Source organism: Pagrus pagrus (assembly GCF_965226575.1).
Source record: "Pagrus pagrus genome assembly, chromosome: 4".
NCBI lineage: Eukaryota > Metazoa > Chordata > Actinopteri > Spariformes > Sparidae > Pagrus > Pagrus pagrus.
In genome coordinates, this window is record NC_140188.1 from 9,011,177 (window position 1) to 9,072,124 (window position 60,948).

At 41.4% G+C, this 60,948-nt stretch overlaps 4 protein-coding genes across 4 annotated transcripts; 1 reads left to right on the plus strand and 3 right to left on the minus strand.

The window, feature by feature from the left end:
* Positions 1 to 14,890: 14,890 nt before the first annotated feature.
* On the minus strand, positions 14,891 to 24,418 carry apbb1 (amyloid beta (A4) precursor protein-binding, family B, member 1 (Fe65)). Its single transcript, XM_084350726.1, has 14 exons — positions 24,266 to 24,418; positions 22,938 to 23,593; positions 21,523 to 21,728; positions 21,376 to 21,438; positions 21,069 to 21,148; positions 20,891 to 20,957; positions 20,252 to 20,398; positions 19,842 to 19,969; positions 19,049 to 19,163; positions 18,844 to 18,928; positions 18,674 to 18,754; positions 18,426 to 18,541; positions 17,721 to 17,897; positions 14,891 to 17,567 (listed from the first exon to the last, which is right to left on the minus strand). Exons 2-14 carry the CDS (start codon positions 23,569 to 23,571, stop codon positions 17,412 to 17,414), a joined length of 2,055 nt encoding a protein of 684 aa, XP_084206852.1. The 5' UTR covers positions 23,572 to 23,593; positions 24,266 to 24,418; the 3' UTR covers positions 14,891 to 17,411.
* A 2,198-nt stretch (positions 24,419 to 26,616) lies between these two features.
* Positions 26,617 to 40,951, minus strand: LOC311256819 (scaffold protein ILK). Its single transcript, XM_084352174.1, has 13 exons — positions 40,845 to 40,951; positions 38,887 to 39,133; positions 32,803 to 32,968; positions 31,462 to 31,557; positions 31,281 to 31,377; positions 31,101 to 31,184; positions 30,789 to 30,874; positions 30,576 to 30,685; positions 30,245 to 30,372; positions 29,934 to 30,055; positions 29,718 to 29,817; positions 28,209 to 28,339; positions 26,617 to 28,067 (listed from the first exon to the last, which is right to left on the minus strand). Exons 2-13 carry the CDS (start codon positions 38,973 to 38,975, stop codon positions 27,918 to 27,920), a joined length of 1,359 nt encoding a protein of 452 aa, XP_084208300.1. The 5' UTR covers positions 38,976 to 39,133; positions 40,845 to 40,951; the 3' UTR covers positions 26,617 to 27,917.
* Positions 40,952 to 42,346: 1,395 nt separating this feature from the next.
* rrp8 (ribosomal RNA processing 8) lies at positions 42,347 to 47,518 on the plus strand. The gene is made up of 8 exons (XM_084352050.1): positions 42,347 to 42,526; positions 42,635 to 42,752; positions 43,408 to 43,669; positions 43,815 to 44,691; positions 45,418 to 45,547; positions 45,635 to 45,741; positions 45,839 to 45,935; positions 47,029 to 47,518. The coding sequence occupies exons 2-8, from the start codon at positions 42,648 to 42,650 to the stop codon at positions 47,140 to 47,142; spliced, it is 1,692 nt and encodes a 563-aa protein (XP_084208176.1). The 5' UTR covers positions 42,347 to 42,526; positions 42,635 to 42,647; the 3' UTR covers positions 47,143 to 47,518.
* A 127-nt stretch (positions 47,519 to 47,645) lies between these two features.
* Positions 47,646 to 60,168, minus strand: LOC311256756 (uncharacterized protein). The gene is made up of 14 exons (XM_084352049.1): positions 60,097 to 60,168; positions 57,378 to 57,698; positions 56,989 to 57,297; positions 54,463 to 54,744; positions 54,219 to 54,375; positions 53,368 to 53,537; positions 52,981 to 53,262; positions 52,553 to 52,852; positions 52,177 to 52,458; positions 51,910 to 52,072; positions 50,672 to 50,832; positions 50,427 to 50,502; positions 48,509 to 48,536; positions 47,646 to 48,348 (listed from the first exon to the last, which is right to left on the minus strand). The coding sequence occupies exons 1-14, from the start codon at positions 60,164 to 60,166 to the stop codon at positions 48,199 to 48,201; spliced, it is 2,751 nt and encodes a 916-aa protein (XP_084208175.1). The 5' UTR covers positions 60,167 to 60,168; the 3' UTR covers positions 47,646 to 48,198.
* Positions 60,169 to 60,948: the final 780 nt, after the last annotated feature.

Consider the following 60,948-nt stretch of genomic DNA (forward strand, 5'->3'; position numbering starts at 1 on the left):
CAAAAATAAACAGTCATGTGCAAACACGGACGGAGCCATTCTTCTTTCCTATCTAACCAAATTTCCATCTCTCGCTCACACGCTGAATTCCTCTCTAAAACATCACCTCCACTTCAGAGAGATGGAGAGAAGAGAGAGAGGGCTGGAAGTAGATGGATGATGATTATTCAGGCACACTCTCTCTTCTCTTTCTCCTCTCTCCATTGATCCCGTCCCATCAGAGAGGCTATAAATATTAATAGGGGGGCTTTGTTTTAGCAACCTGTGTGAAGATCAGAGCGCAGAACAATAGAAGTATCTGGACATGTATTTTTTTTGCAGGCAGACAGGCAGGCAACCTGCCGAGTGTCCTTGGGGGAGGGGAGCCCGAGGGGGGAGCCCAGCCCTCGGCCCAGCGCCTCGGGCTCAGTGCGTTCGAGTCAAGGGCAGCTCAAGGGGAACTGCTAATGTGGGAGACCTGAGTCTGGTTCAGAATTAGCCTTTCACAGGCTGACTGGTGCATGAAATCGTACACAAACATACATGAAAGTGTTGAAGATACAAAACACTTATGTACACTTGTGTTAGATTTGTGTGTATCTACTCCACGACAACAAATGAAACAGAAATTCAATTATTTATAATACAGCTGTCCCTACTAACAAACATTGGATTTGTGAGTACTAACTGAAACTCTTGTGCACGTGCTTTTTATTTTGAGCTCAGTTGAGTGGAGCGGCCATTATAGTTTACAGGCTCCACCGCACACGAGCTTCATCAAACAGGCCTGCAACGGGTTTAAATCTCATTTGTGTTTCATGTGAGTGTGTGTGTGGGGCCCACAAGTAAATATTGAGTTTTGAGTTGTTGGAAATTAAAGAAAACTGTTTTGAAGGTAACTTTATGATATTAAGGTGGATCAGATTTAATTTATTTTCAAGTATAGAAAGCAAAAGGGTTTTCTTTGAAAGTGAAAATAAGTGTTTTTGCTGGTAACAGAGGAGGAAAAGAGTACCTATGTTTTATTTTTCAAGTGTATACAGCAAAAGGTTTTTTGTTTTGAAAGTTAAAAGAGAAGTAACAAATTTAAGAAACTGAATTTATTTGGAAAAGGAAACCATTCACTAGTACAGAAAACATAATTTTGCCTTTTATTTTATAAGAAAATGCTTTCCAATTTAAATAGTTGTATTTTTCATAGGAGCCCAGTCTCATCGTATTAACCACTCTAGTTTTATCTCTTAACTACATGGGACCTGGGTTACATCAACATATCCAGATTGTATCGTGGAAGTCTGGACTGACAAGTATCTGACACACTAGATGAAGACCCACATGCGTGACTCATAGGAGGTTCAGTTTCTACAGAAAGACAGGCTGTGCTGACGGTGGTTCAGTTCACAGAAAATCAGTTATCGTAGCAAACGTACACAAAAGGAGCAAGGCAGAGGCAAAATCAGGTCTGAAAAGGCAGGGTGAAAAACAGCAAGAAACAAAGGACGAGACAATGCTGGAGCGCTTGCAATGAAAGGCAAAGGCGAACTGGCAGAGGAGACAGGGAGCACGTGGACTAAATACACAAGGGAGGTGGGGATAATGGCACACAGGTGATACACATCAGGAAGGAGGAGACAAATCACACCGGCTGGAAACAATCAAGGGCAGGAAGGGGATCTGAAACGAGGGTTTGACGCCAAAATAAAACAGGAAACAGAATTTACAGATTATTCTTAGTCTGAACACTTTGGCTGCTCATATCTGTTTGAAGGGCGAGATGATGGAGCTTCATTTCTCATGCTTCAAGAGTGTTCGCAGTCATAGCAACCCGTGCGGATAGGTTGGTGACATCCAGACGCAAAACTCTGATCTGATCACTCGCAAATTCAAGGTTCAGACAGTCTGTCTTAAGGAACGATCATTTTTATTTGCCTGCAGTCTGAACATAGCCTATAGCACATATTAATGACATCTTCATCTCAAGGTTGGTGGACAGTGTAAACACCAAGGACATCAATGAGTCTAGTACTTTATCCCAATACAAATATATTAGACTGTTGTCCAAAAAAAAAAAAAAAACAGGTCAACCAAAAGACCTAGTTTGGTTGAAGTGACCCTTTAACTGAATCAAAGCAAAACCATACAGAGATGAAACAGGTCAAATATAAACCTAAGTGGATTTGACCCTCCCTCCCTCTCAGTGTCATTTAGTGTCTTAGAATAATATGTGTTTGTGTGTTATGTGACCTCCATTTTCTCATCCTGACCTGACAGATAGTGCGAGCGCGTGGGGGCACGGCGCCCCTCCACTCGGTTAAACGTTCTAATGTTGTACCTGACATCATTGTGTTCACAAACCACCGTCCTCCCTCTGATGGTGGAGACAGTGATGGAGGAGCTGACCTGCTGAGGTTGCAAAAAAAAAAGAAAGAAAGAAAATGAAACCGAGACAATGGTTTGACCCAGGACAGGGCGAGAGAGAGAGAGAAAGAGGGAGGGAGGGAGCTGGAGGTAGAATGGATCCTTCTGGTTAATGGGAGTTTATGATTTACAGCAGATGTTGGCAAACTCCTTTTCGATCTAGAAACAATACGTGTGACATGGGGCCCATTTCTGGAAGGGAACTAATCGATGATACAGAATGGTGTGGGATTTTATGAGAAGTTGGCCTGGTTTGGCTGTGGGGGTATGACTGATGCAAGCTATCCAAGCTGATCCACAGAGCACAGAGGTGAGGCAGGAGGCTGCGTTAGCCACAGTCTGTGCCTGTCATGCATTACCACTAAAGTCACAAAAGGTAGCCGAGGGGACAAGGTGAGGCACTATTATTTGGAACTTTTTCCGTCAAACCTTGAACCGTCTTTGTTCTTTCGGAGAAAAAATGAAATACAAAGACTTGACAGAGACGAAACTAAGCACCTGATGTTCTGAAAAATAAATACGCTGCTATCTTTGAAAAGCAGAAGGTCGTTGTGCAGAACGTACAGCTTCTCCGAAGGTATTACCAGAATTTTAAAAACACTTCAACAAAATCTGGATGAAAAACTGCTCTGTCTGCTGCGCAATAAATAGATTTTTAACTCATCTCTCAAGCCGCGACTGAAATGATTCTGTCCTTGCTCTTTTGGCAAAACAGTCGAAATACTCATTTATATCTTATTATTTTGTGTGAAAATACAAAATATTGGAAGGAAACATCAATATATGACAAGTTCGTTTCCAAAAATACATAAAATCCTTTTTTACAATGATCATACAGACGCCAGTTTGATTTATATTCCCTGAAGTGCACACAGAGGACACGATTTAGGATAACAAATAGATGCCAATATAACTGACTGTTGACTGAACAAATTCACCGAGAAGATAGGCTATGTCATATCCAGCCACAATCTTTGCATTTGGAAAAAAGTCAATGTTCTCCTGAGACAGACAGAATATTTGTTCATCCAGATGGTTTGAAGAGTGTTTGAGGATTCAGATAAAAAGAAAAGTCAGAACAATGTTTTAAAGTTTTGTCAAACGACCTTCTGGGTTTTTCAGAGAATGTCATGTACAAAGTTTTTGGAGAATCAACATTTCAGATTATCATTCAGTCATAACAGCCGAGGAGTGAAGGAATCTTTCAGTTCTTCACATTTTCATGTTTTGGAGTCGACTTCAAGTGGCTCTCCACTAACTGCTCTTCCTCATGGAAATCCACTGTTACTTCTTCTTCTTCCTGTTGTTTAACTGCAGATTGCGTCCATGAAAAGCCCTTGGTTTGGGGGTTTTTGTTCAGCTATTTCCTGTTTTATTTTGTAGGTACACTTCTTGTCTTTGTGTGTTTTCTCTTTTGTTTTTGTTCTCACTTTTTGTTTTTTTTACCATTCAATCTTTGTGTTTGCATTTGTTGTTATAGTAAAATGTTATGGTAGCCCTCGACACGATTATAACGTTTTGCGTTTTGAGACCTCTCATGTAAATGTGCAATCAGAAGGAGGAGTGTTGACTTCAAGTACAAACGGGAAATAAGAGCGAGCTACAAAAGAGTCCTGTGGTGTATTTGATGAATTCTGCCTCAAAAGACAGTTTGTTTTTATCATTTCACCAGCAAGACTTGTATGATGAAAGTTGATTTATTCACACTGTTGAGATCCACCGGCTTGATTTTATACCCAGAGCAAAAAGGAAGCAAAGACGTGTATGACAATAGCAGTGGGAGGAGATAATCAGGGCTCATTAGAGTCCACATAGAACGAAATCGAAGGCTTAAATCAACAGCTGAAATTAGGCACAGTGGGGTGTGCTGCTGACGACGAATCCGTCCAGTAGTTTGAGAAACAATGTGACGTGAATCCTGCAGGGGCAGCGGTAAAAACAAATGGTATCTAGGTACCAAAAATACGATTTAAAGAGCTAAATGGAGGAGGAGATGCAGAGCTGGGCAGCTCTTATTCAAAAGGCGAAAATCACCCGAGAGCAGAAGATGAAGAATGAAATCAGGAGCAGCGTGTCCTCCTCTATTGTTCAGACTGTCGGGTCACAGCAGGTACCACAGCCCATCTGAGACTGACTATACAGCGATGTATATACACTTGACCGGTTTGACTATATGAGGCTTTCTCTCTGCTCCCACTTAAATCCCTATCGAGGGAACCAGCAAGGTGTGTGCTTGCATTTCATTTGCTGCGAGCCACTTGCTGCGAGAGTGTGCGGTATGACCTGTAAACAGGTTTCTCTGCATCCCAGGCAGCCGTGCGCCAGTGTCGCCTGTCTGCAACAGTGGCGAGCCAAGCGTCGCCCGTGTCACGCACCAATAGCTCAATTTAAATGGAAATTGGATGAACTGCTTGGAAGTGATCCAGCCATCCAGAACAATTAACCCATATTACTGGCAGGCCTTGAAGGAGTCATTTGACTTTGAATGAGAATGTGGAGGGAAGCTGGTGGTGTTTAATACAACTGGAAACAAAAATGGCCTCAAGTTTAGGAAAGAGCCTGTTTGCTGCTTTTAGTGCCAGAGATTTAATGTCAGCGATGTCTCTAAATCCCTTTTAATGTAGGATGGTGCTAACAATAATCCACTGTTAGAGATAAAGTACTTCAACCAGAGAGGATTTGATGGCTGATAATGTTTATTCTCACGATTTATTTAGAACTATAATACGACTACTGGAGTGGTTTCTATTCCTGCTAAACTGAAGAAACAAGCCTCACTGCAGAAGTCACAAATACACTGCTGTCTATAGCTGAAATATAGAAGCAAACAGTGCCAGCTGACTCTCTCTCTCTCTCTCTTATCAACAAATCTCATTAAAAGTCCAAAAACAAAAAATATTTGTGAAAACATTTCAAAAATAGATATACTTTTATTTTTGACAGAAGCTCAGTAATTTCCTAAAACAAGCATCATCACTCAAACAGGAGTAAACCTACTGAGCTTGTCGGGGACTATTTTCCGCTGGGGATGACGTCAAATAAAAAACAGTGCCTGTATTCATCCTCCATGTTTGCAAATTGGATACGGGCCAAAACTCAAAATTCACGTCAAATATTTTTTTTCTAAAGGACGGCTTCTGTCTTTTTGTTGTTGTTGTTGTTGTCCACCTGGTGTCTGTTCAATTGTCCATTTTTCTGATTATTCTGGTTTTAATGCGATCTGTGCCGCTGTATAAAAAGGGAGTGTGACGTCATGATTGACAGCTGAGCCCTCCACTGCCTGATCACTACCACACACACTCCCATCCTTAGCTGTCTGCATTCACATCCATACTCGAGTATGAATGAAGCTTAACCGAGGACTCGCACAGCCTTATCTTCTAAAGTTGTGCAGGCAGTGCTCAGGGTGACCTTCCTCCTCAGTGATTTTAAAGTAGATACACAACCATGAGCATTTAAAGATTCGACCATGACCCATCAGGGCCAATCTATTCAGAATCAATAAACATAATTAAAAACAGAACATTCAAGAAGCATGTAGAGATCTAGAGATTAAGAGAGCGGCTGGAGCTCACCATGTCCTCACCTTGCCTGGTCTGCTGTCACATGTTTTACATGGCATGATCTCTATGTCGAAGGGCAGGATCACCCCCCAAAATGATTTTATTCACCTCCGTTTCGTTGATATTTCAGAGGCAAACGTGTCACAACCTGGTCAGATAAAAGCTAAACTATCTGGGAGATGAGAATCCACTGCAGGTAAGATAATATGCTTTTCTGATTTGGGTGAACGGACCCTTCAGCTCCACTATGAAGAGATAATAGAGTTGCTGTTAAGGTCAGACATTGTTCAAGGATTAGACTGTTTTCATTTCAATATGATTTGTTACATCTGGTTCACATCACTATCCGTCTGTACTTGGAAAGAAAAGAACCATTTTGTGTCTTTTCCATCTCTTTGCATTGCTTATTTGAAAATGTGGCCAGATTGCTTCCAGATTACATAGAATTTGACTCCAAATGGCAGCGCGACCATCTGCAATCTCACTCTGTAGACTGGAAAGTACTGTAATAGCAGCAAAATGTCTTTTTTCCAGGCTGGCTTTCAGATCTATTTGGCATTGATTTAATAGTCAGTCACACAAATACTGTGATTACAGTAAGTATAGCCTTTGAAATTCAGTGATTTGAGCTTAAACGCACAGAAGACCGAGAAGCACATCAAATGAAACACCTACTAATTTTTCAACAAAGCACATCACTGTTACAGTCTAAAAATCAGAGTTGGAGATTTCCCTCGTCTCCCTGTTGTGTTGACAAGAGCGAGTTGGATGAAAGGCAAAGGACTGGGGACAACAATGGCCGCTGAAATGGCGGCACTTTGTATGCAGGGGACTGAAGCGTGTTGGACTTTTGAGTCAGGCAGGTAATGGGTGAAATTGTGTCTGCTGCACAGCTTATAAATCGCAGTGCTGGCAGTATTTATCTATGTCTCAGACAATCCTGCTGGGAGATGGGAGCGGTGAAATGAGAATCAACAGCCTGCTTCTCCTCCCCTCAGCTCCCGTCAGGTCATTTCACCCCCACCGCAACCCTCCTCTCCAAGGCAACATGTGAGGAGAAACTGATAAATATAAAGCAAGTTGAGAGCCGCCCGCCTCTGCCCTCAGCTTTTTCCACACAATTCCTGGGGTCATTTTAATGTATTTTGTTCGGAAACCCAACTAAGCCGCCTCTCTTTTGCAGAAATTCCCTGCAAAGATGAAGTGTGCATTGCTCCTTTAAAGCACTCCCTGTCCACCACCACTACATTAAAGGCCATCAGCTTTAATCCTCCATCTCATTTCCTCTCAAACTTTGCATATTCCATCTCCCAAATCAGAGGTTTTTACACTCTGGTGATGGCAGGTGTGCTCTGTAATAAAGACAGGAGCTATTTCTAGCCTCCCATCCGAGACAATTGCCCTTTGGCTTTGTCTCTACCAGTCACACCTTGTTACCGCATCTCCGAAGGATAGAATAGAGGGGACAGACGTGGGCATGAGGAGCAGGTTGGATGGAGAAAGAGGACAGGAACACAGGGAGGTAACAATAGCACACAATTTCAGGCTTCATTGTAATTCCGCTCTCATCTCGGTCCCAAGTGACAAGCGGCGAGCCGCCCAGGATTCTAATCATTCCTGTTGTCAGATCGGTACCCCAAGTGAGATTGAGTTGATTGCTTGAACAAATTTGCAAAGTAACGATGCAATTTGCCGCAGTCTGCCTTGGGAGGGTTGCGGCCGTCAGATTGGTGGGGCCTGTGGAGGGACTCGCAGGAGACCAGGCTGTAAGTTGTTGACTTCTTAGAGGGACTTGTCTGAAAATAAATTAATCTCAGTTTTAATCACTACACCTGTAAGACAATTAACTGTTTTATACCTGCATGGGCTACACTGCAGCAACACAGAGTTACAGAGAGTTAAAGGAATCTTTTGACATTTTGGGAAATACTCTTATTTGCTTTATTGCCAAGAGTTAAACAAGAAGGTTGAAACCCCTCTGCTATCTGTCCATTAAATATAAAGTGAAGCCAGCAGGTGGTTAGCTGAGCTTAACTCAAAGACTGAACAAACAGGGGAAACAGCGTTGCCATGCCATTGTTTCTACTGCCAATTACTCTAAAACCCCAAAAGTCTAAAACATGTCCCATTGGCTTGAAAGCCTGTTATCCTGAAAACAGATGCTCCAAAAATACTCCCACTCCCCGTAGTTGTTATTTCCTAACCCTGACCCCGCCACACAAACCCTTTTTTACCTCGAAATTTCATTCTCCATTAGTCTATAGATTACATCGTTTCCATCAGTGTGTCATGGGATGGAGGCGTGCATCAACTGAGGTAAAACTCTCATGATTTTATTCCAACATTGGAAATTTCCCTGCAGCATTTACATCGTTTGAAATGTTTGGAAGGCCAGAAAGACCCCACAGACTCAGCACCGTGGACTGGACTGAAATAACAACTGCAGAGGAAGTGTATATTTTAAGGGTAATGGCCCTTTTGTTGAGGGGATAGCCATTTGTCAGGCAAATAGGATTTCGGTTCATCAGGACATTTTCGGACTATAAGGGTTTCTGAATACTGTGATGTCAGAAACATGGACTGTCTCCAAAATGGCTCGCCTGACTCTGTCCCAGTATCCACCAACTGGCACCACTAAAGCTGCATTTATACTTCTGTGTTATGCCTCGTTTTTAACACAGTTCTGTTTTGTGTCCGTAAATACAGACGCTGCAAGGAAATGCATTTGTTTCCTGCTGGACTGAAACGCCAGCACGAACATGAGAGAGAAGCTAATTTTCTCTCTTTTTATATGCACGTTGAGCATCATAAACTCGTGTTTGCCCAGATCTTATTTATAATCCAAAATCCAATTCAAAGATCCCAGTAGGCTTTTTGGCGAGGGAGCCACAGCGATGCTAACTTCCAGCTTATCCTTCAAAAGTACTTCATCCCCTACAGCACTCTATATGTAACACAGCTAGCATGCTACCAACGTTTGCTAGCTAACTTTGCCGTCAAACTTTTCACTTAGAAACAGATTTATAAGTAGAGTTGCATATCACATGCATAAATCAGTTAGCCAATCGGTTTATGCTAACTTCCTGTGTGCGTTCGGTCCAAACGTTCTCTCTGCACACAGAACTATGTGGGAACGAGGTGTTAAGGCGTTTAATCTGCTGTACTATTTCTCGGCCAGGTGCAGTGACTTCCCCTTAAAATCGCTGTATTTATGCAGATGATTTTAGGCTGCATACGTGTTCATTACTGAGATTTAAAGGCGTTGGTAAACAGACTTTATATTCAGTCAGAGCCAAGCTAGCTGCGTTGCTGCTTCCAGTATTTTTGTGAAGTTAAGACAATAATCTGTTGCTGGTTCTACTTTCGTGTACAAATGTGAGACTGGTATCAATCTTCTTGTCTAACTTGCAGCAAGAAAGCATAAAACAGACTCCCCAAAATGTCACAAAAGGCACAAAAGATCCGTGTGAAATTGTTTATTTGACTGTCTGGAAACGAGGATTTCATTCAAAATGTTGTCTCTCTAACATCCTCTGTAACACTGTTGGAGGGGTTTCATCCTCACGCTTAATGAGACATGTCATTTTCCCTCTAACTCCAATCATCGAACATTACAGCCTGACAAACCCCAATCATCCCCCAGTATGAATATGAATCGGTAGACTGTCATCTCAACTTTAATGATTAAAGATTCCAGTGACATGGCAGTGCACCAAATGTAAAGACCATTCATTTCCCATCTGACAGTTGCTATTCTTCATAGCAATTACTCTATTATGGAATTTGACAAATTTTAATAGAAATGACTGATTGGGGGTGGGAGGGAGGCGGCCAAGGTGCGCCAGAGAAGTATATTTGTCTTGGAACAACAGCACTTGTCAGGGGGTCATATTGAGATCTTGGCGGCATTTCCATTCATGCATTTCCTGCAAACAGGTCTGTGACAAACTCTATAAAGATTAATTCAAAGGTAACCGGTGGGAAGATCAATGCAATATTTGTCAAACACAGACACTTTCCACCACAATGCAGCTCCTCTCTTTTCTCTCTCAAGAATCCAATTTTAAAAAAGATCTAATATCCTGAAACTGCAGGGGGGAAAAAATGTTTACAACCAAAGTCAGCATGGGTTGTTTAAGACGAGCATTCAGCATCGCCACAAAAAACAATTCTCGAGATTATTTTAAATCAGGGCACCTGGATGGTAGCAGGAAGCCAGGTGAGTTAGTTTCACAACATTGGAAAAGCCTCACATTCTCTGAGAGAAGCCAAATCTGTGCACACGAATCTTCATACTGTATACTTGTTTTCTTACTGTCTATCATGTAGATATGAAAGTGTATAGACAACATAGACATGCATGTTTATACACTGTGCTATCTATAAATGACCCCTTTAGCAAGATCCACTGGGTATGAGGGACATAAATGTACATTTTAAATGTAATGTACAATTTTAACCCTCCAAAACTCTTGTACCCTAGACAATGATATGGTGGCATGCTGTTACATTATGGAATAAATGTAATTGCAATCCGTTGCAGTCCCACTTTTGTCAGACTTCCAGAAGGATGTAGGTCAGCAAAGCAGATTTGAGTGCAACACCATCGAGGGTAGGAGCGTCTGAACTAGCTCCAGTCATTGGGCAGTCAATCTGAGCGTTGTGTTTGATTGGTTCTCTTGTCAATTAGAGATTTGCGAGAGAGAGATTAGAGATAGAAACTTTGTCATAAAGGTAATCAAAAAGTGCTAAAATGTAATAAGTTACTTATTTAGTTTTTCACAGGGTAACTAGTAATCTGCAACTGAGGTAACCCTCCCAGCACTAGCTGTGGTAACATGGACTTCATGTCTGATAGAAATCGTTCTGATAAGGGACATGGGACTTCTTTTGGAGAGAAAATTAATTAATAATTCATTTCCTCTGCCTGTTAACACAATTTACTGGTTGGGTGGATTCCAACTTTGTTCATCTTTTCAATCATTTATTTGAACAATCACTTTTTTAACAATCACCTTTCAATGATTGAGGCGATCAACAAAACTTTTAAGGTCTCCGACAAAAAACTTGTATCAGCCACAGACCAGTTTCTGTCTCTTCCTGCAACAATATCACCTGTAAAACCCACTTGAGGCAAACATGCAGAAAGAATAAATGTATTACAACCAGAGAGAAATGATTGGATTAAGCTTTTACATGGTTAGTTTACACCACCCCTCTCGTTCTGTAATAACCCTAACCCTTGAGGTGGTTACTTCCTGATTATTCTGATTGTTAGTGGAGTGTTAGGGTCCATATGAACTCTAGTACACCTCAGGTCTGTACTTTTATTCATGTAAGATTTTGAACGCAGGACTTTGTCCTTGAGGACTTACTGTCATGTGCACTGCTTAATAAGTGAAGTTAAAACTGACCAAGCTAAAAAATACAAGCTAAGGATGTGTCTGAGGATTTAGGTTATCTAGGTCGACATTGTCATGCATCATCACATGCTGCAGAGTCGGTAAAGACAGTGGCTCCTGTCAGATTGGCGTGAGGTGTACTGAACTGCTACTTAGCCGCCGCTGAGCTGCTAGAATCGCTGGAGGACCTCTGGAGAAACGATTACTCAGACAGCGGTGGGCTGCTGGCTGCTCCCACTGGCAGAGCAATCACTGTGTTATTTGGGAGAGAATGAATTACTGAACATTTTCAGATTAGACCGCTTAATCCCCAAATGAATGCCTCGGGGTGGTAAAAGGAGACCAACATTTGTGTCGTCTATTGTCTGTATTCCCTGTCACCTGTCAGACCATGTTTTTTTAATGCATCTCATATTATTATGGGTTTTCTAAGACTGAAAGCCGGACTTGTTTTCTTATAACGCTCCCTACAGTGGCAGCGTAAAAAGCATCGTCTTCTCCTATGGTTTTCCTTTGTAGTCGATCCGACTCTGCGACTTCACACATCTCCTGTGGCCGCGTTTGATTTGCTCAGGTTGTGACCAAAGCTCAGCGCTGGGTGGTGTCGTCCCGATCACCACAAAGTACAGAACCCTGCAGAAGCGAGGCAAAACATATGGAAAAAGCAGCAGAAATCATAATGGGTGAGCACTGTTGAAATAAAGGCTGCAGAGGATATGAGAATCCCTGTTCAAAGAGGTGTATTCTCGCAATATGAATCAGTCAGAAAAAGGCCCTACAGGGATTTCCATCATCTCGCTCAGACCTTGATACCAGGTTGAAGACTGAGCTTGCACCAGCTCCTTTATCTAGTCTGAGATTGGTGATTAGATTGAAGAGCCGGGCGGAGGAGACGCGAGTCCTCTCCTGCACACCGAGAGGAAAAGCAATGTTCCACAAGACTACACATTCATTACTCAAAATAAATCTCCATTACACAAATGCCATATGCATAATTAGGCTATAGGAATAATTAGAATTGTGATTAGTTTCTCCATGGGCCAACCCATGTAGATTGTGATTGACACCCGGCAAAAACGGAGTGCATAAATGTGGCCTCGGAGATACAGGAGGACACACTGCAGCACAATAACAAGCCTCAGGATACAGAGGCGACAAAGGGATTTAGGGCAGGGGTGGCTGTAAACATGCCACCGCCACACATTCATAATCCAAGCTATACATACGAGACTACACAGGGCCGCTGTATGTTTTTGTATCGGGAATAAACAGACAAAGAAAATATATACCTGCTATTAGTCTGTGCAGCAGTCTTGCATTAAATCGTCCATGTAGTTTATAATCTTCAGTTTTTATTGAAGCTGTTTGTCTCCTCCTATTGATATACATGAGGCGGGCAAAACATCGGGAAGCGCCTCTCAGTATAAAACAATACAATTTAACAACGCCACAGTTCAATAAACACCTCTCTAAAACAGTGGAAGTAAAACATAAAGGAAAATACATCAGTGGACGATAAAAATAGATGAGATTTAAACAAGACTCAAGCTGTGTCCCAGTTCCATACTACACAGTATATTCTACTGACTTTATAGTGTAGGTTTTGCAGTTAGTATACAACAAATAAACTTTTTTAATGATCAGGAAATGATTATAGTTGTAATATACACCTATGCAAAAGGTAATGAATGAGTTTTTAATTTACTGTGGCAGTCCTTTGATAACATTCATTTGCTAATGACGAGGCAAACTCCATAACCCCCAAAAAACCTTCAGAAACCTTCCAGGAAACCAAAAATAAACATGTCCAGATATGAATACAGGTGTGCCCTGGACACAGAACATTTGAAGACCACTCTCCTAAAAGATGCAATTCATCTGCTGCTCTCTTCAGAAAATACAAACTTAGATAGTTTTTAATGTGAACACATACCAGATTCATGTATTCATGTAAAAATATGTACAACTAACTCAAGACACTCTGAGGACTTTCATCTTCTGTACTGTCGCACTTCCCTTAATCACTCAACATCTGCATTATCATTATTCCATAAACATCTGAAAAGGACTATCTTAGCCTGTAAACATAAACTTCTATGTGAATTGTACTTTTTTCCATCAGTTTTGTATCACTGCTCAGTCTTTAAACTTTTGTCTTGAATTTTGCAGTGTTTGTGATTATTTCTTTGAGAATGACTTGAATTTAATAAAAGGTATCTCCAACCTCTTCTGCACACTGACAAATCTAAAAACTTCCAAATGTTATGTTGTAATCGATATTATTATTAATAATAAAATGTTTTTTTGTCCTATTGATGTGTCACTGGAACTGTTTCATCACCATCAACAATTAGTTGGAGGAGTAACGGGATATTGGACAAAAAATGTACAGACGATACTTGTACAGACAGAAACATACAAAAGATACACAGATACATGTGACTGTATTCAAATGCTAGAAAAGACACAAGGAAAGAGAACGCAACTACTGACAAAAGTGAGGTAGTTTGGGTAATAAAACAACCTGTAAAGTAAATTTTAAATTTATGAGAAGTGGATTGCATGATGGGAACGACTCGGCAGTCGAGATCCTCTTTATCTAAAAGCAGAATTGTGAAGAGTTGTTCTGCACCTCAGAAGGTGCAAATTATTGTTTCACATCTTGTGGCTGCTGGAAAAAAAAAATCTTTAAAAAGAACAAAAAGCTTCAACAAAAACTAAACACTATAACCTGTCAAGAGAAGGTAAAAAAAAAAAATCACACACAAGTCGACTCCTGTGGTGTGAAGCTGAGCAATACCTCTGCAGTGATTCAGACGCAGTCGTTTTTGTTTTAACAGCACACAGCCTGATATGTTCAACACACATGATGCAACAAGACAGACTGTAGCGGTGGACTTTGATATGTTTAATCCATACAAACAGAAGTCAATAAGTCACCTAGCACAGAGGTCCCAGTGTATCTCTTCAAAAGGGAGCGATTATAGCCAGGGCCTTGATCTGTCTCGCTGCTCCAGGACCCTGCTGGCAGGGCAGTCCTGATATTTGTGTGGAGACGGTGAAGCCAATTATTACCAGTCTGCGGCTGCTTTGGATTCCACTTGATGTGCACCTTTCATCTCCAAAAGCCATCTCTTAGGGAAACAATAAGCAGCCCTACCCATCCTTTTGAACTCACCAGGTGGGGGCAGCAGTGCTGATATGGACTGAACAGGTGACTGAACAGGAGGAGGAGGGGGCGTGCTGCATTTTTTTGTTCATGGCTGGTCTGTCGATACATATGGTGAAACCGGTGTCAGCAGGTTTAATGCATATGCAAAAAGGCCCAGACAGGTTGTGTCTGGCTTCTTTTACATTTTAATGGAAAAGCTGGGGATCACAGATAAAAACCATTAATAGAAAAGGAATAAATGTCTGTGCCTCCACATCCAGAAACCAAAGGAGACATTTTGAGGCTCAGACCTGCCCTTTGGAAGACAATCTCTTCACACAAACCAAGATATTAAAAGACCACAAGATACACAGTGATGATATGTTCACATTTATTGTGCAGTGACTTTTATATACATACATTTTATACACCTAATTTACATGAACAGAAATAAATTAATCTGCTAATGTTCTTTAACTCATCTGGCTTTAGTGTTGCCACCGACTGGACACAGCAAACTTTGAAAGAGAAAATAGTTCCAAGTGACACATGAGTGACAAGGCAGTAATATGAGTCAATGTAGTCTACTTTTCATTAGTGTTATATCGTACACATATAAAGAAGCAGTTGGTAAGAGTTTTAGTGTTTGATAACTTCTAAAATGTTAAAAACATCTATGATAAACTATGAATTACAGTTTGAGAGAGGCCAGTCATCGCACAGCACCGCTTCGCTTTCAAAATCGGGTGACGAGGTCAGAAAACAGAACAGACTCCTTGACAGCTTTATAGTTGGAAATCTGTCACACGCCATTTCTAATCCATATTTTCAATCATTATTTTACAAGTACGAAACATATTTCAGCACTTTTGAGGACACTTCAGATTTCAGCTTTTTGCGATATAGAAAAAATATCAAAGATTTGTGGGGGTTTTTTTACAAAACAAAACATCTAGAAAGTTAAATAAAATCTGACAGCAGGTAAACGAGACTTATATCAGAGATGTGTCATTATGCACCACTTAGACATTTAACACAAAGTCTCACTTGTTTCAACATCACCATGATATACAGAAGTCAATCACTGTTTCATAGACGTATGTTTTGCTTTTTAAAATACAAACTTGTATTTGTTATGCATGTCTATACATTCCTTTTGTTGTAATTTCATTGAGCGACACATTTGCTCTAAAATAATTATTTCTTCGATTTTTCGGAGGACACATTCTTATATATTTATTTCATCATTATGTAGTGGAGTCAGTCAGCCTGAGGATATCTAGTAAGTAGCTACCAGTGTCTCAGACAACGTGGCCAAACAAATGCCCTGCAGAGGTCAAATAAATCTTACAAACTGCATCTTTAATATTAGAGATGACTATTACTATTGTGCTACATACAGTATTGATCACTGACACACACATAAAGATCAAATACAACTTGGCTAATTAGTGTGTTCTTTATAAAAAGTAAATCTAACGCGCTAATGTGAAAACCATCTTAAAGTGTGTACATTGCAGTGTGTGGAAACAATAAAAAATACATTAACTGGAGCGGCCGGGGGCCCACACACGTCAAAATGTGGAAAAAATAAAAATGTAAACCACGGGAGAAATTCATCTCGAGGTTTCCCATATACACAAAAAACTGTAGATACAAACATTAACCTGCTCTCATCTTTTCAGTCTGAAGGAACTGACAGGAAGTCTAACTCTCTACTGCTAGCTTATGATAAACACTGGCACTAACTAGAGTGACATGCCTATGAAACACGAAACAACACATCGACTCCAGCCTCCTCTTACCGTACAGAAACACAGAAAGAATTTACAGGATACATTGATGGGTCTTAAGCACTAAAACCGCTGCAAGCAGCAAGAACTCTAAGCTATCAAAACATGCAGCTTGTGGCGAGTCTCTACAGTACTATTCAGTAGTTGTTGGCGATACACGACTGTGTGAAAACCCAGAGTTTGTATTTTTTTTATTACTATTATTTATATCACACGATAATGATTTTAACATGGCTCTGTTGTTCCGTTAGCCTCGCACTCGATCTAGACAGACGCTCTCATTAAAGTGAACAAATAATCACACGGCAGCCGTCTTATCACCACACCATACAGGAACATCTGATTATTGCACACTAGCACTGAACTTGCAAATGTTCATGCAGAATGTATGAGAAACACACTACACTCAAATCAGTGGTTGCTCACTATGTGACAGATGACAGTACAGTTCTTTGGAAGACTAAAATACATTGTTCGGGAGGGTCGGGGACATATATCTACGTGGCACGCCTACAGTGCTTGTATTACAGCCTAAGATGGTAGAGAGAGGTGCAATGATGTTTTAGAAAATCAGTATTAGGATACTTGACACCAACTGACAACGACTGTGTTACAGTACCTTCATTCAAAGTAGAAAAAGAGGAGCGTTAGAGATGATAACTGCACCGAGGAGGGGAAGGGAACGAGACCATTTCTGTGAGAGAATCTAGCAACCTCTTTTTCAAGCAAATTCTAGCATGTAAAATATATTACATCCATATCCAACATTCATAGCATTGTTTTCTGTTAAAACACAAAAATAGTTAAGACTCACAGAAAGAATCCCAGCGAGGAAAATATAGATGCCAGGGGTTTCATCTGTTTGGAGATGGGAGTGTAACATTGTACAAATAAAAGCGGACGAAAAGGAAATAAATGTATTCTTTTCAGACACACATTTTCCCCACAAACTACTCAACACACTAGTGACTAGACAGGTGAGACGGTTGTAAGGCGAAACTGTGGCAGAAGGATGAGAGGAGGAAGTGGAGAAGAAGTGAGATTGAGAAGGAGTTGTGGTGATGGACCGTGTGTTTAATGGACTGTGGATCATCTTCACTTCGACTCAAGGGGATTGAGAGCCTGACCTGTAGCTCTTAAAGCTGCCTAGCAGACTCTGCACTCCCTTCTTGACCCGTCGAGCCACTGAGTCAGCAGGAGGAGTGGGCAGGCAGGAGGCCAGGCTGGGCGGACGTGCATCCAAGCATTTCTGGTAGCGAAGCTAAAACAAAAACAAAAAAGAAATACACAGCGTAAATGGGTTATTAAAGACACAAGATTAGATTCCAAAGAGTTAATAATTTGCAAGTCATCTCCATCTCATCTCTTCCTCTCTCCACCTGGTTTTCATCTCATGCATGTGTTTACTACTCACCATGCAGGCAGCCTGCACGGCCTCACTCAGACTGGCAGCGTTGGGCTCGCACCAAAACATGTGACAGGTGAAATCTCGGGGACCCTCCGCCATGATGAAAGCAAAAGTGTGGACGTCCTTTCCCACGCCCATGAAAGACAGGAAGCGCACCCTGCACTCTGACAGCACCTCTTCATCCTGGGATTAGAAATATCAATAACAGTAAAAGAATTAGCAAAGTGTAACTTTTTTCTTTTCGTTTTCTATTTTTTTGTTTTTATCTTGCTTTGTCTTGTTTCATTTTTATCTGTCTTTTCCCACCTCATCGCCTTTTTTGTGACGTTAAAGATGCTGTACCAAGTGAATTTCTAAGGTGAGGAGTCAATTAACTCATCTTTTTCACGTTTTCACAATTTGCTATGTTCCACGTTATATTCCCATCAAAATTTCATGATTATTGTCTCACATTAAGATTGCTGTTGATACATACTAGACCTTCATCTTCATCACCTTGAAATAATATTAAGTTAAACTAATTATTTAGTTTTAAATCTATGCAGTCAAAGTTGAGTGAAAGTAAGCAATGTAAGCAGCACTCGCTGAAGGTAATGAAAATCTTTTCACTGAAACTGCTGACGCCCCTGCAATGCAGCTTTAGCTCATAATTTTAAATTACCATATCACCCTCCCGGAGGCCCATGTCATGTTCGGTTTGTGGTCTGTTACCTGTTTAGAAAGTATTGTGAGGGTGGCTGGTGCCACGTTCACGGAGACAGGAGTCCATTCACTCTTATCTTTTGTCTTCACCGCCAATTCTAGAGTGTCATTGATTATATCCATACCTGAGAAGAGCAAATCATGCAGACCATGATACATCAACTTCACCATAGAAAAAACAAAATCATGATTATTTCAAAGCATAATCTTCTGAAGCGTTCACATAAAACATTATATATTTGTAGGTATTTTCTTACCAACTGGCTTAGCCACAGCCTCACATCCAAGGTAATAAACATGGAAGTGCTGGAAGAGTTCATTTTTTGGAACAGGAAACTCTGTAGGGGAAGGAGGAAGCATTATGTGATCTGTTTCCACATGTTGAATTATGAAGATATTCAAAGTATGTAAGGTCGTCAAGCATTACCTTGAACCGAGATGACTCCAGGGTTATTCGGGTCAGAGTTGAGTCTGCTAACACCTGGCTTGGTCGCCTTTCTCTCCATCATTATCTAAAATCAAAGTACGGGAAGAAAACGTGTATAATCAATGTAATGTAATATCAAGTGAAGGAAACCATTGTTGACTATGAATGAAGAAATTTAATCAAATTAAATCCAATAGTAGCTGACCTTTGAACACATCTCATGTAAACTGGTGGCTATGTTCTTGGCGGGTGAGTCACAGCGGAAAACATGACACTTCAGAACTTGGGTCAGGTTGTCTCGAGCCACGTAAGCAAAATCTCTGCAGGTGAAATGAGATGTAGAAGATCACATTTTGATTTTGAATCATTCATACACCATAAATGGGTGAGCCAGTTGCACATAAAGACTATTGCAAGTAAGAACAGCAACCAACAATTATTTGAGAAAACATTTCAGATAAAAGTCATCAATATATACCTTTCCCTGTTCATCACAGAAAATGCAGCATGAAAGAAAAAAAACATGATTTGTTAGAATTCAGTGAGACAGGATGCAGGCAGAAACAGTCAGGGTTATCTTTGTCAGCAATGCTCTGAACTATCCAGCAGAGGGTAGCAGCGTACAATAAAAACAGCACAAACAAGAGAACAATGCGCTTGTCATGACAGATTCCTTGAGGAGTGCAAAGCCTCTGAGTCATGAATGAGTCATGACTACAGGAGGCTGTACATTATTTTAAAGGAGAATCAACCCCTTAATTCAGCCTGAACTGAATAATGGCTGACACATTTCAACCAATGTCAAAAAACACTGAAACTAAAATTTCTGCTGTGGTATATAAGAAAAAGTCAGTTCTGTTATTTGTTAGCAAAGTTCGAGATGTTTTGTTGAGCAATGATCAAACAAAGCAGTGGGGTTCGGTTAAACCAAAAGTTTGATTAATAAATGAGGGGCAGTTCTGCCAGCTTCATTCTGGACTCGTCCTGCGGATACTGACCTTCCATTGTCTCGGCCAACACCCCAAACACGGATGCTGCCAATCGGTTGAGTGTGAAGCAGAGTCTGGCCCAGTGGGTCGATCAAGTTCATGGTGTCATTCTCCAGGACCATCACCATATCCTTACCCTGTCAAGACACATACACACTCTTACAATGATCAGCCTGGCTTAATAATATTTCACCAATCACAGTCATTCATGGGCTGCTATTGAGTTAAGATAGGTATGCATGTATTAGTCCACATTTGAACTTTTAGGTTATTTCACCTCATTTCCTAAATGAATCTAGCCATGAAAACTTTTTTAAAAACTTAAAAATACCTAAAAATATAGCCACATCTTTCCAATGGCTGAAGTGGATTTTGAATTGTCAGGAAAGTGACTGTAGGATTTAATAAAAGCCCCTCACCTCTCCCCAGATACCAGCAGTGTCATGAAGGTTATGTTTGTGATAAGACAGCTGCCTGATGCAGTTGTTGACAGCAACACTGCTCTTGCCGGGTGCCATGTCCTCCTCAGACATCTCTACCCAGCCCAGGGAACGCACTGCAAAACACTGGGAGAACAAATATGCAGCACATTAGCACAAGAAAGGACTGAACAGGGGAGGTGAAGATGAGTGAAGTCAGAAAAGGATGAAACTGTGAAGCATGTTGTATCTTCTGTGAGTTAATGCTGCTCATACTGCTTGTAGTTTTGGCTTTACTGCTTAAACCTGCCCACAAAGTTCAAAAACAAAACTGCAAAATATAATTATCCATATGTACAAGTTGGAGAAAAGAGCAAAGATCCTAAAGTGTTTTGACCTTTTAAAGGACTAATGGAAAACCATTAGTTCCATACTCTAATAATAATCCCTGTGGAAAAATGTTACCTTCTGCATTTAACCCATCTTAACGTTTCAGAGCAATTTTAGCCACACTGCAGCAGCCATGGACCAGTTCTGATGCCACTCTTTGATCTCAGGAGCAGTATACTTTATACTCAATCTGGTTTTGGGAGCCTCATTTACTCTCATGAAAAGAGTAAACATGAAACACTGATTTACCTTAGCTTCTAAATCTGTGCAGAGTGGAGCGAGCTTCTCTTCTTCGTCAGACTGGGAGCAATTGTAACTGCAATGATAAAGAGAGAGAAACAAATCAGGATAAGCAACAGAAAGAGAACAACAACAGGTTACAATATACTACCTACTAACTCATCAATAAGGTTTGAACAGCACATACTTCAGGTTGATGGATGCATAGCGTAGAGTTGCCCCTTCAAACTCCTTCAGACTTTGATCAGATGCAACCTCTCCCTCCTCCTGAAGATACAGAGAAGAAAAACAGTTTACAAAATGTTAAGTTATGTCAGATAGACGTTAACTTGACAGACATCATGCACTTGTTCTCATAAAACCTTTCTACCTTGACAGAGAGACATTTCAAGTAATGTCCATACCGTGAAAAATGTATAGCTGAGTGAATGTGTTCAAAAACATGAGCTAAACTCCAAATTAATTAATCTCCCATATGCTTTGCCGTTATTTACCTTCCACAGTTCCCCTTCACCTTCAGCTCCTTCTTCTGCGCTGGAAAGCTGAGTCCAGGATTCCTGGAAAATTTAACAGAATATATAAGTGTCTACAGACTCGCATGCCGTTGCCTCTATCCAAACAAAATTCACGTTAGACCTCACCTCAGGCTCCTCACAGGGGGTAGTCTCCAGGGACATAGTGGAGGACATCATGGAGTCACCAACTTTACCCAGGGGTGAAGGGGGCTCCCACTGGGTGGTGCCTGTGGGGATGTGCCAGTAGTATGTGCCTGATGTATCTCGCACCCTCATCCATCCTGAAGGCAGGTCTGTGTCGGTCTCAAAAGCACTGGAATCCCAAAAGGACTCTGAAAGGCCGAAGGAAAAGGAGAAACACGACGAAGGGAGAAATGCTTAATGTCTGTTTAAAAAAGAAATAAAAACACACTCTGACCGTATAATATGAGACGAGAATAAGCTATGTGTCTGACAAGCAGATAGACTGGAATGTAAACAAAGAGGTGGCCAGCATTCTTCTTTATAAACTTATCGATCAATAACAATGGTTATCTTTTGTTGCCTCAATTTATCTTTGATTGTTTTGAGATTTCTTTTTATCAGCGTATTAATGAGAAAGAGAAATGGTTTTAACAACACTGTTGAAGATAATCTTCACAACTTGCGCTTCTTCAAACAACAGGTGACAAAGCATGTAGTGTTGCATTTGTAAAGTTGCTTCAACTCATTGTCGTCATTAACAGACTTGAACAATTTCTGAAAACTGACAGGAAACTGATGAGATATGATTATTTCTGTACTACTATCATACACTATACTTTACTATATTCAACTACTATATGTCTCTTTAAACGATTATAAAATCACTAAATACCAATTTTAAAAAGAGATTGTACTGGCATCACTGACCAAACTGTCTGACCTGACTCATCAAATCAACACTGCATAAAAACACAGACATGAAATTGGTCTCCAAAGCACAGATTTTTGTGTTTCACCCCACTCCACCATACAAATCAATACAATAATTATATATCTAGAATTACTTAGAGTTCTAATTTATTTGAATATTGTTGTAATGTAACAGAGGGCCTTAGGCTCTTTCTCTGATCAGTAAATGATTAGAGAAAACATCATACTACAGGCCTTTTCACATTAAGTCCAATACAACAAAGCCTTTAATCCAAGAGAAACAAGTGCAATTTATGCACAAATCCCTTTCACACGATGTGTGGGACAACGTTAAGAAGACGGTTTGCAGCAGGAAAAGTGGATCTTCCAAAAACACCAGCTATACACCAGCCTCCACTTCTGGGTGCTAACAAACACTTATATCTGCTGATAACTACATTATAGTGTGTTATGAATCATATGTGTATATACTGCTTATAAATGCAGTTTTGCCCTTTTATCCAATCTCCAATTCATTAACTCAAGGCTAAGTTCATAAATTGTTTCTTAGTTGTTTTTTGAAAGCATATGATGTTTCTTTTTTAATGCATGTTGATGTTGATGTTGTATGTGTGGCCTAAAGATTAACTCCATGTACTTCTATTTACCTCTGTTGCCATTAGGAGAGCTGTCAGCTGTGTTGTCCTGAGACACTGCAGGCCAGGTGGGCTCTTCATCGTTTGGTGTCCCGTTCATGTTGGAGAACAGGAGGCAGGGATTCCTCCCCACAACGCTGCCCTCCCTCTGAGACTCCTCGCTCTGCTCTCCTGCCACTCCTCTGGTATCACCTGATGTCTCCTCATCTTCCTCTGAGTTATTTTCCTTCTCTTTGCCATCTTCTTCCCTCTCTTTATCTTTCTCTTCTGTAGGCTCCAGGGCGTTGATGAGTAGCGGCTCATTAAGGATGTTCTTGGACTCCTCCTGACTGAGACCAGGGGTCATTGCTATTTTAGGAGACCTGGTCTGCTCCTCGTTCCCCTGTTGTTCTTCCTGAGTGGTGGTCTGATGAGGGAAGTCTTCCTTGTTCCCATTCTGGCTGATATTGCAGTTGTGGTTCTGGTCCTGCTGGTTCTCGGCTACTTTCCGCAGCTGGTTCCGGCCTTCTTTGACCCACTTGGCATTGTTGCCTGTGGAGTCCTGGTCGCACCAGTGGCTGCTATCGTTCAGCTTGTTCTTCAGCTCCTCATCTTGTTTTTGTTTATTTACAACATATGACATGTCTTCATCTTCATGGCCACCCATGTTAACTTTCCATATAACTGATCTAATGGAGGAGAAGGACGAGATGTATTAGCATTACCGTTAGCACGCTAGCTAGCTAACTATCAGGCAAGCGATTGATAATAGAAAGACAGATGCAGTCGTGGGTTTCTCATCAAAGCTCGAGAAAACGTACTGTGGTTGCTGGTTACGAATATATTCAGAAGGCCTATCTGATTAAAAGAAAGCTAATGCTAAATCAACCGTGAAGCTACTAGCATCATTTCAGCCTTCAAACTGAAGTCTGTTTCTTGATCGATTATTCCGGGTTGGCCTTCACTGCGACTACTTTCACTGTTGGATTTCCAGCACGAATATGAAACGTACTTCAGCAACTTCACCTTCCATTTGCCAACACGACCTTTTTCTCTGTTAATATTCAGCTCAATATAGCGCCAGTCAGGGCCTCAGTGCACCATTTAAGAGCCAGTCGTCTGGTTGTTAGCTAAAATCCAAGTCTAAAAGCAGACTGCAGACTAAAATACACCGATATTTAGCGGGTGCCATCGCCGCAGCTGGAAATAACGGGATCCATCCGCCATCATCGCCGTCGTCATATTGGCTAGGCTAAAGTTAGCTCCTCGGCTAGCTAGCTAACGTTTCCAAACAGGGAAACCAAAGCAAACAAGCGCGTTGGCAGTGATTAAGCAAAGCAGTGTTGAGAATTTCGACTTACCAGCTCCACCAATCCTCCTGTTGTCGAAAAATACGCTGAACGTTGCGAGCTAGCTACATATTTCCACGAATCGTGAGGGCTCGCTTCGTTTCTAGGTGGTGTTTTCCGTCAGTGGGCTCGGCTGGTGATGGAGGGCGAACCTGCGTCACGGATTGACGTCACAGGCAGAGCAGGAGAGGAGAACAGAGGAGCTCAGGACATCTAACATCACTTTTAAGACTGTTTTTGGACATATTCATCCGGTACTGCATATCTTCAGCTTCTCAGGATTAAAGTCAACTCTAAAAATAATACTTTGTTTCCAACAGTATTACCAATACCTTCTGAACAACAGCTGCAGGACCAGAATCCCTTTAAAGGGGAGAAGACAATCAAACTCAGAATTTTAATGTTTACAATATTAATGAGGAAATACTACAAACTCAGAAATATTTATCTTTTCCATAAGTGGATAAACAAGCTGTTCTCAGAGGAAAATGAGGTCCCCAGAACACAGTTTGAAGCTAGAAAGGTGGCAGGGTCCGCCACATATAAACAAAGTAAAACAGTATGAATCTATGTTGTCCTTTATGGTCAGTTTGTTTATTTAGTTTGTATTATAATTATAACCGATTAAAAGAGGTTTAATACCCTTTTTATGACAAATTGACATGTATAACAACATGTGGCTCATTAATTTTAGCTGATGGCAGCGATGGAATGTAACTAAGTACATTCACTTAAGTAGCCGACTGTACTTAAGTACAATTTTGAGGTACTTGTACTTCAACCGAGTACTTCCATTTTCTGATGCTTTTCACTTTCACTCCACTACATTTTGGAGGCAAAAATTTTACTTTTTACACCACTACATTCATTCAGTAACTTTAGTTACTTGCAGATTACATGCGGCATCAGAGACAAAATATTGTTAAATTAGACTGAAAATCTAAAAAATGCTGCATATTGGATCTATAGAGTTGACCCATAGTATACAGTATATACAGGTATAATTTACTTGTACTTGTACTTTTGATACTTAGGTACATTTATTGCCAGAAAATTACTTAAACATAAGTACATGTAATATCAGATACTTAAAGACTTTTACTCATGTACTATTCACATGGGTGACTTTCACTTTTACCAAAGTAATATTTTAACATACTTTTACTCAAGTATGACTTTTTTCACAACACTGGCTGGTGGCTCCTTATTATGTTTTAAACCAGTGACACCTATTTAATACATTTATTAGATTAGTGTAATAAATGTAATACTTGATTAGAAAGTAACAAACTGTAAGTGACACACCAGCTAGAGATTTTTCACAATCTGGCTAAAGGGTGTTCTCTATTCGTCCTTTATGAGGGGTGACTTTTTCCATAAAGAACATTTTTATAGACAATCATCAAAGGAAATGACATAAATTTGAAGGACTCAGGTATCAAAGGTTTTACTGGAATTAATTTGTGTATGAGCTAAGATAATAAAACTAAACCAAGTAGGACTCCACTTTTGAAGTTTATCTTGGGTATTCTAACACAAACCTCTGTTTGAATATTAAAAAATAAATTAAATGTTATTGATTAGAGGGACCATTTTAATTCACCTTCCAAACAGGAATTACTGCATTGCAGTACCAGTCATGTTGCTGCTCCTGAGCTATGGTGTTGAATAATGACAAGAATCTTCACAGATTATAATGTTAGTGACACTGAGCTTTGATACTGATGTCATCACTTCATTATATTGTCCTATCAGATATTTGTGTACATTTTTTGTCATACTTATTATGAATTGCTGAGTAATGGACGAAAATGTGTTTTGTGGGGTCTCAGTGACCTTGACCTTTTACCACTCAAATCTAATAAGTTTATCCTTGAGTCCAAGAGGACATGTGTGCCAAATTTAATTAAATTTCCTCTAGATGTTCTTGAGATACTTACTTCTTAAATAAATAACAGAAGCTGCTGAAAACTTAACTATTTATAAAATTAAGAGCCTGGAAAATTTTAAATCCTAGCTTTTTTTCATTTAATTACTCACTAATCTTTCTCCCCTTTATAAATAAGGCCGCCCTTTTATTATTCAATTATTGTAGTTATTGCATGTTGCCATCAGTCAGTGACTGCAGGACCAGCAAACATCTTTTAAACTTCACATGAAACATTTATGCCTTTTCGGTTGCTATTTTTAGGTCATTCTTCTCTACAAGTATATCACAAAAGCACTGTTAAACACTGAGCGACATACCAGCAGTTAAATGACACTGTCCTGATATCATTGTTTCTTTGTATTCCTCATTAAATTAATTACTTAATGACCCAATAATGTCCAATCCCCACCATTAATTCACACATTCAACTTGCCCATATTTGTCCTTTTTAATATACTTATATATAAATACATACATTTGTATAAGTCATTCTTGATTTTGGCTTCAACCTGTGATTTAGCACAAACAAGCAAGCTGGTGGAGGCACAGAAACGATGCACGTAGAAGAAACAACCCATGAGATTGATATAAAGTCAGAAGTCAACTAGACGATCAAAATGGTAAAAATAAGTGAGGAAACAATGACAGTTTGTTGGATATTAATACCAACCCCCTTATGTCCCTTCTTTTGGCAGCAGCTTCAGATGTAACCATGAACGTGTGAGAAAAAGCAGTCCCCATGCTCAACAAGAAAACAAATATAACTGTACCTTTGATACACGTGAGTAAATCACAGTCTGGGTTACAGTATTCATTCCAACTCTCCAAGGTATTACATGTTGGATTATGTAGATTGACAGTATTTAACATGAGAATAACACTTGAACAGAGACTTTGTTGAACAGTACAGCTAACAGCATTCAAATCATAATAAAAACGTTATGTTTTAGAAGGGAAAATAATGGAAATAAACTAGATCACAGTAATACATTTGAGTAATCTAGTTAGTTACATTACATTGTCAGATTTAACAACAGAAAATCTGCAACTGCAATGATCAACTCTGACATGATTGCTGCAGTGAAGAAGAGTTTCAATGGCCAGTTTTACGTTAATGTCAGCAGGATGTACAGGAAACAAGTCAGGGACCGATGCTCAAGACAGGTCAAGCTCTACACAGCCAAGCTGAATGGTACAACACCGCAAGGTACTTTCATTGGAAACACTCATTCAAATACGTTTTCTTGCATGATTAAATGCTTGGTTTTCAGACACTGGCCATGCTTGCCCAGAAACATAAACCTTTTCCCCACAAGACAAGCTTTCAGTTAATATGTAATTTGTTTAATTAGGAGCCATCATTGTGATTCCTTTTTGACAGTTAGCCCACTCCAGATACAAAATAAGGCCTTAAATCCACTGAAGCAAAGCAGCAGACTGTCATGCTGACCTCCACAGGTTATTCAGTCTCGAAGATTGTACTCAGTCCATGTGATTATAGGTTGCAGAGACAGTATCAGCGGATCAGTGACACATAAAGACACAAATAAAAACTTGATATCACATTGAAAAAAAGAGAAACAAAACAATATAAAAGAAGTGACCGCTGCTGGATTCGTCTCAGAAGCAGAAGCTACAGTGGCGTTGAATGCAGCAAGTGAGAGTTTAAGGCAATACTGGTAAGCACCACACCACCATTCGGGGCAAGATATCCGGTTCAGTAGAGGAGGATTTTCACTTGTCCTGCATTTTTTCCAGAATTGGCACAATCATGTCGAATTTAGGCCTCTTTGCTGGGTCTTCGTTCATGCATATCTTCATGAGCTTGCAAATGTGGGGTGAAATGCCGGGGGGGATGGTGGGCCTCAAACCCTCCAAGGCGACCTGAGAGGCAAAACAGACAGACATTTGTTACTGTAGAAAAGACATTCCTGAATGCATCAAACCCATGACTAATTGCTGACTTTACCAGCAAGCGTTTGCTACTCGGTTGCAATCTAATGAGCCAAAGATAGCTCTGCTAACCTTCATGCCAATTTCCATGTTAGACAGATCAGCATACGGCACTTCTCTGGTCACCAGCTCCCACAGCAGGATGGCAAAGCTCCACATGTCTGCTGACCGACGGTTGATCTCTTCTGGCTTCTTCTGCAGGGCTGGAAAGAGCAACAAGTGTAAACAAACACAACAGGTACTGCCGCTCTGTACCTTTCTGCAAAAAGCACTTAGACTAACACAAACGAGAACTTGTTTGCATCTTAGATGCAAAGAAACGGAGAGTATTAACTTGAAAAGGCAGAATTTCTAATATATTTCATTCAACTAGATGAACAGTTGTGTTAATAGCAGTGCTTGATAACCATCGCACCACTGTAGAGTCCTGTTGGCTATATGTGGCTACATGGAAACTGAATAACATAGAGGGGGAAAACGTAAAGGACATTTTTTTTTTTTATGTTATTTATTTCCCCAACATTTCAAGATCCCTGTGATGTTTTATCTGTTGTTTTTTGTTCTTTCTGAGAAGCACTCTGTCACTTTGAATATATTTACTAAAGCTCACTTTTACAACATAAACCGACACTATGAAGTGAAAATATTCTGTGGTGATAAAGGCTTGGCAACAAAAGCAAAGGTAACAATGATCAGTAAACCCTCCCATACAAAATTGTGTGAGGTGAAACTAGAGCTGTCATACACAAGTACTCCAGATATCCTTCTTTAATAAATCTGATGTTCTTCTGTATATCACATGATAAAAATAGAGCTCCGACTTTAAAAGAGAAATGCAATTATACTGTCCCAGCACTACCAGCGATTGACAGACCTCAGTGTCTCTGAAACCAAATCAAATCTTAAGCTTCTTTTCCCGCATGACTATTATTTCCATCTCTTCCAATAACTGGCACACTAAACAAAAAGTACTTGTTTATATATAATTCATGACATGTGGCTTCTGCTGTTAGTTTCATCCCAAATATAATGTGTACTACAATTTATTAAAGATGCAAGATTAGTACATGTACAAGTACTTAAACGTGAGAAATACAAGTTTATCTAACTTACTCTACATGTTTAACACTCATTGCTCTTTTACTGACGTTTAATTGAAATATTACAAAGACATCCTTGCTGAAGATTTGAAGGCTTTTTGAAATTCACCTCAGTTAAACCTGTGCTCACTACCTACACTCACTACCCACTTTACGGATCACTGTATGGTTGTTTCTATGGTAACAGGCTGCAACATATTTCCTCTATCCCACACGGTCACCACTATCACGCTTCATATACGACTTAAAACCTTTTCTGTGGGTTGCTGTTTGAAGCACTGCCGCAAACCTCCCGTTTATTTTCACATAATCAGTTTATGTTTCCAACTTGCTCTGCTTTCACTGTATCTCAAAGGGGAAATCAGCCGCAGATTACATTTAGTTCTGAGACAGTCTAGAGTTCCCTGCATCCATCATTCACGCTCCAGCTTGAGTGGCTCCAGCTGTCACTTTAGATCTGTGCTGTATGAGTGATGCCTACCCTCAGGGGCCACCCACGCAGGCGAGTACATCCTGCCAGGACACTGGAAGGAGAACTTGACGTCTGCCATGCTGATCCTGGCTGTCATATCTTCATCTATCTGTGGAAACGAGGAACAGTGACTGAGATGTCACTTTACATCACTTCTTTCTGTAGTTTTTTTAGGCAAAACTATCTCCTTTGATCTTTACGATCCTGAAAACAGCTTCTTCTTACCATGACACTCTTGCTGTTGAGATAGTGGCGAGGGATCATCGGTTCCAGTGTGTGTAAGAAGGCCATTCCACAAGCAATGTCCAGGGCAAACTTCACCGCCTGCGTCTGGTCCACGACAAAGTCTGACAGCAGGATGAGTGACAAATCATTACAGGTTTCATCACATAACAGGTTCACAGTTTAAATGCTACTGTACATAAAGTGATGGCAACATAATGACAAATGTGTAAGTGCAAAAAATCACAAATCCCTGCAAACCACCTAAAAATGGTGACAAGTGCGGACTTTGTGGCCAGAGCAGAAGTACTCACTGGTGCCTTCATGCAGCACGTTGTAGAGGGAGCCATAAGGCATCCAGTGTGTGATGATGATGGGGTGAGGGGCGGGAGGAGACTGACATGCTCCCAACATGGGTAGGACATTCGGGTGGGAAAATATCCTGGGATGGAGCCCAAGAAGGAGGGACAGGGGAGAGACAGACAGACAGACAAAAAGAGGCAAACCCAGAGAGGATTTGACATAAACAGACGGCTTGTGTGAGATGCAAAAAGAAATAATACATAAAGATTGGAAACAAACAAATGAGTGAACACGACAGCAAACAACATAGAGGCTGTAGATAAGTCAGGATTCAATACAAACCTGAGTTTGGGATACTCCTCGTTGAAGTCTCGGCTTTTCCTCGTGGTCCAGTCGCGAACTTTTAGCACCTTAACAACGATTTCATTTCCTTGCCAGCGCCCTTGCCACAGCTACACGAGAAATACATACAGAAAAAAAGAAATGAGTGCTGTTATCTGATAATCAGCAACTTTACAATAAAATAAAAGAGTGAAAACAAAAATGTAAAAGTACCTCTCCTGACTGGTTCTCATTTATTTTAGCCAGAAGAGAGAGCTGTTTATAGTCGATGCCCGCAAGTTTGTTCAAAGTGCCATTTCCTAAAAGATTGAGACAAATTTAAGTTAAAGCTCGGACAAAAGCCACACTGTTCGTGTGAAATTCGGCGCAACACTATGCAGATGGAAAAGCGGTGGAAATTTCAAACACCACATGAAGACCGGTTTGGAGACCAGCATGGAACATTTTTCCCTTTCATGCATCGCTTTGACCAACTGATGGAAAGTGGTCAGCTAATAAACCAGGTTATGTGTTTGTGGGACTCACGGGGTCGAGTTCTGGTGGTGCCTTTCCAGAATGTGTCTTTGAAGGGGATTTTAGTCAAGTTCTGTCCCATTTTCTCTGCTTTGTCTGCGTGGTGGAGGGACAGGAAATGCAATGAGAAAACTGATCACAAAGCCAATCAAAAAGGCAGTTGAATCTGTTAAGATGAGGGGATCGGGATACCTCTGAGCAGTTCACGCAGGTGAGGTTTGCCTTTGTCAAGCGGAGTTTCCCCATATTTGTTGCAGATGCTCACCTGAGCCCCATTAGTCACGAGATCCTGAGAAAAAGGGACGTTTTTAGAGTAAATTTGATGGAAACTACACATAAAAACGGATGAGTCTCCACCAGGGGGCGCACTTACCTCAGCCACTTGGTCTTGGCCCCAGAAGCAGGCGTAATGCAGTGGTGTGTTCCCGTGTTCATTGGCTGCATTCGTATCTGCTTTGCACTGGATCAGCTAAAAGAGAAGACAAAAACAAAGGATTATATCAAAAACAAGGCTGGTCGCATCATGTTTGGGCTGTATACAGGGATAGTGTTAATGCTGCCAACAGAAATCATGGAGGTTCATCTCGCCTGTGGATACATACCAGAGGTATTGAGACATGCCTAACATTAAACTCAATAGCTGCCTGGCAGCCATTCTAAATCAGACACCCTGGAGCAGAAGCCTCACATTATGCCATATGGTACACAGACTAAATAAATTCAACAATCTGACAAGTCATGTGTGTTCTGCTTTTTTACCCATGAGACCTGCTGTTTTACAAAACCTTACTAAATTATTTCGGGGGCCACATGGAGCTCCACACACTGCATGTTGCAACACTTACAAAGCCTTTAAACAGGACATGCAGTACACCCATGTGATGTATCTTAAAGGCTGAGGTAGAGTAATGCAGATAAGTTTTCATGTTGCATAGGAGCACTATGCATGAGGGAATCCCTGTACTGCTGGTTGCATTGTATTGTGTGCAAACTGTGCCTTTAAATAGTCAATTATTTTAATGTATTTTGGTGAATAAAATTGGGGCGAAAATGTCCATCAGCCATAGATTCATCCTGTTGTTTAACCTCTTTGAAAAATGAACAAACGGTCACATTTACTGTCCCCAAAACAAAGCATTAATAAGCATACTGAGAATGACCTCTGACTTCTTTCGCATCTTAAATTGCTTGTTCTACCCTAAACAACCGTAGTCTTAAGCAGGTTTTGTAATCATACTTGCACCACTGAAACATTACATTTTCCCTTGACACTGACAAATTGCTTTCCTCCAGTTTAAAATGGCTGCTGGAGGAACTGCAAGAACAGACAAGACTTTTGTCTTTATAATTGCTGTTCAGATGACATCATTTCAGGTTTCATAATATCTTGCGTGTATGAAGCAAACTAGAAGAGACATTGTTTTGCACAGGGAGATCTGCCTGCAGAGGAGAGACTGATGTTAAATTAACAGCTCTGGCATCAATTTTTAACTTGATTTCTAGGGAGAATGAGTTTAACATTTGGCATTTTATAAGATTTATTCTGACAAACAGACCATTGAGAGAGAGTCAGCCATGATCTAATGTCGAGGAGGTAGCTCATATTCTCACTATCGCCACAAGATTTTTTACTGTTTTGTTACAGGATGACCAAAGGAACCAGAAAGCAACCTTTTTTCAGCATCACTGTGTGCATGCCCCAATGCTTCCATACCTTTCCCACAATGTCGCGATGTCCATGGCTGGCGGCCAGGTGCAGAGGCGTGTCGTCGCCACGGTTCATGACGTTAATGCGAGCCCCTCTCATGATGAGCATGTCCACCACGCTGGAGCGGCCCTCCCTGCAGGCCCAGTGGAGAGGGCTGAAGCCGTGGTCGTCTCTACAGGGAGAGAGGAACATTCATATTCAGCAGAGGTTCCACAAAAACCTTCAGCACAGCGAGGACTCTGAATAACTGCTACACAGGCAGGAAAAGTGTATAACTCGAGGGAGAAAAAGTAAAGCAACTTCAGCCCCTTGGCTATACACACCAAGTTTGTCTCTGCAAACAACTCTGTGGTTTACTTGGCTCAAGGCCAAGAGACACAAACTGTGACTGTTTTTTGCAGCATATGTGTTTTTCTCTGACACTCAAAATATCACTTCACAAAAAAAGACAACAAGTGTGCATTCCTGAGAAGAAAAAAAACCCATGCACTGTACACAGACAGTGTATCCCCCGCTGTGATGTCACACATTGGTTTGTGGACTACTAGCTTCAGGTTTGGCATTACAGCCGTCGACCACTTGTTTTTTTGGGAACCAGAATTGACCATGTGTGGACGACAGGGTGGAGCTGGGGATGATCTTGATTAGATCTGACAGAGAACCCATTGTACATCCTGGTAGCAACTTGTCAGTCACAAGGCAGGCTTCCCCCAAAGCATACCCTGCTTTAACGTCATTTTTACTGTAAATGGGTACATACAGTTTTAATGCTGTCAAGGTTTCCATTATCCGGTAATTACCATTTCTTTACCAAGAAAAATTTCATATTTGACTGGAATTTCTCCCATATGTCCTGAACCATGATATCTCCCAGGCCACGTGAACTGACACCAATTTATTTGGAGTGCTTTCTAAATTATACCGCATTATAATGACAAGTGTTTCTGATATTATCTGCCATCTATATGGGTAGACTTAACACTGAGCAAGATAATGAACCCCAAATTGCTCCCTATGAGCAGGTCGCCACCTTGCATGGGAGCCTCTGCCATCTAGTGTTTGAATGTGTGTGTGTGTGTGTGTGTGTGTGTGTGTGTGTGTGTGTGTGTGTGTGTGTGTGTGTGTGTGTGTGTGTGTGTGTGAATGTGACGAGTGCTACAGAAATGCAAGTCCATTTAACATTAGAAACATCTCTCAGTATAATGCAATAAAATTCAACAGTGCTGCAAACTACAGCCACTAAAATCAAATCAAATCAATTCAGCATAATGAGGAATTTGGTCATTTGTATTTCTGTCATCTTCCTCTTAAAAAAGGAAGTTGATGCAACTCAGACTCAGACAACACCTAATAGGCCTCTGGCGCTCATCATTCCTCTTTGTCTCTGTGACACTGGCAGCGACACATGTAGGACAGTAGCCTCGATTACATGGCAGAATGATTGATGGGCGAACCTCCTCAGAGAAAAAGAGATAAAGACTGAGAGATTAAGACGCAGTGAGAGCTGAGTGACAGAGAGTCAATCAGGAAAAAAAAACAGTAGGCTGAGCATTCGCTGCAGCCTTATAAGGTCCAGGGAGACACGCATACACTACAGCTGCTGTGTGTGACTGTGTCATTCTTCATTTCTCTCCGCCTGGCCGTGGTCACCCCCTCCTCTAATGCAAAGTTTCCTCCCTTGTCTGAGTCCCTCCACTCCCTCATCCTCTCATTCACAGTTCCACTAATACAGCGGGGCTGTACTGATAATATATTCCACTTCCCACAGACTTTTCTTTTCCATGTGGGCTTCACTGTTTGTGTCAAAACACAGCACAATTCTCCAGACAATAAAGTTATGCACTTGTTCTGAAATTAAGAGTCGGCCGCCAGCATAATAATGGGATCTGAGAACTGAGGGAGTATTATGAATCTGCAGGAATCTGAACCCTCTGCCCGACCCGCCATCAATTCACTGGCTTGTATTCACACATCCTGCAGAGCTCGGCTCAAAACAGCATCAACAGCCCCACAGAGACTCTCAGTCCAACAACACACACACATCTATGTGTGCATCTGGGTGACCCGCCGCAGTCTCACCAGATCTGCTCGGACTGCAATTTCCTCTAAGACCAAAAGGCCGAATCCTACAAGCTAATTAGCCTGAGTTTATGAGAGAGAAACTCCCCACAGGCTCACTCTCATGATTTTATTAGTTTTCTGTGTTAAGCTCGAGTCTGTTTAGGGGAGGAAGTGGAGTTATGAAGTTAACGGCTGTATCCTTTGAAAGCAAGAGTGCGCACATAAACTGAATGAATGAATTACCATCCTGCTGCTTATCTGTATCTTTAAATATTTGCAAATAATTACAGCCCAAACAAGTTGTCGATTCATCAACATAAAAATACATTTAATATTTTTTTTATACACACCATTGTGCCCCAATAAGTAATTGACCAACTTACTATAAACAACGCAAATGGCTGAAAATGTACAACTTCCACATAAAGCGAGGCTCAGCTTGGTTTGTGTGTGTATTTCTATCTGGGCCCCTTTTTATAGGATAGATTTTCCCTGTAAGCTAGCTTCATCCCCACAACCCATAGGCACTTGAGTGCCAGGGTTTTCTCCTGCTCGCCCCCTCCACACTGGCTGCGGTAATTTATTTCAGGCACTTCCACCTGCCAACAGTGCTCAGTTTGGCAGACGGAAAAGCCCGAGGAAGAGCCCCTGTCTGCACCCTTTATGTCTCTGGCCCTACATCCCCACCAGGTCATATAACAGGCCTCAGATGAGGGAAAGACAAATTCACAGAAACATCCAACAAATGGAAAGAACATGCACAGAAGCAGAATTAACAGGTTTCCAGAGACTTTTTAAGTGTGTAGTGGCACTGTCACTTCTGCAGTTTTTACACTGGACAAACAAACATTTGAAGGATTTTTTCCCCCCTTTTTCTGCCACCTCATGAAAAGTTCATGAAACATTTGATGCTCTATAAAAATGTTGAGCAAACAGTACATGAGAGGAGCATTTATGGCACTAAGGGCAAGAAATCACCAACAATCTGGCAAATGATTTGATGGGCGTAATATATGTTCCTCGTTTTGTTAATAAATCTGTATCGGTGAACATCCAATAACCCATTCAAATACTGCTAACACTGCCTCTCCTGAAACTACTGCAACCTGCTTCAACAAGCCTTTACACTGCTGTCTGCTTGTAACAGTAACCACTGCAGAGCAACAGGCTCATAATGCTGCTGTTCCCACCACAGTGGTTAAATATGAAATCAGTATTGAAGCTGTGGGAAAACAAGGAGCCTCAACATCGACAACATGTAAAATAAGATCATCATAAGATACAATCGTGGGTGACAACGTTTAGAGTTCTGCTCAAACTGTTATTCACATCATCTTTTGATGTGAGTTTTGATGAGGCTTCATACAGATAACCATCAAAGCCATGATTACATACTTATATGCCAAGGAAAAGACAAGAGACTCGAACTCAAGTCTTCTGTTTGAGACCAAACACAACAGATGGGACACAGTGAGGAATGGACGTCAACACATGGCCTCATAGTAACCGACAGAGAATCTGAAGACATCATTTTCATTATTATCTGACAATGTAATTAAATGATTTTGAGACACTTATCAGCAAATTGATTGTTACTGGAAATAATTACCAGTTGCAGCTCTAGACTAATCTATTATTAAGATATAACTTAAATTTAAAAACCAAATAATCGTAAAATTGTCACAGATTACTCTCTGCGCTAATTTTCAGCACAAAACTATTACTTGTACAAACATTATGCACCACTTAGCAATAAGTGCCAGGGTAATACATGTACAGAGAAGACCAGAGATTATGACTTTATTGTAAACATTTAGGAGAATTTGTTTCAAACTTTGCAATTAACTCTTCTGAACTTGAAGGAAATGTTGAGGGGAAATGAGTGGAGTTATCTGCTGTAATGCCACTGGGAGATGAACACCGGAAACGCTGGCGTGGAGGAGGGGAAGGTGATGTGCTCTGCTGAAGCTTACTGTGCATTTCACTGTTGAAAAATGCACTATTTGGCTCCACACACACTCACACACAAAGATTCTCTGTCTCGTCACACATAACTCTTCCAGCCCGGCCCCACTACAATAATCCCCTCCCCCTCTCTCTTGGTATTTGGTAGGTGGTAGACGGTCCCCTGGAGGCCTGTGTGTTATTCCTTGTAAGGAGATTCAACATTCCACTACTACTCTTAGTCTGGGCGTTACATCAGTGTAAACACACCATCATCGACACGCACTCTGCTGGGCTGAGATATATCAGGTGTACTGAAACATAGGTAGGTTCTGTAGGGAAATGAAAAGGCAGGAATAAAGTGTGTTTCACCCACTGGGTGAGATATATGATCTGGAAAAGGGAACCTGACATGCAATCAGCTAATGGACCAGTCACATGTAGGGAGCGCATGCATCCACTAGTACTGAATGTAATCATACGGTCTTATGACAATGGGAAAATTGAAATACATAAAAGGATAAACAGCTCAGACACAAAGTCAATGCAGACATTAAAAGAGTGAACAATTTCTCTTTTCATTTCTGCACAAATGGTTAAATTTAAAAGAATTTAAGAATTTAAAAGAAAAGCCACACAACGGCAAAAGAAAGAGACTATTTAGCATCTTGTGTGAACCGACTTCCTTGTATAATTTCTTGCAGTTATTGCACTATAAAAAACCATTTCTTTAAATGTATGAGTTCCTCTTATATCTTTACAGCAAAAAAACAGAAAAAGACAAATCGCTGACCAAACGACAATTTCCTTTCCTCTTCCAAAGAAAAATAATAATGTACAGACTTATCTGTTCCTCAGAAGGAAATGAAACGATTCAATGTTTTCATATCAAGCCTCGTCTAATCATGTCATTGTATAATGACAAATAAGTTAGCTTGTCATTATTAATCACATTTTTACATGGTTAGACTAACTACTTCACTTCTGGATGTTATCAGTCAGACCTCATAAACAAAGGCATGTTACAGTAATGAAAGAAAATGGGTTTTCCAGTTCTAGACAACTACTGGTTTCTTTGTATTTGTCTAGAACTTGACAACAATTTTCTTTGCAGATTCTGTGCTCAACCTTGTGACCATAAATGTACTGAAACAAATGAGAAAAGACAAAAAGGTAAACAGTCATCATAATTAAATGGATTAATTCATTCTCTCGAAAACAAACACCGGTAGTCTCTGGGACAGGAACGTCCAAAAGAGAAGCTCCTCGGGTGGTCAGCACAGCTTCACTGGCAGCCTCTGCCGAGATTATCTTTACAGTGTCAGCTGAGGATACAGAAGCAGCTCAGCTCTGACTGATGATGTGTAACTATCAGACAGATATTTTGTATAATAAACATGTCAAATCTTACAGAAGCCTGCAGTACTTTCGTTATGCACGTCCACTCTACATTCAACTGCAGTAACAAATGCAAGCGTGACTAACTCTGCCATCACAGTGGGTTTCCTGTCCAACATCTCGCTTTTGAATTACTCTGCTGGCATTCTGGACATAAACATGTGTCCACAAGGAAATGGGTTCAATCGCAGGCCACGATCTCGCTGGGGACTGAAAAGGCGGGCTTTCGTTCTGCACCAGAAATGGGCCTTGAGAGTGCAACATTTAACATTAGAGACACTGCAGTGTGACTGATATATCCTTGAGATTCTGATTCATGTTATCTGGCATCAAAAACTCATGTTGTGACAAGTCTCAGGCAGAAGTACAATTCAGCAAAATGACTTATTGACTGAAGAATGAAGATAAGGAACAGCGAAGCTTGTGTTTGCGTAACTTTTTGATGATACTTCAGTGCGGAAAAATATAAAGTTTAAAAGGGAAACAAACTATTTCAGCCATGGTTAGTGTGATATCATTACTGACTAACGGCATCAAAAAGTGGGGATTTTTGCACCTTTACCCAGGCAAGTTAAAACACAACCCTAATAGCAGCAAGGCCCTGCTGGACACGAGTTACATGAATTCTGGATACCAGTATCATCCTACTGGTGAGAAAATAAAACAAACAAATAAACCATAGCTCACCCTTGGTTGAGGTCATTCTCTGTATTGTCCAACCACAAGCGAACTGCCACAGCATTGCCTTCCCGGCACTGCGTGAAGATGTCATCCATTTCAGCTGTTGTATTCTTCTTCTCTTAAGGGGCTGCAGAAGTAAACTGGGACCGATGAGAGAGGCGACCCGAGGGGTTCAGCAGAGTCCTGGCCAGCATCAGTTCCTCATTTGGGACAATGCGGGACACGATCAGGGAGGCTCAGTGGCGCTCAACGCCTGGAAAATGGGACAGAAAAGCCTCAGTTAACACATTTTTCAATCAGATTGGCCTCTATTCCAGACAGGTAAACCCTCCCTCATAATATTCTGTTGTACAAACCTAAACAGAAGGATAAGCAAGCTGGGACCTTGGTGCTGAGTAATCTTATCCACCTCAGTAACACTGGGTGTGTATGAAGTTTACGCCATTGTGACTCACAACACTTGGCTGTGAATCGCACCCAGTAGACCAGGCTAGATAAATAATCCTATCCGGTGTCATATAGAGCTGCAACGACTAATCAGTAACTCTTTTGAGAAACAATTCATCTGTTTGAGTTTAGTTTTTTTTTAACTCTGATTTAAGATTCTTAACTGTGAATGTTTTCTGGTTTCTGTCCTCTATGACAGCAAACTAAATATCTTTGGGTTATTGGGAACATCATCATTTTTCACCAATTTCTGACATTTTATAGACCAAACAACCAATCGATCAATCTAGAAATTGATATACAGATTAATCAACAATGAAAATAATCTTTAGTCTGAGTTCTATCAATGCTAAATTTCTGTACTTCCTTTTTTTAATAAAGTGATTAAATGATTATTTGATTACAGAAAATATATCTGCAATTTCAGTCACCTATCAGGCAAAAAAAAAAGAAGAAAATCACACATTATCCACTAACATCTCATCAGTTCTGATGATTTACTGCTTTTCTCTGTCATATATGACACTAAACTGATAATCAATGGGTTTTAGGTCATTGATCAGACAAAACAAGCCATTTGAAGATGTCACCAGGTTCTTAGATATCAAATCTGACATTTTACAGATCAAAAAAGCAAAAACAAAACAAAAAAGTTTGAAAACAAAACAACAACAAAACTCTGTAGATTAGTGTGATAATGACATGCACTGTTATCTGAGCCCTAATTTGATAATCAAGATGTAAGACACAATCTTAATCAAAACAACTGATACAGGAAGACAATGCAGTGTTGATATGAATAAATGACTTGTTGGCTGAATAAAAAGCAGAATGCAAGGCCTTATTGAAGGCAACATATTATGACTGGGTCAACAAATGTGGCATGACACCTAGCAAAGAGCTAGGATCTCAATTTTGACTTTACATTAAGGTAACAATTACCATGAATGAAGGAAAACATTTCAAACTCACTGTCTGAATAAACCAAGCACTCAAAATGAAAAAGATTAGGCAGATGATGACAGAACTAAAGCTGAAGTTTAAATACATCCGGACCTGGAGATTGACTCCGTAATTCAGTAGGATTTGCTCATGTAGTTAACATAAACACTGCAACAATCCGGTGTGACAGTAATGACTTCACCGTTAACTGCTCGCAGCCTCTACAGCAGTCTGACTAGCTGCACTGCTATCTGGCTAACACAGGAGAACAGTTAGCTCGTTATACTTGGCTAGCAGATGATCCCTTCTGCTTCTGGCTGTGCTATCGTGTTCATCCATTACACCACATTAACTCAAAGTGCCTCTATTAGCCTCACACATTAGCTAGCATCCTCTGGTTGACAAAATGTCACACAAGCAGGTCTGGCTAACAAGCTAACCAACTGCCCCCCTGACGTCGCGGACTGCCTCCGTTTCTCTCATTTGACGCTGACTTCACTGAGATGAACGCTGCTGAAACATAATGTCGAGGTTTGAACGGGTCGAGCTGACAGTAAATGTGCCAATGAACCTACCAGGTACGTCGGCCCGCTGGTGTGATGCAGTTAGAGGGAGCAGAAGTTATTAGCAGCGTTGTGTTGTGTCCTGTAGACTGAGTGCTGTGGGACGTCCACACCCTCACCACCCGCCGTACGTACGTGGTAACGTTGAGTGGAGGAAGAGAGCGCCCCGCCCCCTACAGGCGGCGGAGAGAACTGCAGGGAGTCAAATACTCACAGCCTCAGGTCACAGTTTTTTAAAGCATCAACACACAGTTATCTCTGCATGTAGTAACACATCTCATGTTGCATGGTGATATTATGTCCAATGATATTATATAATGTTTATTATTTTGTGTTGTAAAGTATGTTACAAACATTAAAACTGTATCCTCATGCCAGTGGTGGAGAAGTATTCAGATCCTTTACAAATACTTTGTTACAAGTAAAAGTCCCACCTTGCCATGTTACTTAAGTAAAAGTATGTGAGTATAATCATGAAAATGTGGTTAAAATATCAAAAATAAAACTCCCAGTGAATGTTTTGTCATTAGATTATTATTACGTGTGCACAAGTGTAAAAACAGTTTGTTGTCCTGATTGAGTTAAAGTTTATTATTTGAGCTATTTTGCATAGGAATACAATCAATAGTTATTTTCATTAAGGATTCATCTGCTGAACCTTTTTTTTTTTTTTTTTTTTTTAATAATCGATTACTCGTTTGGTTTGTAAAAATTCAGAAATGTTCTCTTTTTTTAGAAATGCTCATTTTGTCCAATCAACAGTATAACATTCAAAGACAGTCAAAATAAAATAAAATAATTGAAATAAATGAAAGGAAGGCAGCAAATCCTCACCATGAAATGTTTTGACAATTAGCAATTTTTGCAGATACATTTTCTGTCAATTGACCAAATGATTAGTCAAACAAGCATTTTTTGAGTGGTTTAGTTTCTGAACATCGGTCATATTTATAAGATCTTGATATGTTTTGCATGTAAAAATATTAATCCGTAAAGTAAATAAAGCTGTCAGACAATTATAGTGAAGAAAAAAAACTATATCTCCCTCTGAAAAGTAGTGTAGAAGAAGAAAGTGGTATTTAAAAGAAAAGTCTCTCCTAAAGTACCTCAAATATGATGTGGCACTTTTAGCTGCATAATACTAAACAACAGTTAAGATTTTTTTAGGGTATCCAGAAACTTGTTTGTGAGTGTGCGGGATTGTCTGAAAGATTATAGTATTTAAAAGTCTTTTTATAATCAGTTGTTTATCAGTGTTTTATTCATGTTTTAGTTCATTCAATTTGTTGTGTAGGAACGATTGACTGAGTAACGGCAATAACTAAAATTGTAGCATTGTTTTATGTAACAAATTAATAAATTAATTTTAATTATTGTTTATATGCTACATGTGGTTGACTTTTGTACCCAACAAGTCCTGAATAACAGAAAACTTGGGTTCCTCAACATTACCACTAAAAACTTCATTTCCCACAATCCTCTGATGTGCCTTCGTCATCCGCATGCGCCTGTAGTTCTGTTTTGCTTCCTTCACGCACATGAGCGAAACCAACGTGGCTTTTGCTCTGGACAAGACATTTCTGTAGCTGTTAACATTATTTATCTGCTCGTTAAATAAAATATCATTATACAAACAACAAAACAAGCAGCTGGTGAAGTGAAGCGGTTTGTTTTGGCGCCTCAGAGACGAACAGGTGAGTGAGTTAGCAGAGTTAGCTTGGTGAAAGAGAAGAAGTGACAGTAGCAGGGTGGTGCTCATGATCTCCAGCAGAGGTTTACAGATGTGTGTTTGTTTCTTACAGTCGTCAGGGAAACATGTTCAATGAGGATGAAGACTGGAGTGACGAACAAGACGCTCAGGCTCTGAGCAAAAATGTCCTGAAAAACACCCCGAAGGAGATCAGCAGCGCTAATGTCAAGGTAAGAAGTACATTCAGTTTGGTTACCTGCTGCAAGTGGTGTGTGCTACATGGCTTTATTCAGCTGTGGAAAGTAATTAAGTATATTTACTCAGTTACTGTACAAACGTGCAATGTCGAGGTACTTACTTGTACTTGAGTGTTTCCATGCTATATACATTTACTTCACTACATTTACAATTCATCATTTCTTTCAGTAGCTTCCCTGTCATGTGACCCAGTGACTCCAAACCAGTGCCGAATTGTACTACTAAATGGGACAAATACACACACCTCTTTTTATTAAATTTGAGTACTTCTTCTATTTTATATGTATATTTATTGATTTATTATCACTACACAGGCCACATAGGACACACCAACATAGCAGAGTGGTTGTAGCAAACTGAACAATATGTTTTTAAAGTTTTGAAAAGCACAATATAGGTATGTTTGTTTACTGTCGGGAGAATTATGAAGAAGGAACAAGTGCAACTAAAATTCAAAATATTCATATAAAATAGAAGAAGCAGTAAAACCCATTAAAAAGAGGTGTGTCCTATGTGACCTGTGTAATAATACAATTCGGCATTGGTTATCTTGATACTGTTATAATTGCCCAGGCTGCACATTTCCGTTAAAACCCTAATTATATCATATGAATTTATGCTGCTCAGTCCAAGGCTGTTGGAAAGAAGAGCCTGCTGCGGACCCTGCAGACGCTCGGATCAGTACCAGACTGGAAGAGCGATGACCATCAGCAGGACAGTGACAGTGAGACTGAAGTGGCTCGGTCGCACACCAAGAGGAAGAAGAAAAGAAGGAAAAGGAGAAAACAAGCGGAGACAACAGGAGAGCAGCAGGAGAATGGCGACGTAGATCAGAGTTTAAAGGAGGAGAAACCTGAAGCAAAAAAGAGGAAGAAAGACAACAAATTTGGTGAGTTATTAGCTGGTTAAAGTTTTATATTCCATACATTTTTTGGGGTGTTAATGAGTATTTAATGGATTAGGAACAGAGCAATGTTGATGTTCAAACAACAGAAATGTGATATAATATAAAAAATGTGTCTTTCTTCCTGAAGGGGCCTCGAAGGTAAAATCCACATCTGTGAGCAAGACGATGGATAAAGATGTCACAAAATCTGCAGAGGTGGAGGCCAACAAATCAGAGAACACAGACAAAATGAAGAGACAACAGTGGAAAAACAAAATGAAGAACAAGAGGAAATGTAAAAATAAATACAGACAGGACAAGCCTGAGGAGGACGCAAAGAAAGCAGAACCTGTAGAGAAACATAAGCCAAAGGTAGAAGTCAAAACAGAGTCAAATAGCAACAAGAGTGAAAAAATCAGTCAGACACCAGGAAAGAGAAAGGAAAAGGAGCCGCAGCAAAGGAAAAAGACTGAAGTAGACACTGACATATCCTGTCTGACAGGAACACAGACACTCGGAGAAGAAAAGCAGTTTCAAAAGCAGCAAAACACAAAAAAAGTTGAAAAAGTTGCAACTGAATCTCCTGCTGATGGATCCAAGCAGACAGCGGAGGAACCTGAAGTGAAGATCACAGACGATCAGCACCAGTTCCCCATGAAACTACTGAAACCTGCGCTGAGCAAAGAACAGATCCTGAAAAAAGAGAAGCTGCGGAAAATGCTCCACAGCCTGGAAACGGACCAAAAGGAGAGTCCCGCAGAAACGAAAGAGGAGCCGGCGGCACCGGAAGAAGAGGTGGTACTGGACCGCTCTGCCTCCCTCAGGTCCCGCATGGAGCAGCGTCTGGAGTCGGCTCGTTTCCGCTACATCAACGAAGTTATGTACAGCACGTCCAGCGGAGATGCCAAGCGCATGTTCAAGCAGGATCCAGACGCCTTCTGGGTTTACCACAGAGGATACACGGCGCAGGTTCAGAAGTGGCCCGCCAATCCAGTGGATCAGATCATCGCATACATCCGAACAAAGTGAGATATTATATAGAAGTCAACAGTTTTGAGGAATGCTGAGGTTGAAATCATCTCAGATCATTAGATCAGACTAAGATCTAAGATCAGGCACTGAAGTCTGTTTTTGATCTTTGAGAACAGTATGTATTTTTAAAAAAGTCCTCTTAACCTCTTTCACAGTGGACAAAAACCAAGTAACACCCACCAACATCTGGCTTTTGTCTTCAGTGGGAAAGAGTACAACCATCATTCATTCCCAGGTCCAAATGACTTAACAGTAGTCAAGGATATTTATTGGCTTCAGCTCAGATCAGCTGTAATGGAAAAGTGATACCCAGATGGACACACTGATTTTTGCGTATTATTTTATGTCATAGCACAAGTTCTCGACGTTGGTGCCAAAATACACCATCTGTGTCTGTTCAAACAGCGCTTGAACACCACTCAGTCAGTGGCAATGGGAAAGGAGTTAGTCGCCTGTTTTAAGTGGGTTACTCCGTTTAAGAAAAACCTGCCTATACGCACAAATGTTGGTGTAAAAACTGGTATTACAAAATGTTTTGGGGCTTTCAGCTACATCTATTCTTCAGTAAATGGAGCTGGCTCAGTTGTCCTCACAGTAGGATGTAAGTCATGTGATTAGGTTTAGGGTTTGAAGCAACAGGTCTGTGTAGATCTCATTTAAAGGGGGAGCTCTTCCTTTCAGTTTTAAATTATAAACACACATTGTATCCTTCCTTCCAGACCCCCCTCTATGGTGGTCGCAGACTTCGGCTGTGGTGACTGTAAGATAGCGCGCAGCGTGAAGAACAAAGTGCACAGCTTCGACCTGGCAGCAACCTGTGAGCTTGTGACAGTCTGCGACATGGCCAACGTGAGTGTGTTGCTCCTCTGCATAATAATTCAAGTGCAGTCTGTGCGTTTGTTGCTAGAAAATAAAACACACCTCCTCTGTGTGCAGGTGCCGCTCCGTGATGCCTCAGTGGACATTGCTGTGTTCTGCCTCTCTCTCATGGGAACCAACCTGGCAGATTTTCTAGCAGAGGCCAATCGGGTCCTAAAGATGGGGTAAAACATTGTGTATTGATTCGGTAAAGGCATTGCAACTGTTATACATTTGTTTGTACAAATATGTCTGTTTAACTTTCCTGCACTATTATTACAGGGGCGTCCTTAAAATAGCAGAAGTGGCGAGCAGGTTCGAGAATGTTCGGAGCTTCATGACTGGACTGGCAAATCTGGGATTCAAGTTGGTGTCCAAGGTGAGGAAACAAACAAGATGAGATCAGTGAGCGTGTTTCCAGGGACAGGGGAACACTGTCTTACCTGTCTAATCTCCCTTTATAAATATTAAAATAGTCAGAGCATGCAGCTGTTGTTAAAATGAAACTGTGAGCGCTCATACTCCAGCTATGAGAACCTGATGAAGACGAAGGAAATGGTGCATGTTAAAGATCTACATGTAACACCTTTGTGTCCAGCTGTTCAAAAAATGTACATGCATTTTTTGTCAGTACAGGTGTCGTACCTTCTTTTTAGCTTTTTAAGAAGTCAGTTTGCTCACAGAGGGAGCTGGTAGCTGGCAGCTGTGTCTTCTATAATTGATGGTGTGTGGCTGTGGTGCTGTGGGCAGGAAACCTCAGGTGGAAAAAAAATATTCAGTGAACTGGTTTGTTGTCGACTGCAAACAGGATGTCTGAAGGTCCTTAAAAAGCATGAGAATGTGAAAATGTCTGAAATGATCTTAAATGTGAATTGGTGAGGTCTTTATTGCCACAAATATTTAATTTAATTTAATTTCCCCGTTCTTCTCATTTGTTTTTGCCAAAATAAGTCGGTGTTCTGCATATTTCTGATGTCACAAATCTTGCCAAACTACCATTGAACCCAGTACTGTTGATCTAGTTTATGCTCGCACTTACCCTTTAGCAAAATGTAGATTAATTCAACTCACTCAAATAACCATTTTCCTACATAAAACCTGCCTCTGCACTAAACCACCAATATCATACTTACGTTTATACCTAAGTAAAAGATAATTTGTGTAAAAAAACATCTTCAATATCCTTAAAATTGACCTAAATGGTCTTAAAAAGAATTGAATTTAAGGGAAACCACCAATTTTACACACTGAGATGTGTTTTCAGGTCTTAGGGAGTTCTACCTGTAGACAACATGTGCAAAGAGACTCGGTTAAATGTTTTAAAGGTTGATGAATATTATTTAAAATAGTTCAGTGTGAAGAGTTAAACCACGTGTTAGCCAGTGGTGAAGTTACTAAAGTTAACCTGTACATAAAACATCTGTTGAGTGACTGATTGTATGTAAAGGATGATTTGTTTTGTTTTTCTTCAGGACTCAGAGAACACTCATTTCTACTCCTTTGAATTATTGAAGACGGGAAATGCTCCAGAGAATATAAAGACGTTTGGACTGCAGCTGAAGCCTTGTGTCTACAAGAAGAGATGAGTTCATGTGAAGAGGACTTGTGTGTTTGTGACATTTCCCAGCTCTGATCGACTGTTTTTCAAAACAGCAGTTGTACATTTTATGTAAATGTATTGTGTTTGCTGCATTTTATCACAGATTGAGTTGAATCACCTGCTTTATTTGTACGTTTCCATACACAGGGCCGTAGATATACAAGTACATGCAGGTTTCCTTCCATTGTCTCTGGTTTAAGATGATCAGTGAAATAACCCTGTGAGGTGTTTTGTTGACATACATAATACACAGGCCACCAATTTAGTGATTTTTCTTAATTTCTTTTATAAGAGAACAAGTTATATACATGTAAAGATTTTCCTGAAAAAGGTAAAAACAGAATATACACTTTTAATATGAATCCGTCTTGTTATTTTGTGATACAGGATTCAGCGTGAACATTTTAAAGTAAACCTGATCCTGATTCATCCCCTTGTGTGTTTTATCCTTTGCCACAAGGGGGTGCAACAACACTGCAGCACAATGTGGACCGACGAGCTGAATTCGAGTCCGTGTGCATCTGGATCATCATGTACTGTGTGAGAATTTAATTATAGAGTTACTCCTGTTGTCACAGCAGATGGTCCTTCACTAATTCAGTCGAGCAAAGACATCACAAGGACAGATGGGGAGCAGTTCAAAGTCACAGCCAAGTCCGTCAGTCATCTCTACTGTGTCTGGAGCTGCGTTTGTTGTAGTTTGTCCATATGGTGACAAATTAAACAAAACAGTGAATTGGGGAAGAATTATGTTGATTGATTTTATTGACAAATACCAGAAAATACGTTGTTCATACAGTACAAATTCAAGTAAGATGAAAAAGTGCAAAAGTAAAGTATTTAAAAACGTTAATACCAATAAATCAAGAGCAAAAATCGTACAAAGAACGGATACTTCAGTACATGAACTTACTTCTCACATCTAATGCTAAACTCATATAAAAAATACAACGCTGCAGTTCCAGTAAGCATTCACAGTTTATGCGCAATTTAAAGCTGAATGTGTCCTCCAAAGCCCTGAAAGCACCTTTTATCTCCATCTTCACACTGTACTCTTGACGTCTATGACTATGGAGTAACTGATCAGCTGAGCGTACTCCTTACTGTCTTCTCCTGTCGCCGGTGGCACCTTCACCTCCGGAGAGCCGGGCTCTTGCATCAGACCTGTCAAAGCTGAGAGAGCCTCCTGCTCCTGGATCACAGAGAGGGGGAGGAAACAGGTTGAGGGAATTTTTCACTTTGGCTTCAGATTTAACGTGAGCAAAACCAGAAAAACAGGATGATTTACAATGAAAATGGGATTTATTATCAGATATCCAGAGGAAAAATGAAATGACTGATTTTACTCTCACCTTATATTGTTTCCTGCCGTTTGCTTTGCTGTAAGACAAAACAAACAAACAAAAAAAGGTTATAAGATTATGTATTAAAAGGGTAACTTCACTATTCACACATTTAAGTGTGTTTACAGATCTTGGGGAGTACTGCCGCCCATGTGAAGAGAAGTAACAAAGCCTTTTGTGGCTCCAGAGGAAGCTGCATGTAATCTGATAAACTTCCTCTAGGGTTAGGCGATTTATCAGATTACATGCAGCTTCCTCTGGAGCCACAAAAGAGTTTAAGCTACTTTTTTTCTTATATGTGGTAGCAGAGGTAGTGAATGTACACACATTGTTTACTCAAGTAGATGTACAGATACTGTACTGTGTGTAAAATAAATACATAAAAACTCCGGGTAAAGTAAAGGTACTCAAAGTGTAAAAGTATGAAGGACATTTCAATTGGCCATTTCTGTACAAAGCTAACATAACCTGACGTCATATTAATATAATTCAAAGACTATTAAACTTAAAGGTTGGGTTGGTAAAGCCTCATAAATAATCGATAATTCCCCTCAAATGCATTAAAACTGAAGTAATGAGTCTGTTTTGAAAATGTAACGAGTGGAAAGTACAGATATTTGTGTTGAATTGTAAAAGTATAAAGAAAAATAAATACTCAAGTAAAGTACGGATACATGAAAAACCTACTAGAGTACAGCACTGAAGTATTTTTTACTTCTGTGCAGTAGTCATCCCCAAGACCTGTAAACACACTTCAAACATGGTGGAACGACCCTTTAACCATGTGAACCCTAGATTATTTTAGGAACTTGTAATGCTAAAGACCACCACTAGATGACACTGTGACTCAGTCTGACACCCTGAGTCAGTTCAGATGTGCAGGCTGCAGGTGAGAATGTGATGGGAATATCAACGGAGACGAGTGGTGACCCGAGTCGTCTTCATTGATCTCTGATGTCAGGAGCAGCAGCTCACTTTGTCCATTATGACCCCGGCGACATCAACTCAATGAAGATCTGCTGCCGTCAAAAAGTGTCCCCATGCAGCACCGCAGGGGAGGGTGATGGGGAGGGTGGGGGGCGGTTGGCGTTAGTCCCAAAATAGCTTTCCTCCCGGGGAGTCATGTTTTCTTGTGTACGCTGTGTGACTGACCTTCCCAAATTAGCCTGACAGGACCCTCCCACCGGGGCGAGGGATAATGGGACCGGGACTCTACCAACCAATGGCACCTTGACCAAATGTTCTGACCGGAGAGGAGGGCCTATTGAAAGAGCTGCACAGTGCAGCTTTATTCACAGTGAGACCTGATCTGATCCTGACAAACATTCCTGAGAGAAAGTTAGATTTGGCAGCGAACGTGGAAATGTGCAAACTTCTGCAGGCAGAAACCATAAACAGCTTCAGGATCGTGACAGATCCCACATCAGTCGTAAGAGACGAGTGACTCACTGATTTTTTCCAGCAGCAATGAGATTATGAGATGGATTTGTGGCTTTTTCCTCATTGATGAATGGCAGCTCGAATTTCATTATACTAATAACTTCCGAAGATGTGGACTTTTTGAACCTTTCTGCGATGTGGCGCTGACGATAATGAGCCAACTAACAGCAGTCGGCTGCAGAAAGAGCCAGAAGTAACACTGCTCAAAGTCGGAGCAGGAAACTTGAAATAAATCTGTTGTTCTCGCTGATGGAGGGAACATAGTCTACCTGTCTGCGGTGGCACAGGCACCTGTCTGCGTCAGTCAGCCACACTGCTTCCTGTTTGTGAATAGCTGCACGATACTGGGGTTTTGGTGAGATGGGTTAACGATCCGCGCTTCCTGTTTGTCTCGTACTGCATGACGCCCGCAGCGTTGCCCTCATTTGCCCGTCAACACATCACCTGCCGAGCTGCAACCTGTCACCTGTGGAGGCATTTAACTCACCAGCACACCCAGAGAGCGACGACGAGGATGATCGTGATGGCTGAGGCCGAAGAGATGCAGATGATGGTCACCAGTGCTGAAACACACATACACACACACACACACACAGTTGTCAAAGCCACAAATAGCAGATTTAAGTCTGAAAACATACCTCAGCACGGTGATATGATCACAATCTGTTGAGTAAACAGGTCACTCTGTTCTGTGCATGCAGATGGAAACTACAACATCAGTCACGTACTCACCGAACAGTCTGTCCTCGCTCATGACCTCCACATGAATGTTGACCGAGGCCGTGTGGTGATAGAAGGACGCCCAGCAGGTGTACAGGCCTTCATCCCGCTCTGTGAGCTCCGACTGGAAGACCATCGCGTCCCTGTCCATTTGGACCGATGAGCCATCGCTCCTGAAACACAAGTGACTTTTAACTACAGACATAATTATATTCTTCTTATTGACTTCCCTCCCTCGTCCGTGCTGCTCACATCCAAGCCCATCTGCCCCGACTCAAGACATGAAACTTCACAGTTGCACCTAATACATAAAGTCTAATTTGTTTTAAAAAGGCTTGGCACTGTAGTTCTTTGCAAATGTTGTGTTACTGGGATAAATGTGCATTAGTCGGAGGCTATTTTCAGCCGTGGATTAGAACACATTTGGTGCTCTAGTGTATTTATGGCAGCAGGATGTGTGCATGGGACTGACTCAAAATAAACTACTGTGCCCATGTTGGAATCGTCGGACTGATGGCACAGAAGGTTTATCAAGGCTTAGGCGCCACAGTCGGATCAGTTTATTTGGTCTTTCATGGGATTGTTGACAATAAGAAAAATACTGAATCTCTCCAAACTGTAACATCAAAATGATGCTGGATGATATCTAGAGCTGCCTGATTCCTCGGTTAGGTGTCAACAACGAAATTGCAGCGACGGAGGTCGACTGTTGCATCACCTTACGTAACCTGTGGCTACACCTGAACAAACAGCAAAGACTGCAGCCGACAACTTGCTACCTCGTATGTCCTGTGGCTGCGTGACAGGAGAACACTCTCCGCTACAAGGTGGTGATAGTCAGGTAGTATAATCATCATTCAAAACGGGAAATTAGAAAGCTCTGGACTGTGGATATGCTGTTCTTATGATAAAACAGTGTTTTTTTTACATCACTCTTGCTAATATAGCTATTACTAATCAAGAATATGTCTGATAAAAAAGATGCAAAATGCACTGACGAAGCGGCTGAGGCAATAAATGACCCTCACAGACCAAACAACCAATATATTAGTCTGGAAAATAATAAACGCATCAATCAACAGTGAAAATAATCACTGGGTGCAGCCTCTAATGAATGTCGTGGAAACAATCCAGCGAGTAAATCTTAACTCTCAGCTCCGTCACTAATTTTAATGGGGAGAACATTGACTTTTGTGTGTACAGGTGCTTCCTCCTGATATTTAGGAGGTAGATAATAAAAGATACGCCACCTTCTACAGTTAAGGTTGTACTCTGGCACGTTGCCTTTGACTCGGAGCAGCACTCTCTGGTTGTGCTGATTTTCCTGGAGAGATAGTCTGCGCATGACGGCTTTACCACCGTAGCGGCTTTGCAGAGGAGTCGTGTGGTTTAGGACTTTCACAGAGGAGATGTCTGCAGAGAGAAGGTGAAACTCGTATCTGGGGATCTCTCAATGCTTTTCTGTGACTTTCTACATTTATGTGCAGGTGTTTTCTTGTTGTTTCTGTTGAACTCACAGTATTTGGGGACGTGAATCGTTTTCTCTGTGCTGCCGTGTTCGTAATGATACACACAGGTCAGGTTCTGCCCCTCGTGATGGGCCAGACGAAACTGATAAGTCAGCCTGGCTTTCTGGATTTGGCCTTCATACTCTGACTGCAGGGATGTTTGGCTTTGGGCGTTTTCGGGAAGAACCCAGGCGAGGTTGGTCCCGACACCCTCCCCTCTGCAGTCACACACTGCCAGCCAGAGGGGAGAGTCACGCTGTCTCTGCAAAGACACACTCAGCAGATGGGCTCCTGAAAAAGAAAACAAGGGGTGACGGGAAGAGGATGAGCAGCTGTGCGGGTGTGTGTCACAGAGAGGAATATCTCAAAGAATAAAACAACGTACTGCGAGCAAGAATGTGCACTGCTCTTTTTTCTGGTGCCTCCAGGCTCGGATGCTCCACCGTGCAGGTCAAATTCTGACCAGAATACAAAGAAGACGGGAAGCGCACAGAGCTACGGGCTGATACCAAACCACCGGCCTGAACTTCAGTCTCCGACAGCTCGCTGATGCTGCTGTCACCGTCTCCAACATGCCAGGTTATGGTTGCTGCAGGGGCAACACTGTCCACAGAGCAGTCCACCTTTGTGAACTCGTGACCGTCTTTCCACTCAGTGTTGGAGCTGACGGTGATGTTTGGGCGAGCTGCATGGGAAAGATTAGTGAGACACGGGAAGTTAGGGGTCTCTTTCCAGAACAAGATAAAAATCTATGGTCAAATACATCCGCTACTCAGGCAATATTATATACATCGCCTGATTTGTTGAACATACCGCAAAGAGGGAGTGTTATACTTCTGTTCTGCGGCTCCTCAAACGCAGGGTGATTTATCACACACTCTGCAGTGAGCTCCCAAGGCGAGCAGGCAGGGAGGAGTAAAACTCCCCTGACAGAGTGGCTTCCATTATGAGAAGTGAAATTGAACCAAGAGCCTAAAGACACACCCTCCGGTAGAAGCCAGGAGATGTTGGCTGCAGGAACGGCATCAGCTGCTGAGCACTCAATCACCCAGCGTCCATCTTCGGTCTGCAAATCAAGTCGTACGGTGGGAGGAACTGAGAGGAAAGGGCGCGGAGGGAGACGGTCCACATCAATGTTTTATAGTCAGACAATGCAGGTAATGTATTCATCAAAGTGTTTTAAGAAAGAGTCCCACCTACCAGGCTGTATAACATGAGGTTTAACTGTGATGTTAAACTTCAGCGGTGCTTGGCGTTGGTGATAGGAGAAGACACACTCATACAGCCCGGCGTGCTGATCCTCCACAGCACCCTGAACCCTGAGGCTGCTGTCAACCAGCTCCACACCCTCAGGCAAGGGCCCACCATCTCTAAAGGGAAACATATACAAAGAGAAACAAAATGCTTCAGTTTACCAAGATCAAAATATGGCAGTTAAATGCTGAATAAATTTGTTATTTCAATCAGGAAACATGTCTAAATCTGGTTCCTGCTGTCTGCCGCTTGTGGTTTGGTGCCACAGAACGTGACACCACATCCTCCACATGATATGTAGGTTGTTTCAGTCTACATGTACATGAATAAAAAAAAAGTAATAATAATGTCACTTGCTTCTGAATGCTTTTGCCCGTATCATTCTTTATTTTTGACAATGCAAAAGAAAAGAGTGAGTCTCAAAAAAAAAAAAGACAACAACAACAAAAAAAGAAACACATTTAGAGACCGGAAGTTTCCAGATTGTACGTCTCATCTCTTCAGTGTTTCTTTGTGTTGCCACTGAAGTTATGGCAACTAGAGCTTGCAAAGGGAATATGAGGCCCCTGACAGGGAGCCATATGAAACACACTGGTATACTGAATAAAATTAAGAATTCTCCGGGTTTGAACATTGCTGGAAAATTTGGGATAATGTAAGTAATCAACCCAACAGAAATCTAGTCGTTTGAAGATGTTTTCATGCTGAAAATGTTACATACGATGCCTTTAAAGCTCATCTAGATCAAATGAACTGTTTCCGCAGAGTAAAATGTGTAAAATGCCCCTTTAACTTACCTGGTGCAGGTGACATTGTAACGTGGCACGTTCCCGGTGACCTGCATGCTGATGACGGTGTCGCTCTGTCCCTCCAGCAGCTCTAAAGATTCAGGCTCTTGGAAGTCATCACTGGTGCTTCCCAGCTCTGAGTTCAACAGCTGAACTCCTGAGAAATCTGCAGAATAGAAAAGCCCAGCTCAGTTTGTCTGTAACTCCTGCCTCATGATCATCAGCAGAGTGTTTCAGATGTGATAATACTCACAAAAAGATGGCAGCATAATGACTCGTGAGACTTTGTGTGTAAATTTGGGGTGGTCAAACACACAGGTGACATTGTGGCCCTGGTAGTCTGCAGCAGGGAGGAGGACTGAGCTTGTTTGTGTGTCGTTGTCTGTGCTGGTCTGTCTCTGCAGATCTTCATCGACATTCAAAGCCAAGGAGATGTCAGTCTCAGGTCTCCCTCCAGATGAAATGCAAGAGACCACCCAGAAGTCACTTCCTCTGTCTTGTATCATCTCTGCTTTAATGGTCACATTTGGCCTCGCTGCCGAGCAGGAAGAAAGGCGAGAAGAGTTATTCTTTCACAAGCTTTAATGTTTTTTCCAGCAAATTAAAAAGTCAGATAGTCAGACTGAGGCTCAGGGTGTTTTTGTTGAATAGGAAGCCGAGGCCGGATGAGCTGAATGTTAGCTAAACACAGGCCGTAAGGGTCTTCTGCTGCTTGGGCTTTTGGAGAGTGCTGACTCCAGCTTATCACCTGTCCCATCTGTTGGCCGGGCTGCAGCTGAGAGCAGATGTCTGGCCCAGCTGCTGTCCAACCAAAGCTGAGAGAACCGCAGGCTTTAATACGGGGAATCAGCAGAGATCAGAGTCTATTATCAAATACATAAAAGTTGTGGTGTCATACAATAGCCAGTCATCCCTAATGAGTAAGAGAGTTGAGCTAACACCTCGTAATAGCTCCGCTGATGGGGAAGAGCACGCACGATTAAAGTGAGTTAAAGCACTTTGGCTTTAAAAAATTCCATCTGTTAACACCCACATTCATGTGTGGATTTAACTGCAGTTAGAAAATTACCTAAGCTGCAGTTCTTCAATGAGGTGTGAATGTACCATGGACAAATGAGCTGGCTGTTCTGGCTCATGCTAAGGGGATCATAACTGTACAGTCTGCAGTATGAACACTCACTTTGTCCACGCAGGGATCTGGATTCTCTGCAAGTGTACAAATTACATTTTAAATTGAAATTACATTTCTTATGTGTGCTAGAGGCAGCACATGTACTATGAGAACCAGAGCCCACATGAGTGTCTGAGGATACAAAACAAAAAGTTGTGTGGGGTTTTTTGTTTCTTTTTTTACCATCTGTTTTTATGTGGGCCTGGTGTTTTTGTTTGCGTGTGTCGTGTTTGACTTCAAGATCCGTTTATTCAAATCAGTATATTCATATAAATAGATACTCATTTTAAATCTCCGTTCCCTAATTTCTTTGGCCACTTGGGGGCAGCAGAAACAAGTCGTGAACACACTGATGTATATTCAACTTTTCAGTAGTTACGGAGCAACATCAGCGTTGATTTGAAGTCGTGTTTCTGGACATCTGGTAAATGAAAGGGCCAAGAAACACCAAACCAGTCTGTAGATATTTAAACTGTTGTTTTGAATAAAGCCACTTCTAATCAAGAATATGTCTGATACAAAGTTGCACTGGTGAAGAGGCCGTGGAGAAAAATATGGTGAAACCGCAGTAAATGGGTGAAATCACAGATACTACAGCAACAGGCTCAAAGGACTTGGCCTTTCTTTTTCTGTTTCTGTTCTTGTGCACTGATCTGCTGAGTTGAACAGCAAATCTGAGTCATTTCTCTCACCGATGGGCTCCGTTGCTGATCCTAGGGCCGTAGTGCTAATGGTGCGGGACACACCACAACAACTAGAGCCACAGATGATCACTGCCGGCCCAGTGTGTCAATGCCCAAAGTCCAATCTTTACTCCCCTTTAGCTCTATTTTTGGTCTTCAGCAACTGTTGAAAGAAATATCTGGCTCTATAGCTGCTAAATGTTCAACTGTGTTCACCAGGTTGTCGTCAGCTCTATCGATTTAGTTTTCTGCAGGTGAAAAAAATGCTGGTGAGAATGAATCAAAACGGAAAGGTGGAGACCTGAAAGAGGCGCGAAAATGCTCAGAAGAACTGAGTGAAACTGCAGAGTCAGGTCGTGACTCATCGCTACCTCTGACCTACTTTTTTATTTTACACGTAGTCATTGGATCCATTGTCAATATAAAGATATTGCGCTGCTTTAATACTGTATATTTACATACATTGAGTGTGCTGAATTTCAAGCTCCATCTCACTCGAGGCTCTCTGATCCTCTGCTCCTCATCATGAATACTTTTAAAGTTGAAAGCTGTAAAATTTAAAAAATGTTTGTTCATAAATATTGTTCTGGAGAAATACACTCATTAACATCGCCTCCCGCATTGTGGTTTGATAATCAGTTACTGGGTTGCTGCTGCATTACTGTGCTCCATATGCTCAACACCAGTGAACGAGTGCTTTCCCCACATGAATGCATTGCACTGTGCAATGTGATTTATGGTCCGTCACTGTGTTTGTGGAGTGAAAAGGAACGGCCGGCGTGAAAAATCAGCTGGAGAGACTCATTGTGTTGCGAGATGCTGAGTCATGATGCGTGATTACAGAACTCTGCCCGGTGATGCAACACAATATGTCACCTCCCGGCACAAACACAACACTGACACTCAGCTGCGAGCATGAGCTTACTGTAGGTTTCCACCCTCACTGTGGTGAGTTTGGGGTTAGGGAGGGTCGGGTGTTGGACCACGCAGGTCACGCTGTCCTCGTCCTGGAGGCGGGTGGGGAAGCGGAGGTTGCTGCTCAGGGTGGAAGTGCCGTTTGAGTGAGCGGTTTCAGTCACGTTCACAGTAAAAGGGGAATCTGAGGGCGGAAGGTCGTTGACCAGCCAGCTGATCTGAGGCAGAGGCCTGCCGCCGACGGCAGAGCACGACACCGACTGGTACTGAGAACCGTTTATGGTCTCTGCGTTCACCAGGACGTGGATATCAGGCCGAGCTGTGGATGAATTAACAAGTTAACATGATGCAGGGTCAAAGCTGCATGAAAATCAGAGGTGCATTATTGGCTTGTCTTACCTACTACAGTGAGGAATACATGCTCAGTATAATCTGTGTCATCTGTTACAACCTCACAGACGTACTCTCCCTCTGCGTCTACACTGGACACAGTCATCTTAACTGTGAGGTTGGTGGCAGAGTCTGGCTCTGAAAAACCTTCGTAGCTAAATGGTTTGCCAGAACGAAATCCTGCCAGTCGTGATTTAACTTTAGAGCTAAACTGGCGTTTCCACTGGGCGCTCTCGATCTCACTGCTGCCCAGGTATCTGCAGCTCAGGTAGGCGTCCTCTCCCAGGACCGCTGTGATGTTTTGTTGGATCTCAAGCATTGTCTCTCCACCTGAAAGACACAGAGCAACACAATGTTCAGTGACAATGAGAGGTCATATATTCACCTGAGCAGTCCGAAAATTGCAAACACAAGCAAAGCAGAAACGTCTTGAGGGGGAGAATGTGATTGTTCCTCTCCCTGAGAGGACGGACAGCCGGCTGATAGATGTCCACTGTTGTGCCTATGAAAGGGCTTTTCACACATCCTATTGTCTTTCACGAGTTAAGTGAAACTGTGATGGATGAGGCAGAGTAACCGGGTCAGTGGTTAAAAGGTTCTGTCATTTTATCATAATTAGAACGTGCCAATGACGAATCGATAGAAACAAGACTGAGGGCTGAATTCACAAAGAGTTGCGGCTGCTGACAGCACCATGAACTGACCCCATGGTGAAACCCCTGATAAAGTTACCACCAACTCTCTGGAGATGCTGATCATTTTCACTTGAACTGCATGTGGTTTGTGAATTAGACTTTTTCAACTAAAGTTCTGTATTTGAAGAAAAAATGCAATTTTAACCTGATGGTGGCGCTAGATGGAAAGTCAGGGTGAATACTAAAGATACTAAAATTCATCCTGAGGGGAACATGAATATCTGAACTAAGTCTGATGGAAATCCATCCAGTGGTTGTTGAGACATTTCACTCAGAATCAAAAATGTCAACCTTGTGGAGGTGTTAGAGGAGAAGTCAGGGGATCACAGAAGTCTTTAGGATCCATCCTCTGGGGAACATGAATATCTGTAAAACATTGTGGACCAAACCATCCAGCAGATGTTGAGATATTTCACTGAATAAGGGAGAATTTTTACCTGCTGGAGGCACTAGATGAATCTCCAAAGTCATTAGGATTCGTCCTCTGGGGACCAAGAATGTTTGTACATAATTTCACATGATGCATTTGTTGAGATATTTCAGTCTGGACCAAAGTGATGGACTGACCCACCAACAAACCAAAATTGGGATGGGTAAAAAAAACAACAAAAAAACAGAGTTGCAGCACAAATAAAGTTATGAAAGTATAAGTTAAAGATGGACAGACGCTCTTATAAAACTCAAAGAGCTGAAAACAGGAATTTCTGCACACAATGACACTTGACAGACGTGGCCCGGTCCCCTCAGTGTATATTTAATAGAAGACTCCATTATGTTAATGAACTGACAACAGTCCAAAAGTTGCGCCCTGATCCATACCCAGACACCGACGACCTCTTCCTTCCACACTTGAGAAATCAGCCATGATTAGGGGAGTTTTCAGAGGAAGGGACATTTAATAGAGCCTGACAGGTTTTAGCACCAGCAGAGGGGACAGTGTGCAGACTCCAATGCATACCAAGTCCCTTTCATGCTGCTTCCTCTGCTGACTCTATCAAAGTGCACTCGAGGACACAGTTTGTTCTACTGAATCCAATACTTTCTATTCAGCTTCAGATGAGTGAAATGATGACAACTTACTGCTGCATTGCTTCATGGAAAAGCATTGAACCCGCAGCCAGCTGCTGCACTCAGAGCTGCTTGCATCAAACACTATTAAAGCTGAAATGCTGTTGGTCTTACTATACATCACAGCGAATGGAAACAATGTGGAGAGCCTCCAAAGGCTTTAAAGAGGAAAGGACACAGAGGGAGAGAAATAAATATGCTGTACGGGTTCAATTATGCCTCGTGGGTTCATAATTCATTTGCCCTTGCAGGTTATTGCCAAAATAAATGTCAGCCAAGCATAAAAAAGGCACACCTTAAGGACACAAACTAAGTAATAACCGAGAAAGAAATCAGGTATTCATACACTGCATCATATTTCCTGAGCCTCGGGGGCTGCTTTTTCTCACCAAACTGCAACCATCCACCCGTGGCACATCACAGCAACTCTTCCTTCCAGCAGACCGGGGATGTGGTGAACAAATAAGACTTTCGACTCTTTAAAAAACAGCTTTCTTCACGCGTTTAATCTTTCATCTGCGGCTGGAAGTCCCAGTGACTCCACAGAAACAAAGACTTCTAACAGAACGGTAGGATCTTTAAATAAGTGCAGCCTGCAGAGGGTTTTCCCCTTACACAAAGAAAAAAACCCTTAACGACCCTCGTATATTAACTTTAAAGGGCTGTAAAGAAACGAATGTGGCTTCAGGTGGCACCGCTGATCAATAATAATGAGCTGCCAGAGTGACAACACCAACATGTCATCAGCAACATATTGCAGAAATAGTTATTATTAGTGCTCTGGAGATGCATCCAGCATGCTGCTTTATTGCCCGTGTGCATTTATAATTGGACTAATCAGTAAGGAAAACCATAGCAACACTGTTTAGTGTAAATGCCACAGGTTAAACAAGACCTCACGGGCCAGTAAAAGAAGCCCATAAACAGCTGACAGTCACAGACGGATTGTAACCCTGCAGACTTACCCAGAATTTCCAAGCAGTGAGCAACATTTAGGACCAGACCCAAAATCAACAGCCATGAGCATCCCATCATGGTGTCACTGAGTGAAAAAGAGGTGGACTGGCTGTACACAAGACTTAAGGATATTTAAAGTGTGTGTGTGTGTGTGTGTGTGTGTGTGTGTTTTCTGTGGTTTATGGTTAGAGGTACACACCCTCCACAGCTGACACCGACGTTGGTGCATGTTCCTTTTTGCGTGCATGTTTGCTGCCACTCATACAGCGTATAAAACCGCTTCTCTCTTCTGCCTCCTGAAACAATAACTCTTCAGAACTTCTGCAGATTTACACGTTTTCTCAGAGCTGCCGTGCGCCATGCGTCTGCTCAGTTGCTAAATCACCACATATAGCAGGGCGCCTTGGGAAATGGTAAAGCCATGCATCATTCATTACCATCCCGTCCCTGCTGGGGCACTCAGAGCCAGTCTGCGAGGCAGCACCGGCTCATGCACTGCAGTTTGGGAAATCACTCACTTCTGGGTATTGTTTTACGGCATAATACGCCGCTAATTCACTTTGAGACTGTGTGTGTTTTTTTCCGCAGTCACACTTATTTGCTGAGTACCACTTCTCACCTGGTGAGGAAAAAAATTGCAAACAGAAACCAATGTGGGTGAGAAAGATAAAGACGTTAAGCGCAGGGGCTCAGCTTCGCCTGTGTGAGTGTGCCATCTTTTATTTCCTGTTACAGCGGATTAACTTCAGTACTGAGTCACAGAGACCACAGTAAGGATGACAGTGAATGAATTGACCGGACGCGTGCATAGATGTACCGTCACATTTTGATTGTGTGGTTGCTAACGGCTTTCCGAATCA

Coding starts and splice junctions, on each gene's coding strand:
- LOC311256756 (XM_084352049.1), bottom strand. CDS start 60,166: ATGATGGGATGCTCATGGCTGTTGATTTTGGGTCTGGTCCTAAATGTT. Junction 57,699..60,096: donor TCACTGCTTGGAAATTCTGG/GTAAGTCTGCAG, acceptor TGTGTCTTTCAG/GTGGAGAGACAATGCTTGAG. Junction 52,073..52,176: donor GATTCACGTCCCCAAATACT/GTGAGTTCAACA, acceptor TTCTCTCTGCAG/ACATCTCCTCTGTGAAAGTC.
- rrp8 (XM_084352050.1), top strand. CDS start 42,648: ATGTTCAATGAGGATGAAGACTGGAGTGACGAACAAGACGCTCAGGCT. Junction 42,753..43,407: donor TCAGCAGCGCTAATGTCAAG/GTAAGAAGTACA, acceptor TATGCTGCTCAG/TCCAAGGCTGTTGGAAAGAA. Junction 45,936..47,028: donor GATTCAAGTTGGTGTCCAAG/GTGAGGAAACAA, acceptor GTTTTTCTTCAG/GACTCAGAGAACACTCATTT.
- apbb1 (XM_084350726.1), bottom strand. CDS start 23,571: ATGGGTGGCCATGAAGATGAAGACATGTCATATGTTGTAAATAAACAA. Junction 20,399..20,890: donor GCACAGATTTAGAAGCTAAG/GTAAATCAGTGT, acceptor TTGTTCTCCCAG/TGTTTTGCAGTGCGTTCCCT. Junction 18,755..18,843: donor TGGAGTCATCTCGGTTCAAG/GTAATGCTTGAC, acceptor CTTCCCCTACAG/AGTTTCCTGTTCCAAAAAAT.
- LOC311256819 (XM_084352174.1), bottom strand. CDS start 38,975: ATGGATGACATCTTCACGCAGTGCCGGGAAGGCAATGCTGTGGCAGTT. Junction 30,056..30,244: donor CGTGCTGCATGAAGGCACCA/GTGAGTACTTCT, acceptor TCCTGCTGTCAG/ACTTTGTCGTGGACCAGACG. Junction 29,818..29,933: donor TCAACAGCAAGAGTGTCATG/GTAAGAAGAAGC, acceptor TCGTTTCCACAG/ATAGATGAAGATATGACAGC.